At 53.3% G+C, this 69503-nt stretch overlaps 1 protein-coding gene across 8 annotated transcripts; it reads left to right on the top strand.

Annotated features, from left to right (window-relative positions):
- The first annotated feature begins 12914 nt into the window (after positions 1-12914).
- Positions 12915-61670, top strand: LOC124234712 (transducin-like enhancer protein 3). 8 transcript variants are annotated; one of them, XM_046652091.1, is made up of 20 exons: positions 12915-13044; positions 13592-13692; positions 14207-14270; positions 15245-15289; positions 33515-33577; positions 35158-35232; positions 43764-43968; positions 46000-46016; positions 49933-50052; positions 50936-50986; positions 51650-51802; positions 52249-52381; positions 52951-53135; positions 53951-54027; positions 54825-55074; positions 55444-55691; positions 56573-56720; positions 57540-57690; positions 58551-58627; positions 59695-61670. In XM_046652091.1, exons 1-20 carry the CDS (start codon positions 13021-13023, stop codon positions 59800-59802), a joined length of 2295 nt encoding a protein of 764 aa, XP_046508047.1. In that variant the 5' UTR covers positions 12915-13020; the 3' UTR covers positions 59803-61670. The 8 variants fall into 8 exon arrangements, with proteins under 8 accessions (XP_046508047.1, XP_046508045.1, XP_046508046.1 ...); XM_046652089.1 differs by having other exon boundaries at positions 52951-53150; XM_046652090.1 differs by having other exon boundaries at positions 52249-52390.
- The last annotated feature ends 7833 nt before the right edge of the window (positions 61671-69503 follow it).

Genomic DNA, 69503 nt, shown 5'->3' with positions numbered 1-69503 from the left:
CACTGAAAACCCACCCTGCTTGCATTTTCCATTGGCAAGGACTCCAAGGCCCTCTGATTAATCCTGACCTCCAGCATTTGGGCCTCTAAATCCGCAGCTTCCCTTCTTTCCATGTCTCCCACTTGTGTGAGACATATTGAAGTTCTGGGAGCAGGGAATCTGGCTCTAGTAGAAAAGAACCTAAGTGTGGATTTAAATAAAGAAGCTGAGGAGTCTGAACACACTGAGACAAAGTAGTCGATGCGCCTCACTCATTCAGAATCACTGACAGTCATTGAAAGCTTGCTGCCAGCCAGAGTTATCCTGCTAATTCTCACAACCACCCTGTCAGGAAGGCACTGATAATATCCCCATTTTACAGATGAGGAAACTGAGGCACAGAAAAAACAACTGTCTTGCCCAGGGTTCCACAGCAGAGGAAGCAGGAGTCAGGATTCCAACCCACGTCTGCCCGCCAGGAGCACCTGAACTCTGAATGGGGGCGTGCCCTCCACTAGATTGCACAGATTTGTCTGTTTATGCTCAGGCATGGTGGCCATGAGTCATCGTTATTTTCAATATCACTATTCTTGTGAAACAGGTAAACAGCCACGAAAGACAAACACCCCAAAAGCCCAAGTCAGGCTGAGGTGGGCATAGTCAGGAGGCTTGCTGGAAGAAGCAGGACTGTACCAGTCAGGAGTCAGGGGCAGGAGACAGGAGCCACCCTAGCTGTGTGACACAGACAGCATTCAATGGAAGGAATTCGCATCGGAGACACCAGTGGAAGGGCTGGAGGAGGGGGCTGGGGGCTGGGCCTCCATGAACCACGCCTAGAACTCTGCTGAACTCACCTGCCAGAGCGGCCGCCTCTTTTTTTTTAATTGTGGTAAAAAACACGTAACGTAAAATTTACCATCTTAACCATTTTTAAGTGCACAGTTCAGAAGTGTTAACTATATTCACATTGTTGTGCAACACACCTCTGGAACTTTTTCATCTTGCAAAACTGAAACTCAGTCCCCACTGAACAACAACTCATTTCCCTTCCCCCTGCCCCTGGCAACCACCATGCTACTTTCTGTTTCTATGAGTTTGACTACTTTACATACCTCATATAAGTGGAATCATACAGTGTTCATCTTTTTGTGACTGGCTTATTTCACTTAGCACAATGTCCTCAAGGTTCATCCATATTGTTGCGTGGGACAGGATTTTCTTCTTTCTTAAAACTGAGTAATAGTTCATTGTAGGTACACATTTTATTTATCCATTCATCCACGGATAGACATTTGGGTTGCTTCCACCTCTTGGCTGTTGTGAATAATGCTGCAGTGAACATGGATGTGCGAATATCTTTTCGAGATCCTGCTTTCAATATTTCTTGGTAAATACCCAGAAGTGGAATTGCTGGATCATATGATAATTCTATTTTTAACTTTTGAGGAAGCTCTATACTGTTTTCCATAGTGGCTATACCATTTCACACTCCCACCAACAGCGTACAAGGTTTTGAATTTTTCCACATCATCACTGATACTTTTTCTTTTTTTTTTTAGGAGAGTGGCCATCCTAATGGGGTTGAGGAGATATCTCATTGTGGTTTTCAATTCCATTTCTCTAGTGATTAGTGATATTGACCATCTTTTTATATGCTTGTTGGCCATTTGTACATCTTCTTTAGAGAAACGTCTATTCAAATTCTTTGCCCATTTTCTTTTTTTTGAGGAAGATTAGCCCTGAGCTAACATCTGCTGCCAATCCTCCTCTTTTTGCTGAGGAAGACTGGCCCTGAGCTAAACATCTGTGCCTATCTTCCTCTGATTTATATATGGGATGCCTGCCACAGCATGGCTTGCCAAGCGGTGCATAGGTCGTCACCTGAGATCTAAACCAGCAAACCCGGGGCCGTGGAAGCAGAACGTGCACACTTAACCACTGCACCATGGGACCGGCCCCATTTTGCCCATTTTCTAATGCAGCTATGTGTCTTTTTGTTGTTGAGTGGTAGGAGTTCTTTATATATTCTGGATATTATCCCCTCATTAGATATATGATTTGTAAATATTTTCTCCCATTCCGTAGGTTGCCTTTTTACTCTGGTGATTATTTCCTTTGATGTGCAGAAGTTAAGTTTGATGTAATCCCATTTGTCTATTTTTGCCTTTATTGCCTGTACTTTGGGCGTCATATCCAATAAATCATTGCCAGATCCAATTTCATGAAGCTTTTCCCCTATGTTTTCTTCTAGGAGTCTTGAGGGGAGAGCCACCTCTTCTGGCACAGTCAGAAGATAGGGAAATAGACAGCCACTTCTAGAACCTCTAACTTGAGGAAGTGCTGCTGTCGCCAAGATTCAGAGCTTAGAAAGCTGCACCACCCCTACCCTCACCACAGCTTACCCTTGACATTTATGAGACTAGTGACTAGACACTGGGACACGGGTGCAGAGAAACCCCCCATCTCCACAAACACGTCACCAGCCAGAAACGACTGGGGCAGCCCGCGGCAGTCTCCACCAAGCTGCTGCTTTCCAGTGTCCCTGGAGAGCCTCGAATCATGGAACTGTGTGTTCACTCAGGGCCCTAGCAATGACAGCGTCTTGAAGTGTGACGTTTAGCTGTCAGCCTCTGCGGCGCAGGAGGTGCCCAGTAAGGAGGTTGGAACGGATGATGAGTCTTGGGGTCCAAGGTAATAAGTTAGTCGATGTATCAGAAAGTGTCAGGCCTCTGCTTAGCAGAGAGTGGAGCCTAATTATACACTGCCACCTTCCAGGCATGAAAGAATGGTGGGTTTATGATGCAGGGTGGTATTGGGTAGGGTAGTGCAATGGTTATGGGCACTGACTCTGCAGCTAGACAGGCCTGGTGTGGAATCCCAGGTCTACCATACATGAGCTGTGTGACTTGAGTGGGTTATGGGTCTCTCTGGGTTTCCCTTTTCTCTTCTGTAAAAGGAGGGCAGGGAAGGAGCTCAGAATAATCTACAGCTCTCCCCTTCTGGGCTGCTTGGCCGTTCAGTATGCTCTTGGGTTGTGAGTGTTGCCCTCAGACCCTCAGAATCTCTCTTTCCTCTTAGGTCATTTCATAAAAGCAAATGGGAGGCTGAATTAGAGTTAAGGGGCTCCCTAAGCGTGAAGACGACACAAGGTCTTCTGCTATAAGGCATCTTCAGGACCCCTCCCAGCCTGGGGAATTTCTGCAGCCCTTCTCTCTCAGCAGGAGAAAATTCTGTAGTCATAGCTGAGAATATCTGGAAAGATATTATGTAGTTTACTGATTGTAAAAGTTCTTTTTTTTCAGCCCCAAAACAAAATATTTTTTAAGGGCCGGGCTGGTGGCATAGTGGTTAAGTTCGCGTGCTCCACTTCAGCTGCCCGGGGTTCATGTGTTCAGATCCCGGGCGTGGACCTATACACTGCTCATCAAGCCACGCTGTGGTGGCATCCCATATACCAAATAGAGGAAGATTGGCACGGATGTTATATCAGCGACAATCTTCCTCAAGTAAAAAGAGGAAGACTGGCAACAGATGTTAGCTCAGGGCCAGTCTTCCTCACACACACACACAAAAATACATATATTGTAGAACCTAACCTATAAAACAGACAAAAATTGGAGTTCTTCCGATTGAAGTGGGGGTGAGGATTCCTGCAGTCACCTCACTTCCCTACGGTCTTCCCACTTCATCAACTTCTGCAGATCTCAAGACCTCCTTAGAGCAAAATTTGGAAACAAGACTGGTCTATGGAAAGAGTTCTTTCCAGTGCAAGAAGGCCTAATTCTGGTCAGAATTTGCCATTATCAACTTGTGTGGTGGTGGACAAACCGCTGAACTCTCTCTGCCCCTGAGTTTCTTCATCTATCAAATGGGGATAATTTCCCAGCTCTTCACGCTGAGGCTCACCCGTGAGTCCAGAGATACGACAGTGCTTTAAGCTGAACACACAAAAGTAAGGTGGTGCTGGTTTGGTTTGTGCCTTTTGCAGTGGGTTAATGGTCAGATAGCCAGTCTGACCTCCAGACTTTCAAAAAGAGTCTTTTCCGCAATTCTATTCCAACATAAAACTCTGAAATGATCTATCTGCCTTATTTCTTCTTTTCTTACAACTGAAGTCCCCTCGCCCTTCTCTTGTCCCCACCTTTCTGTGTGCCCAGAATTCCAGGGTCTACCTAGACCTTCAAGTCTCTGTCTCCATCTTCTCTCTGACTCCCAGCCCCAGCCCCAGCCCCTTCTCTGGTGGCCCCTGTCTTCCTCCTGCAGAACCTCAGTTCTAGGAAGGGTACCCTCAATGAAGGCAAACTATACCCCATTATTGGGCCAGCCCTGCCTCCCAAACTCCACACAACCTAATTCTACTTACCTTCCACCTTGACGTCTTTCAGAGCTGGGCCAACAACTACTTTTCTGACTATTTTCCAGTGTAACACAGGTGCCCAGAGGGCCCAGGCCTGTTGCCCTCACTATAGGAGCTGCCAAAGCATCCCAGGGCCTGTCTAGAGCCAGCCCTTCACAGAGGGACTTTATTTGAATGACTACATAATTTCTCATTTGTAGGGCAACCTTTAAAATGGCTAAACCCTACACAAGGTAGGATCCCAGAGTTGGTCAGTTTTAAATACTTTCTAGTAGAGAGAGCACTGAGAATAGAGGGAAAGTGGTCTGAAGACCCTGATAAAGGGTTTGAAGATAGAGGGTCTGAGTTCAGCAACCACTCTTTCTCTCCCTGCACACGTGATACTTTCCTTCTTGTCTCTCGGTTTGTTCATCTGCAAAATAGGGACACAGAGAACGACTCGATGTGTTAAGATTAGATGAGATGGCATATGTCAAGGTTCCTCAACCTCAGCCCTATTGGCATTTGGGACCAGATAATTCTGTGTTGTGGGGCTGTTCGGTGCACCATAGGACGTTTAGAGGCATCCCAGGCCTATACCCACTAGAAACCAGTTGCACCCCTACCGTGAGTTGTAGCAACCAAAAAATGTCTCCAGATATTGCCCAATGTCCCTGTGGGAGCAAAACCCCTCCCAGTTGTGAACCACTAGTGTACATGAACACACTTGGTAGACTCTTCGCTATTGCATGCATGTGACAAACACACGTTTATAAATTCATTTACTGAAACGATGTAAAGCTGAGAACAGATTTGGAAGTGAGAATTCGAGCTGTCAGGCAGACAGCCTCCTCTCTCTCCTTCCCCAGGAGTGCTGGGTGAGAGTCCCGCCTTCAGGGTCGGGCTGCAGAGCACTCCCTCCGGCGGCCTGGATAATTCCTGCAGCACGGGCCTCACCCTTGTGAAGTTGGAAGCATTAATACCAGCAAAATATTTCTTAATCTCCTAAGCCTCAGCTTTGAATCCTTAAAAAGGGAAGAAAGAAATGGCACAAATCTCTTAATTAGGACGCCCAATCACTTCGATAAATATTTACCCGGTTCTGCACGAGGCATGGAAACCCTGCGCCATTAGTCAATAGAGGTCAGCAAAGTGCACTTGGGAACAGCAGGATGCAGCTCAGCTTGGCTTTGGATGGGGTGTGGGGAGAATGTTTCCAGTCTGATGCTTCTGCTAAAGACAGGTGAGCAAACACATCACACGCCTACTCTGCACACCTGCCCCCACAAAGTACCAGGTGGACACAAGAGGCTCATTGTCAATCACTGCCTGGCTTCCAGATCTTTCTATAGAGAGGTGGTGACCTCTTCTGTCAGTTGAGCTACCAAATCATCCCCAGTATTCTCTAGTCTCCTGGCTGGGCATCTTTGCCCCTATCTGGAACTCTCCTGAGACTTTTGTCTCCACTTAGCCGCAAAGGGCCACCCCCTACAGGCAGCTTCCCTGATCGTCAACCCCCAGCCTTCTACTCAGTACTGCTTTCCTGCATGGACTCTATTTAGCTCTTGGGGCGTACATGCAGCCTGGAATTAGGGGTTGTCTGGGCTTGCATATGTCCCAAAGGCAAGGGCTTCCCTTAGATTTTGGTACCTCCAAAGTGGTCTTGCAAAGAGTAAGCTTTCTGTAAATTCTCACCAGGTAAGCAATCAGGTGCCAATATTCCTACTTTACAGATGTGGAAATCGAGACCCTGAGAATGTCAGGGTTTTGCCCAAGGTTCTTGTACATCCTCAGGCCTGCTAATGCCGAGGTGAGGGCTGCCACACAGTACTGATGAGTGGATTCTTCTCTCCTGACCTTAGTGGCACGCAGAGACAGGTTTCATTAGAGCCTGAAATGGAAGTGGAGATGAGGGGAAGGGTCTTAGAATAGTAAGCTAGATGCCTTGTTAGGCGGCAAAACAAAGAAAGGATCCAAGGAAGCAAAAAGCACCTGTGCAGGCTGAGGGCGAGGGAAGGGTTTCTGCCGGAAGTATTTGCTCATCCAGGCCCCTCTACCTACTGGAACTTCTGTCCATCCTCCTGGGCTGAGCTCAAGCTCCACCCTTCCAGGGAGTCCTCCGAGAACCCTCTTCGCAATTCCTGTTCTCCCTCAGAACGAGACCATTTTGTAGTCATATAGTTCACGTTTGTGGCTTGTCTTCTCAGAAAGGCTGTGGACTCCACTGCTGTCCAGTCAGATTTCTCTAGCTGCATCCCCCCACACCTCCTGAGGGCTTAGCTTTGAATTGCTTTGGACCCTTTCTTCCCCCTCCCCCACATGCCTCAGGGGTCCTTGGGCAGTAGGGATGTCCCAGATCAGGAGAGGACCTTGATAAAGAAGGGGAATTCCAGAGAGGGAGGGCAAGGCCCAATGACTCAGGAGGGCCTTGCGGGAGCTCAGGGGAGGGGAGCTGGGCCTTCCCACCTGGGCTTGGCTACCTGTATATACATAAGGTTGGGACTACTGCCTGGTTTGCTTCCTCTAAGGATGAGAACATTAGATCTTCCTCTCTTCTGCAGGCCCCCAGAAAATGGAATCAGTTGATGGTTCTACATCATCGTCATAGCCACCATAGCTAACTGTTATTGATCACTTAATGTGCCACATTCTGAACTAAGTAGATTGCATGCATTATCTCCATCGATCCTTCAGCCAGTCTTCTGAGGTGGACAGGATTGTTATCTCCACTTTACAGATGAGGAAATGGAGGCTTAGCAAGATTAAATAAATCCCCCAAGGTCACATAGCTTGGACCAGCCAGAGAACTGGAAGAGGGGTCCGGAGACCCTGGGAAGTCCCTTGCCTTTTCAGAGCTCAGTCCCCTTCCCTGAAATGAGGTGGCTCCAGGATGAGGTCTATAGGGGCTCCCTGTGGGACTTCCTGGGGTCCTCCAGTTTCCTGTGGTCTTTCCTACAGCCCCCTGATCTGCATTCCCAGGAAAGCCAAACTTGTAGAGACAGTGAGGTGTGGTGGTGAAGATTCTGGAGCTGAACTGCCTGGGTTCAAGTCCATCAGCCACTGGAGTGACCTTGGGCAAGTCCTTGTAGTACCGCCTGTCAATTGCCCCCTCTGTGAAACAGGGGTGATGCTGATAGCAACCACTTCATTCATAGTGAGAGGATTAAGTGTGTTAATATTTGACAAGTGCTTAGAACAGTGTCTGGCATAGAGTAAGCACCACGTAAGAATTTGCTAAATAAACAAAAGATCCTTTACCTCTTGCTGGAGGGTAAGGTGCTCACTTGTTGGGGAAGGCCTGGGATGACTGGTGGTTAGGGGAGGTGAAGGCAGGGGGACAAAATTGCCCTAGCAATGGGGTTAAAGGCCCCCAAGCAGAGGAGCCTTACAGAGTCAACCACAGCAGGGTGGGCAAGGGCGATTCCTCTTCTCTCTGGGCAGTCCCAAGGGGAGGCCTCCAAAAAACCAAAGCCAGTGGAGGCTGTAGGGGAAGGGATGACAGGCAGAGGCTCACAACCCCACCCCAGGCACTGGCATCAGTTCCTCAAACAGGAGGCCGCAGATCAGGCTGACCTGAGCCAAACCCTTCAATTCCTGAGAAAGGGAGAAAACACATATTAACACTCTCTCTGAAGTATCTGACTATGCTTTTTAAAGAACCAGAGGAGCAGCTCTCGGAGCTGGCAAGCAGCTGCCCACCAACCACCCTGCACCCCAAAGGAGGGTTCGGGAGGCCTCCGCTCTGCAAATCCAGGCCGGGCTTTCTGTCTCACCCGGGTGACTTTTTTTTTTTTTTTTTTTTAATGTGCCAGGAATTCCTCTCCCACGTGGGGTGGACTCCGAGGTACTCAATTAAGCAGCCAATGAAAAGTCAGCTCTCCGGTAGCAAATGACCCTGACACTTCTTGTAACATAAACAGTTGAAACGTTTCCAATTAGAACTGGAGACAGAAACGTTTGAACTCTCTCTCCACTCCCCTCCTTCCTTAAAAATAATTGTCAAGCGCTTTTGGACAGGGTGTTGTATACATGTTTTTTATTTTCTTTTCTCTTTCTTGAGCATAAAAGAAATTTATTTTTCTCCTTGTTTTTCCTAATTTGCGGGGTGGCATGGGGTGGGGGGTAGGGCGGTTAAAGGGGGGCTGGCCTCGTTACTTACCTCCCCACCCTGCTTCCTGCCCTGGGCTCAGGCAGCCCAGGAGAGCTGGGAGGGACGCCGGGTGCGGAGCGAGCGGGAGGCAGAGGTGGGCGAGCTGGGCCTTTGACCCTACAGCCAGACCCTCAGACAGGGCTGGGAATGAATGAATGAATGAATGACTATGAATGCATGAATGCCTTTCCTTCAGCGAGCGCTCACACGATCCAGCTCGTGCGTGCAAGCAAAGGGGGCGCCGAAGTAGGCAGTCGAGCCAGCTGCCCGGGATTCGAATCCTGACACCTCTGCCCAGCTTGGGGCAAATTACTGAGCTTTCTCAACCTCTCTTTTTCACTCTATAAAATGGGGCTACGAGCCAGGCTGCTTCTCTCGGGAGTGAGGTGAGGATGCAGAGTTCTCTCCTGGGTAGCGCGCCCTGCCTTGTACACACTAAGCATTCTAGAGCCGTTATCATTCCTGACGGCGTGACAGGGTCCTCCAGCCTGGCCAGGCAGAGGAGGCTGCGCTCTGCCGAACCACCTCTATCGCACGTAGCCGCTGGCTCCTCCATTGTACCCGGCCGGGTGCTCGCGCTGGGGTTCACAGATGAGCTCGACGTGACTCTGCTCTGCTGGAGCGCCCTGGATCGTGGGGTCCCCAGGAGCGCAGACATCGGGGTAGGAGCGACGCCCAAACCCGGGACGGAACTGCTGTGCTCTTCTGTCCACAGTCCGCAGAGACCCGGACTCGGGGCCCGGGCTTGTCGGCCGACTGCTGGCGGGCGCCATCGGAGCCAGTCCAGAGTGAGGCTGGGAGAGGGAGGCCCGAAGAGGCGCCGAGTCCCGGGCATCTTGAAGGCATTGTGTTTAATAAATCCGAGCAAGACGCACACCCGCTCTCCCGCCTCTCCTCTCAGCTCCTAAATCGAGACCTGCTGTGGGACCCTCAGTTTATGGGGGATCTCAAAACCCCCTCCACTTTGATTAGCAGCTTCAAAGAGCTCCCTTTAAAGTTCTCCCCCTCCCCGCCCCCACCTCCCCTTTTACAGACCACCCCTCCCCCATCACTCCTCCTAGACTTCTGGACGACAACAACAAAACACTTAATGCAAGTTTAAGGGGGCGGGGGGATCTTTCAGGCTCCCTCCTGAACATGGGCCGTAGAAATTACCCGTTTCAGGCGTGCGCAGAAGTCGGAGAACCGTGGAGTCTGCTTTTTTTTTCTTTTTTCTATCTTTTTTTCTTTTCTTTTTTCTTTCTTTCTTTTTTTGGGGGGCTTGTGTGTGTGTTTTTACCTTTTATTATTTAAATTGATACGTTTCATTACTACGGAGAAAAATAAAATATTCCTTTGATACACAAAATCAAATTGATATTTAGCCTCTGCTTACTTTTTTATGCATGGCTCCTTTATACCACATGGTAGTGACAGATTGTTTGAGCTGGAAGGAAAAGCCATTCAAAGCTAATTAAGCAGCCATTCCAAGCACTATTTGCAAGCGGGAGGCTCAGAAGCCTCGGCATTTGTCAGCGCTCCCCCACCCCGCGTGGTTTTGACTGACAGCTCTGGCTGCGGACTGACAGCTCCCGGTAGCTCCACCAATCAGGAACTGAGAGTCCCTCCAGCAGTCTCTGATTGGTCTTTCGGGCCTCACTTGGGGGCGGAGCCAGCGGCCCCCACGTGGGAGCAGAAGAGAGAAAGGGGCGGGGCGGGTGGAAGCGGGTGCGCCCACCCGTGACGTAAGGGGGAGGGCAGAGAAGGGGGAGGGGAAAGGGAAGCTCCAGAAAGGAGCCATTTTGTGTCTAATGAATGCTGCGGCCAGATGCTCGCATCTGTCGAGCCCGGCTTCTCACCACCCCCCTCTTCAGTGCGCGCCGCACACGATTTATGTTTTTATTTAGGAGAATAAATAAATGAAGAGACGAGCGCGGTTCTGGGCTGGCGGCCGGAGCGGGCGCAGGGAGGTTCAGCTCCGAGGCGGGCGCTCACGTGTAACTCCCTGCGCATTGGCCTCCGAGCGCCCGCTCGCTCGCAGCTCCTCATTAAGATGCAAAAGCGAACTCCGGCTCCTAATGAGGGGAAAATATAGATCCAGGGGCGCGCGGCCGGCTCGCGCGCGCCCGTCGCCGGCCCCGGGGTGCGTGCGGGTTCTCGGAGATGCCCGGGAGGGCCCTGGAGGTCCACCTGGGCCCGCCTACCTGCGGTGCCTGCGCGGTCTGGGGCGCGGCGGCTCCAGCCTCTAAGCAGGTCGAGGGCCGCGTCCCCGTGGCCGGTGTGCCCTGATGTAACCCCGAGGGCAGGAGATCTAGGCTATCGGTTTGCGGGCAAACCGGCCCCCGGAGTCGAGTGGCCTGTGCGACCGCGCGGGGAGCCTTGGAGGCGTGGGGGCGGGTGAGAGTCTGCGCCTCCCGGGGCGTCGAGGCTGGCGGCCGAGACACCCACAGGCTAGCGCACGCGCCCCTCCACAGGCTTCCGCCGACGCTGTGACACTGCCGCGAGCAGGCCGAGTAAACCGGGTCGGAACTCGGAGATCCCGGGCCGCAGCGGGGCAGGGCCGCCACCCCGTCCCTCACTCGGCTCCTCCGGCCTCAGCGCGCAGTCAGGAGCTGCGGCGAGGGCGTCGCTGTCCCCCCCGGGAAGGCGCCCCGAGTGGGGACAGCGCGAAGTGAGCCGGTCGTCCGCGGGCAGCAGGGCCCTTCCTTCCATCTGTGCTGCCCGCCAAGCAAGAGTTCCTCAGACTACTCATAGGCAGCCGTCGCACATCAAAGACGCTGTTTATTTGGCTTTCTGAAAAGAAGGACGAATGAACAAAGACGAAAAGCTGGGGGCCAGTAGGGGGGTGGCGCTGGGCAGGAGAAGGGGTAAAGAAAGGGACACCTCAGTTACGAGCAAATTTTTTAAGGTGGGAGGCAACTTTGGGAGCCTCCATTTTATCTGTCCTAAATCTTGTGAAGTGAAAACATTAAAGTGACAAAGTGATTCTGTTTGTTTTATAGTATCTAATTGGGCTGCTTTGCAGACCTAATGAGATTAGCGGGAGGAATCGTTCGCCGCCACTGCAGAATAAACTGATACATTACTACCAGCCACAGGTTTTGAGGACTGTACAGCTTGGGTTTTTTTCTTTTGTTGTTATTCCTCTGTCTTCTCTCTTCCCCCCTCCTGCCAAATAATTATTTGCTAGTAGATCGTGGGAAAAAAAAAAGAGGCGGAAAAAACCTCTAGTAGCCTAGGACTATAATATATATCTATTTATTATATGTCTTTCGGTTAATTCCTGATCTGAGGAGCGCTGTTTTTCACTCCCATGCGAAAGTCACCAGCGGGTAGGGCCTGATTGCTACTTTTCATGCATAGTTTTAGACACAAGAGGGCATTGTGACGTCGCGCCCGGCGGCGCCCAGTCGCAGGCCGAGTCCGGCAGCCCCACGTGGGGGCCCCGCGTTCCCATTGGCCAGCGCCGGGCGAAGCTGCCACATTATTTTGTTACTTTTCAGTCCCTATTTGGAACTGCTCTCGCGGCAGTTCAGACCTCGTGCTCGTCCCCCTCGCTTGTCTGTGTGTGGTATCCGAAGGTCCGGGGCACTTTTCTGGTGTGTGTGTGTGTGTGTGCGTGTTGGGTGTGTGTTTGGGGGGATTGTCGGGGCGCGGAGAGGAGAGCCGGGCCGTGGGGAAGGAAGGAAGCCGCAGAGCTCCCGGTCTAGGGCTGCGTCTCCTCTCCAGCGCTCTCCTGCCTGCGCGCTCCGAGGCGGCGGTGGCGGCGCCGAGCGCTCCTCGCTGGGGACGCGGCGCTCGAGCTGGGAGCAGCGAGGACCCCTTTACGGAGGTTTCCTGTGCCCGCTGGAGTTAGGATGCCAGGGAGGTTGATTTGCACCTACTGAGCCCGGAGTTTCCTCGGCCCTGGGAAGGGCTTGCGGCGGCGGCGGCGGCGGCAGTAGCAGACGGAACAGCAGGCTCTCCTCTCCGAGGGGGGGCGTCGAAGCGCCCGCGCCTGGCTCCCGCCCTTACCCTCCGGCTCTCCTGCGGCCCCAAGCCGCCACCTCGGTGCCTGCCTCCTTCCTCCTTCTCGCCAAGAGCCGCGTCTGGGATCGGACCCGCGCGCCCCGGATGCTGGGGCTGCCCCGGCGCGCCCCTCTCCTGGCGCGACGCGCTGAGTGATCCGGCGGGGGCCCGCGCTCGCCCCAGGAGGGGCCCCCGGCCTCGGGACCCCGCGCCGGACCCGCCGGGGAGACGACGATGTCCGCGCAGCCCCCGGCTCTGACGCGCTCCACGCAGCCGGGGGAAGGCGGCCGGCCGCAGCCCGCCGAGCCCTAGGCGCACAAAGCCCGCGCCCGCCGCCCGGCCTCGGCGCCCGCCGACGACTTTGCCGCCTGCTCCGCGGCTCTTTGTCTCCACTTGGGGCGGGCGCCCGACTCTGGGATTTCGCTGCGAGAGCGGGCTGGGGGGGCCGGGGGCGAGCTCTCGGTTTCCCGGCCGCCCCCCGCTCGGGCTTGGCTCCCCCCTCCCCCGCACCTCCCCGGCCCGAGCTCTCGGCGCTTCCACGCTCGCGGAATCACGACCCCTCCCTGCCATGTATCCGCAAGGCAGACATCCGGTGAGTAATTGCAACTCGGTTTATTTAAGCATCTATCATGGCAGGGTGAACGAGGCAGTTTATCTGGCACCTCCATTTTGCTTGTTGCTACCTTTATGGTGTGGGGTGTGTGTGTGCACGCACTCACACAAAGGGGATGGGGATGGGGCGGGCGCCGTTGAGAGAGGAGGTTAATTCCGCCGGAGTGGCGTGGGGGACTGCCTGTGTTCCAGTAGAGCTGTTTGTTTTCACGCTGCCCCCCGCCCCCTCTCCTAAGTCTCTCAACTCACCCGGCGTGTCTCCACCGCCCCCGTCTTACTTGGGAATGGGAGCCCCTTGGTGAAAGGGATGGGAGACCCGCGGCCAATAGGGAGAGATTGGGGCGCCCCCCTTTTCCCGCCCCATCGGGGAGCTGAGAAACTTGCTGGGAAGGTTCTGGGCTGAGGGTGGCCTCTCTGGTTGGGTAGGGGCGGGGGGAGGCCGGGGGAAGCCGCCGAGGGGCCCGGGCAGCTTGGAGCCGCGTCTGACGCCCCCGCCCCCTCCCCTGTCTTGTCTTCGCGGGCTCCAGGCTCCCCATCAACCCGGGCAGCCGGGATTTAAATTCACGGTGGCTGAGTCTTGTGACAGGATCAAAGACGAATTCCAGTTCCTGCAAGCTCAGTATCACAGGTAAGGCCGGTGGGGGCCGCCCTGGGCCTGGCGGGGAGGGGGCGTCCCCACTGGCGCTCCTGCCACCCCCCGCGGGGACGGAGGGGGCTCCCGACCCCGGGGCGGCGGGGCAGCCGGGGCCTCCGCCTTTTGTTTCCCCTTTCCGTGCGCGGCGCCTTAACCCTTTGCTGCCTGCAGCCTCCTGGCTCCCCGCGCCGCTCACAGGGGCCCCCGGGGTGGGGGTCGGTGTCGCCGACGGGCTCGCTGTGGGTCTGGGGGTCGCGGGCCTGCGTCAGGGTGCAGCCCCCGGCGGCTGCGATGCATCCACTTGCCCGGCCGCGGGAAGTTTCAAGTTGTTTCACTCCCCTCCCCGTGGCGGGGACCCGAGTCCTACTCCTCCCCGAGGCTCCGGGATAATGGGGTACCCCCGGGGGGGTGTCAGGGAAGTGGAAAATGGCTCCCCGAGGCCCTTCGGTTGGGGCCTCGGCGGAGGCTGCAAGCGCCAGGCCTGAGCCGGCTCCTCCTGCCCTCGCAGCCTCAAAGTGGAGTATGACAAGCTGGCGAACGAGAAGACAGAGATGCAGCGCCATTATGTGATGGTGAGAGGCGGCCCCGCGGGGCCGGAGGGGGTCTGGGGAGACTGGAGCTGGGTCCCCACCTCGGCCGCCGCAGGGCAGCCCTGGGAGCGGGTGTAATCGGAGTGCCCTCCCACCCTGCCCCAGCCTCCCTTAGCCGGCCACTTGGAGGAGGGTGGATGAGAGGAGGAGCAGCAGGAGAAAGCCAAACCCCAGGCCAGCACTTCTACCCTGCCTTTGTGCCCCTCTGCTTTGAAGGTTCCCGAGGGCTGGTTGCCCTGTCTTGGCTAGTTAGATAGCATTGGATCAGCCCACGTCAGGACTGGATAAAAATCTCTCAGAGACCTCCTGGCAGCGTTGGGAAACTGTACAGCCCTTGGGTCTAGCCAGAGTGGGACGTAAGCCCTCTCCGCCTACCCCTTTCCTTCTCCAGGGTTTTCTGAGACTGGAGGAGCCTTTGAAAGTGCTCTGCCTCCACTCCCCTCCTCAGGGATCCCCCAACAGAGAATCTTGTCAGCCCTGGGGCAGTAGGTAGACTGTCTTCCCTTTTCCAGTGTCTCTTCCAGCAAGTTTCAATCTTCTGTTTGTGAGAGGGCATGGAAGGCACTTAAGCGCAGCTCCCTACACTGCTTTGCACATAAGAGGCCTTCGACACGTTGCTAAATAACTCTCAGAGGACAAGAGGGTCCCAGTGTACACAGGATTCCCTGTTGAGCCCAAATCTTGTATAAACAGGATATATGGCACATGTGGTGCTTGTGGGAGGGAGAGCCTAGCTATTCTTACTCCTGTGTGTATAATGTTGTGTTGAGATGAGAAGAACACTTGCCCGCTGTCAGCTCTTAAGCCCCTCGATAGCTGGCTTTGGGGTTTGATTTAAACTTTTTAAGCAAATGTATCCTAAAAGTATGGTTTGGCCTGAACCTTCCCAGTAGCTGATTCTGGAAAATGAACAGATTTCTGTGTTGTCTGTTAACGGCAGCTCTTTTTACTTTTAGTACTATGAGATGTCCTATGGCTTGAACATTGAAATGCACAAGCAGGTAAGTGCTTTTCTCTTTAAAAAATGGGGCTCGTTTTTTAAAACTTACATAATACATGGATTTTGTATGGCCCCTCCTCTTTGAAAGTGAGCCTACTTCTGTTTCTCTTACTTCTTGAGGAGAATGGATCAGGTCCTTGAAATGCAGGGTCTGAGGCTTTGCTCATTTCTTGGTCGCGGTGAGTTTTTAGCGTTGAGCTTGTGAAATTAGTCGAGTCTTGGATCTTGGTGGAGGATAAGGGAGCAAAGGGAAAGTTGTACCTTCAAAATCTTCCTTATAAACTCCTGCAGCCCAGAGGTGGCAGGCTGCTTTCATCTATTTCAGTGTAAAATTCTCAAGAGGAAATGCAGGAGGGGTGTGCGTGTGTTTTGTGCTCACTCAAAAATGTGATGTTCTGCCTCGATAAGATTAAACTTCGAGAGTCTTAAACGCCAAGCTGAGCTGTCAAAATTTAAGGGAACTAGTGACTAACTGCTTAAAAACGTAAAGTCGGAATGAAGTACAACCCCAGTGCCTTCCAGTCCTAAGGCAGCTTTCTCCTGCTATCTGAGTCTGAAGGCAGCTGCGTTCCCATTTCACAGAGAGGAAGCTGAAGCTGAGGGGTGAAGGAACTTGCCTGGGGACAGCCTAGCCGGGACTTTTGAGATGGCTGGGAGTTGAGCTCAGCTTTGAAATCCTGAAGTCAAACCAGTTTAGCTGGTGTGGTGGTGTTTGATGGATCTGTAAACTACCTGCTATTGTCAGTGCTCTAATAACAGTATCCCTCAAACCAAGCAAATACAAACACCCTTTATCTCGGTGCCTATCAGTAACTAGTCCGGGTGCTAGGCTGGGCTGTGGGAGAGGCCTGTTTGTGTGTTTGTGTTCCGAGGAGAGGCTGCCTGTAATTTGGCTTGGCCGGCGATTAGAGTTGACTTGGCACGTATAAATGGTGCAGACCGGTTGTTCTTTTTAACAATTGGTGTTCTTGAAATCTCAGAAGGCTGTTGACTCATTCTAGCCCTTGGTGACCGTGACTTGAATGGGTTTTCTGCTCTAAATTAACAGTCGTTTACAAGGTTTAAATTTTGCTCTTTAAGGGGGCAGGACCCAGGGCAGGTGAGAAGGGCAGGTGACCCCCTGGAATGCTTGTCGGCTCTTGCCCGCTCCATTGGTTTCGTAGAGAGCCTTTTGAACGTGTGGTTTCCTTTGCCCTCCTGGAGGGAGCCCCAGTGTTGAGTGAAGGGCAGCCAGAAAGGGGCCTGAGGGTGTTGAGCAATGTGGGAAGCCAGCTTGTGGCTTCCTGAGGGATTAGCTCCTTAGGAAGGCACATGAAGGCTACCAGGTTTTTACTTCTTGAGCCACAGAAATCACAAACAGACGCTGCTTTGTACGTAAGGATGTTTCTCCTTGGGAGAACGGACTAGATAGAGACAGGTTCTGCCCACCTTTAGGTGGAACTGACTGGGTCTGACTCGTCCAGTAAGAATGCATGAAGTGCAGCTGGGGTCCCAGGTGTTCAAGGACCTTGGGGTGTTATGCAAGGTGCCACCTCCTCCCTTTATCCACCCCCCCCCCTTTTTTTCTCAGCACTTAGTATCTTGGGTGTGTTTAAAGAGGGTAATTGCACCAGGTTTAAAATTTATAGCAGCAGTTATTCTAAGAGCTTCGTAATTAAGGTATAATATGTCGTTGCATGTTGAGGTTTGCATGGGTGGTGTTCCCCCTGTCTGTGAGTGGATGGTTCTTTGGCACAAAGAATGCACCTTGGTGGAGCAAAGCTGTTCCCGGAATCCTGGGGACACTCTGAACCCAGTAAGAGTTAACCATCTTAACGCATTTGGTGGTGGGGTTTGCATCAAGAGCAGCTGTGTGCATCTGGGACTTCTGGCTGTTCCCCAAACAGGGTTCTTAGGAGGAGAATGCCTGAGGTTTGGCTACATCGTCTCATTTAATCCTCTCAGCTGCCAGAGGCAGATAAATGGATTCTTTGCCCCCTTTTTATAGGCGAGGAAACTGAGGCTTCAGAGAGGCCAGGAGGGCGGAGCTGGCACTCAAACCCCAGCCTCTGGATTCCCAAACTGGGCGCTTCACCTCACATGCCACTCACCTTTGCCTTCCAGCCTCAGCTCCCGCCTGCTTCCCGGCATGCAAGTGTGTGCTCCCAGCGAGGTGCCTTTGCAGGGTTTATGGCAATCTCTGAGTTGGGTGAAATCGCCCTGTGGCTGTGTAGGAACAAAGAGGCAAGGAGGTGAAGAAACCTTCGCTCAGAAATGCAACCCTGACCTAATGGGGCTGTCCACGCCCTGGGCTGGCGAGGGTTCTGCAGCAGAAAACCCGGCCACTAATTGCAATGTGGGTCTTGGGTGCATTTGGCGGATGGTGGTTAGGCCTGAGCAAACAAGTTTATCAGCTGACCTGTTTAGCGGTTGACTGGTGTTTTATCTGCACACACAATCAAGTGACTGGAGTGCTTGAATTATTCATGCAGTGTCCTGCCCTCTAGACTTGACTGTTCGTGTGATTACATCTGCCTGGAACAAACAGGCTGGATTCTTCATCTTTAAGCTTGGGTGGGGGTGGGGACTGTCTGTACATTTATATAATAGATGATCTCCAGAGCCAGCACCTTGAGAAGTGTGGCAGTCCTCAGCCTGCACACACACTCAGACACACACATGCACATTCTCTTACCACCACCACTACAACCATGTATTTTATAAAAAGCCCATCTTTGTTGGCTCTCTGGGAAATACTTATTAGTTGGGAACCTCAGGTTCTGCCAGATGGGCCCAAGGATTGAGAGAGGGCAGCTGATGGGGTATCCAGTCCATTTTTATTTTACCCAGAGGTTAAACTCAGTGTGGCTGGCTCTCTTCCTGGTTGTTTCTCTAGCTCTCTCTCATTCTTTTTCCAAGCTGTCGAATCCCAGAGAAGTAATAAATGGTTTCTCCTCCTCCTCTTCTGCCTCCCTCCCTAATTATGGTAAAGCAAGGATTGCAGAATCACGGTTCTGGCCCGAGACGTCAGACGTCACCCACCTCTTCAAGCCCCTGCTTCCAGGCAGAGTGCCGGGTGATTCTCTGAGGCCGGGGAGGCCCCGATGGCTGGCCAGCTACCTCATCAGTCCCCATCTTGTTCCTGCAGAGGCTTTCCAATGTCAGCCACAAATCACAAAGCCAGCTTACAAGCAAGCGCTTCAGACCAACGGTTGTGTGTGGGTTTGAGGTACTGATGCTATGGGAAGCTGGCTCAAGCCATCTTTTCACCCTTCGGCCATGAGCACCGAGATTTTGAAAGAGGACTTGAGGTTTGGTTTGGGGACAGTGTCATGCCAACACTTTACTGTCACCTTTTTCTGTAAACCCAGCAACTTTTCCTCCTGGAACCGAGAGTCCTTTCACTTCTCATCCAAACCTTTCAAGTTACCGATGAGGACAATGAGTCTCAGAGATGGGAGCTGATGTTTCCAGAGGCATATAGTCTTGTGATAGTGGCATAGCTGCTACCAGCCTTTCCTCCCAACCCCAGGTCTCTTTTCAGCAAGACTCAAGACTTGAAGAGTGCTCGTTTACTAACTAATCATGCTCTGTCTCTTTAATGACAGTTGCCTCTTTCCGTGTTATCATCTCAAGAGGCTGAGGCTACAAACCTGGCTACGCCAAAGTCCAAAGTCCCCCAGTCCCTATCAGCTGAGCTCTCTTTGCCCGTCGTCCTCTTCCGAATTGCTGGCTATTTGCACAACTACTGATTTGATGTGTATAGTAGTATACAGGATATGTGACTAGCAATCCCAGAGATACGGTGCACAGGTGAGCAAAAGTGGTAAAAACCTGTCACCATTTTCCCCTGAGGATACAGAAAGCCATGGGGTGGCCGTGAACACAGGACTGAAGAGGGAGATGGGACATCTCCATTTGTCACCACCCCCCGCCCCGCCCCGGGGTGTTCTCACCTAAGTAATAAGGGGCTTGGACTGGAAGATCTCTAGGTACAACTGCTTGAAGTTCTGTGACCATCGAGAAGGTGCAAGTGGCTAGAGGGAGCCAGCAGGTGGCGAGGTTACAGTGACCCAGCCAGGAGTTGAGTCTGTCTTGGAAGGGAGAAGGTGGGAACCACTCTCCAAGTGGAAGAGGGGACACTCGTCCTTAGAGTAGGGCGGTGCCTGTTTGGTGTCTGGGTTGAGCTAAAAAGAAATTCCTTCGAGTATCATTTTTTGCCCAGAGTGCTGGCATCCAGGAACCCCTCTGTGTGCTGGTTTCCGTCTGACTTTTCCTGCCTCATCACTCTCCTCTGGAACGGTCTCCCCTCTACTCGTGCAGCTCCTCTCACTGTCCTGGGTACTGGCCTCGCTCAGCTTTGGGGTCTGCTGAGCTCAAAGCTCCCTTCACCCTGTCTTGTTCACCCAGGAAGAGCTCCCACCCTTCAGGACTGCCTTCCACCCAGCCTTCTCTGGACCCCTCTTCTTAATTGCTGATGGAGTTGACAGAGTTGGGGGCCATGTACATCTTCAGCTCTCTTCGTTCACGTACGCCTGATCACTGAAACGACCTGGGAGATGGGCACGTGGTCTCTTGTCCTTACTTATGGATCAGGAGACTGAGCCTGGGTGGGGACCTGGCTCCTAATTTAAAACTCTTTCCATGAGCTCTCTGGACCAGGACCCCCAGAGCACAGAGCTCTTCTTTCTCTCTCTTGATTCCTCCTTCCCCACCCAACACAGGAAGGGTCTAGTCTGTGTCAGAGGCCCTTCGTTTCCATTTTGTTGTAGGAATGAGTCAGTCAAGAAATGAATTCCCCTTTCCTTCCTGCACAGGAAAATGTTTTTCTATCCCATTTGTTTGTACAAAATACTGGGCCGCCAGGACACAAAGGCCAGATCTCAGTGGAGTTTCCCCGTGATCGGGCAGGCATGCCCGATGTCCCTTCTCGCAGTGCAGTTTCCCCGTGATCGGGCAGGCATGCCTGATGTCCCTTCTCGCAGCTCATTATCTCATTGTCCTAAGCATGGAGGATGCCCCTCTGCCAGCGCCCCTTCTCTGCAGGCAGCACGTGGTAGGTGCCCAGGAAACATGTTGGTTTTTCCTCACTCAGAATTGCCCGGCTTGTCAGAGGGTGGAATCCAACTCCCTGAGCCCTGTGAGTAGGAGGTGGGGGTTTAATTGTGGGCTGGCTATGGCTCTGCAGGCTTCCTCCTACGGCTCAGCATCCACTTTCTTCATCAGTAATACAAGGGCGTTGGACTCATTCCCAAAACGGTCATTAGGGGCCTGGGAGGTGCTGGGTGAGGGCCGGGGCTGGTCACACAGACGAGTAAGACACCATTCCCTCCATCTAAAGTCATTGCGATGCAGTGAGGTAAGTGCTAATGGCCGAGTGTCCCAGGAGGAGCACCCGGGACTGAGCGGCTTGTTCTTGCTGGAAAAGGGGAGCCGGGTGAGAGAAGACGACCCCGAAGGGCTGGCACTTGAGCCTCGTCTTAAAGGGCAGGCAGGGGTTTGTAGGCAGAAGCTGGCAGTGGGGGCTCCTCCACGGGGGACGGCGGCTCTTGGAAAGGCAGTGAGGTGTGTTCCGGAAGCCACAAGTCCACAAGTCTTCGGAATGATGCGGAGGGGGGCTCCGCTTGGGGAGTGAGGCGAGGTGGTGACATTTTGCAGCAAAGTGATCTCCAGGGCCTCTCAGCTCTCACACTCCCGACTCTGTGGCTCCTCCGGCCCCATATGGCTCTTCAGGGCTGGCCCGAGTCCATCTGCCGAGGTGGGGGTAGGGGACGCTCCACGCAGTCTGTGGCCTCCCCCGCCTGCTTCCCCACCATAATGTGCTGGTTTGAACTTTATTTCCCAAAGTGGCATTGTCTCCATTCTCATATTGGTAATTCTGTAATGACTGGTTATGACCCTCCCCTCCCCCATATTTAATTCTCATCAGCCCAGCTCTCCACTTTGCTATTAATGATAGCAGCCAGCAAAATAGCTTTCAACATGCCATTGACAGTCTGGTTTAAGAGAGCACTTGAAGTAGTGCTAGACAGCTGAAAGCACCCATAATTGTGTACCAGAGTGAGAACTGCATGCTCAAGGGCCTTGTTTTTATATGCTTAAAGGGACAATATCTTGTTTTCAACAAATGCTCTCTGAGACTCACGGCCAAGATGCTTTCTTCCCTTCTCTCTTTGCTTTTCTCCCTTGGCTTTTTCTTTTCTTTCTTTCGCCTTTCAAAATACATGTTCCCTCTCAACTTGGGGCTAAGGAGAAACTCAGGGAGGGGGAATTTCCTGCCTCTGCATCAGTGAGGACTGTTGGCGGGTTTGTCGCTTTGAGGCACCCTCCATTGCAGACAGCAGACCGTGGGCCTGGGCCTCCCCTGAGGGTCCTTCGGCCCTGGCATTCTCAAGCAGGTGGTGGGGGAGTTGCAGTTCCTACTAAGGTTGTTTTTGAGTTCTTTTGTTTGCCAAGGATGTTGCACAGTCAGCTTGAGGATGGGGCAGATGGGCTTCCGAGCTGTCCCTGTGAATGTGGAGTAAAGCAGAGGCCACATTAGTGGAGGCCCTGGGGGAGGGGTCCGCCAGTTGGAGAGTCAGATCCAAAGACCTCTAAGCCTGGTTCAAATCAGATTCTTGTGCAGAGGCCCCTCTGAAACCATGAGGGTGGGTAGTGCAGAGACTTACATTCTTAAGTGGGGGTTCATCCCAGTTTAGGGGGTTAAGCAGGAGTCCCATTTACTCAGCCCTGGAGATTTTCCCTGAGCGTGAACACCCCCTCCCCTTTGCCCTGGCCGACTTCATTACTCCGAAGGTGCGGCAGGCTGTCGGAAAGAGGCTCCTTCACCCGCTGTCACCAAAGCGCCCCTTTACCAATTGCGTCCTTCAAAGGGTGAAGAAGGAACCAAGTTCCCAGCATTGGGAAAGACCAGAAGTGGGGCTGAGAGGCCGGGGAAGCCCTCTCAGGGCCTGGAGTCTGGCTGCGGCCATTGCCCTGTCCTCTCAGAGGCTGGCTGTTCTTGGCGAAGACTGGGAGCAGGGATCGGCTTGGCTTGTCTGTGGGAGGCAGGTGGCCCCTCCAGTTATCCAGCATGTGAGTAACGCAGGCGGGGGTCTGGGGTCCTGGGGCAGCTGCTGCCACCACCACCACCACCACCAGATAATCCCAGGACAAGGCCTTTATTGAGGATAAAGAGTGAAAATTTTGATCTTCCAAACATTCTGGATTTTAATAATAGAGCCCTCCTGTACTGATAGCACTTGACTGTTGGCAAAGCAGATTAGGCCTTTTCATCTTGGGAACCTAGAATAAGGGGCCCGGGGTCCAGGAGACACAAACACCACAATGAAAGCCTCAGAGCAGGGCAGGAAAGGCCTGGGGTGTGAGGATGACCTGCATCCTTCCGGGGCCCTGGAGGGCTGTCTTCTTAAATTGGGGGTGGGCTGGGGCAGAGCGGGGTGGAATGACGAGGCCATGAGTCCCTGAGGGACAGGACCAGTTTGTATTCGCCGCGGTCTCTGAGCCCAGCACGGGGCTTGGCCCACTCTGGGGGCACAGTGTGCACTTTGTGGGGCACTCGAGGGCTATGCCCCAGTTTGGTGTTCTCCCTGACTCTGTATAGTATTATGGACTTTCTGGGAAGGATACAAGTCTTTCTCAGGTTGGCTGCAAAAGTCATGATTATAGAAAGAAATGTAAAAGTATCATAAAGCTTTGATTTAAAGTGTCTTTAATATAGCTTAGGCATTTTTTTGTGAGATGAGGAAAGGAGAGGCAGGAGGAAAGAGAGTTGGGAGGAAGGAGGATAAAGCGGAGAGGTGGGGGAATGGGGAATGAGGAAGAGAAGGTCAACCTGCTGAATTTGGATTAAGGAGACGAACTGTAGCAGGAAGCAGGGGCGGTGGCTTGGAGGGTAAATTAGTGAACTCTGCTTGTCATGCCCTGGCAGGCTGTTTGGGCCCAGAGCTCCAAGAGTTATGGCCTTATCTCATTGCCCTTTTAAATCCTTGATAACCATTATTCACAGCTCTTCATCTGTTTTGTTTTTTTTTTTAATTGTGCGTAAGAACTCTATTAGCCCAATGGGAGAAGATGCTTTTTAGTTGGCACTGGAGTGCTACTCCGTCTTCCCCCAAATGCACCAGGAGTCCTTCCTGCAAGGCCTGCAGCACTGGGAACACTGAGGGCAGGGGAGGGGACTCTTCCTTCCCAGTTGGCCTGAAGGCTTTGGTTTTAGACTCCACCACCACCACCCAGCCAGGTGTGATGGAGGGCTGGGGGAGGAGGCCCTCTACCCACTCCCAAATACTCCCCTGGGGAGAGAGCCCTCAACACGCTGTCCTGACCCCATGTCTGAAACGGATCCTCATGAAGGGCATGCTTTGTGAGCTGGGGTGATTTCTGCTGGGGAAGAGGAAGACCGTTCAGTGTAGACTGGTGGGCGAGGGATGGGAGTCAGTCCTCGATAGGGTGGGGCTGGGGTGCAGGAACTATCAGACTGCTGTCCAGGGAGAGGTAGGCAGACTCACTGCGCCCGGGGGTGCTGCAGGTGGTACCCCAGGGTCTAGAGGGAGGGGAAAGCAGCCCGGTGGGAGTAGGGTGAGGGTGAGATCGCAGAGGGAGGCGGGGAGCCAGCCGGGACTGATGGGCCAGTAGGGGCTGTAGCTTCTCCTTACGCCGTCACTCTGGGAAGGAGGGAGGCCTTCCTCTGAGCTCTGTCACCAGTGCACAGGGCTGCAGTCCAGTTCTTATCTCGCCTTGCCTAAGAGCAGAAGTCCTAGGGAAAGGCTCTGGAGGAAGTGAGGTTGACGGTGCTGCCCTGTCTCCCACCCTCCTTCTGTAGCCTTATACCTCGTCCTGGAGGAACGGAGATCTCCATGAAGCCGGCTTGAAATGGGGAGAAGCATTAGAGCCCGCAAAGAGCTGCCTTGCCACGGCCAGGTGCCTCCCACTGTTGACTCGACACTGGCTTCTGTGTCACCTGGCACTTGTCTGTGACACCAAGGAGCCCAGCCTGGAGGAACTTCTTAAGGGGGGCTCTCTAGATCTTCCTCGTCTCTCTTAGCCTCTTTGGGTTTCTGTCTGTTCTCTCACTTGGGTCTTACTCCACTTCTCAAGAGACCCCCACCTGGCTCTCCCTCGCTGTCCCCCTGACCAAGCCCCTTTCTTCAACTCTGGTGATGCTGTAGGAACACTGGGCGTTTCCCAGGCCTTCTGGTGATGGGTGGGGTGGGTCCCTGGTAAGCCTGTTTTTACTACACCTTTTTGTCAGTGGATTCAGAGTTTCTCCATCAGAAGTCAACTGGTTCTGAAAGGGGGATCTTGAGAAGTTAGATCAGAGCTCCAGGAGTGGGGAGGTGGTATGTCCTGGTGGCTAAGAGACAGGCTTGGAGGTCAGACAAACTTGGGTTTGAATCCTAGGTCAAGACTTACTGACTCTGTGACTTGGGGCAGACTCTGAGCTCTGGGAACTTCCGTTTGTAATGCGGATGATAATGACACCCACCTATTAGAGCAGTGCTGTCCCGTGAACTCACTCCGGTTGTGGAAACGTGTATTTTACTGTCCAGTATAGAAGCCACCAGCCAGATGTGGCTACTGAGCAGTTGAAGTGTGGCTCCCGTGGCTGAGGGACTGAGTTATAAATGGAATTTTAAGTGACGTTAGTTAGCCGTACATGGCTGGTGGGTTCATATCTTGGACTGTGGTTATAGGGAGCGTTAGGAGGATTATATGAGGTGACCCATATTAACTCTTAGCACAGTACCCACTGTGCGTACAGGAGGACCTAGCAAGGTATTCTCACAGTGGGACAGAGTCCCCAAAGTTGCCAGGGCCTCAGAGAGCGAGGACAGGATCTTGGTGTTCTGTGTGTTGTAAGACTTCCCAGGGCCCCTTCTCCTTTGTTGCTTGCCGGCTCCGCGTCGCAGCCCTGCAGAGGGGGCGTCATGAGCACCACCTGACAGACAGGAACGCTGACATGTACCGAGGTTAGTGACTCGCTTGTGGTGTCACGGTGGACCGGGGCGGGTTTAGAACTGGAAACCAGGGCGCTTTCACTTGTGGACCGAGGATCTTTATCCACGTGCCATATCAAGGTGTGGTCTTTTGTGGTCTCCCCACATGTCCAACCCCCAGACCCACCTGTACTGCAGGGGTTTGATTCCAGTTCTGGGAAGTCCCCAGACAAAGCCTTTCAGAGTTCAGTAAAATGTGAGCGTCGGTGATGCGCAGATCAGGGTTTTTCCGCCTGGGCACTACTGACATTTGGGGCTGGAGAGTTCTTTGTGGTGAGGCTGGCCTGGGCATCCTAGGATGTTTGGCAGCATCCCTGGCCTCTTTCCCCTAGTTGTCAGTAGCACCACTCCAGTTGTGACACCCAAAAATTTCACCAGACATTGCCTAATGTCCCCTGGGGAGCAAAATCGCCCCTGGTTGAGAACTCTTGATGTAGGGGGAAGAATTCTGGCTCTAGAGCTGGGAGACTTGGTTGCCACTGTCTTGCTCTGTGACCTAGGCAGCTCCTTGCCCTCCCTGGGCCTCATTTCCTCATCTGTAAAAGGAGATGTTGAACACGATGGTGGTTTGGGAGGAGGTCAGTTGGAGAGGGAGCCGATCATATAAACAAGCCGATCATATAAACAGATAACGAATCTTGATTTTTATGGCCTATGAAATGCCACCACTCCTGCCATCCTTGTCTGAGGAGAGAGGACTCTGACCCTTCTAATCTAAGGAGGGGACATGCTCTTTGGTTGTGAACTCGGTGGTGGGTGGATAACATGGGGCTCTGTTTCTGCCCGAAGTCTGCCTGTCCCCTCCCCTGACACCTCATTTTCCCTTCCTGCCGCCCAGGTTTTCCAGAGCACCCCTGTCCGTAAGTCATAGCCAGTATTTCATTTGTAGCACTGACCTTATGGGGAGACCCCCAAAATTTAATGAGCTGCTTCTGCAAGGGTAATGTGACTTTTACAGCCTGTTGAGGGGTGAGGGGAGATTTGCATAATGTTCCAAGGGGGATTAGGTGGGGGGGGGGTTGCCATGGCAACCTCCTGGGGATGAATTGAGAATTCTCCCTCCTGGCAGGAGTTGGCCAGTGGAGTCTGGGAAGGTTGGGGAGGGGGCAGGGGGTTATCTGAGGGGAGGGAGGGCTGGAAGGGTGGCTGAGCCAGGGATGAATGGGCAGTGCTGGGGGAAGGTGTAATCTGAAAAGGCTTTCCCTGTTCTGTCTACACAAGCAAGCTCTTTGAGAGCCGTTCCCTGGAGTGGGGGTGGGAGGCGAGCAGAGTTTAATGTGTTTGGGAACCAAGAAATTAAAGTGAACAAATATTTAAAGATTATTGGATCTTGTTAACAGGAAGCCCGGTGGATGGAAACTGAGAGTCTGAAAAATGAAAGTGTTAGAATCTTAGAGCCAAGGAGGAACTTGGCTGTCATCTAGGCCCAGGTCCCTCCCATGAGTGGTGTTTACCCGTTTCCCTGTTGGGTTGCCACTGAATGCTTCCGAGGGTGGGACACTCACTTGCACACGGCACCTAATTCAGAACTCTGGTTATTGTACTGGACCCGAATCTGCCTCTGCCGTGTAACGGAAACTGAGGCCAAAGTGCAGGACGTACCTGGGCCTGGAGTGCAGGTCTCGAGGCTTGGCGTTGCCAGCTCTTTCCGGGGTCAGTGGCCTAGATGCTTCCTCTTCCCCCACCTCCGCCACTCCCCCCTTCCTCTCTCAGCCCCACCATTCCCAATTCCCTTACTCCCTAGACTCTTGGCGGGAAATGTCTGAGATTTCTTGGGGGGACCAGAGAAAGGGAAGGCTTAATTCCTTTCAGGGAAGTGTGTGGAAGGGTCACGCCACAGCCTCAGCTCCCAGACTCCCTTGCCTTTCACGGGGCCTAGCTGGGTAAGGGCGAGTGCATTGTCCCCTGCCTGCCATCCTTACCCTGTGTGAAGGGCGTAGGGGCGAGTGTGTGGAATGTCCATCACAGCTGGCCCCAGCCAGCATCCCATTCCCTCCAGGAGACAGATCCTCAGGGTCACGCCAGGGCTGGGCCTTTTCTTGTACCTTCCGGCATAAAGAATTCAGCAGGCTTCCTTGGAAGCATAAATATTTGATGGTGTCATAGTTATATATAATTTGATCAATATGTCAGTGCTAAAAGGGCCTTTAAGGAGGCTCACCTCTCACTGAGTGAGCTGTGATGGAAACCTCCCCAGCCCCGCCAGGAGCAGGGGTTATTATCTCCCTCGGCTGGTAAGTGGACCATTTATTTGTCCCCTTCTTAAAGACATTATGGTGCTGCTTTCCCGGAGAGCCGGTAAGGGGACGAGGTGGGCCTGGGAACCCCATGCAGGCTTTTGCCGGAGGTCCCTGTCCCTGGACTTCCCTCCCACGAGCAATAAAATACCCACTTGCTTTGTTTCAGTGCTCTCCGAGTTTGGTCTGAGGAGAAACTGCCTGGCAAGGAATTTCATCTTGTAGTGCAATAATTGAGGGCCTATCAATTTAGAATTGCCTAGGAAATGCAATGGGATATTTTAAGTTGAAATTGCCTGGACACATTGTTCCGGAATCTTCCAATATTTGATTGCTGGGAGATGGTGGCGCCCGGCTGCTGGAGCCTCCTCCTTCTGCACAGCCCCCAGCGTCTCCCTGTGCCCCTGTGATTTTAATTCAAGATGAAGCAGACTCTCTGAATACCCTAGCACTTGAGTCAGAGAACCAGGTAAAACCTGATTAAAATTCAAGAACCCTAGAACGCCTGAGTCTCCACCCAAACACGTGGTTCTAGAGGAGTCACCTGAGGCCCAGCCAGCAGGACGTCTTTCCAGAGGTCACATGGCCTGGCAGGGACAGAGCTGGGTCGAGCACCACCATTTCTTCATGACTTTGGGGTGTGGCTCGTGTTTCACATAGGCAGGCCTCCTTCCCTCGTCTCATTTCTCTCACTGACATCCACACATGAGTCTCCAGGTTCACAACACACGGCTCTTTCCAAGACCATGCCCTGATTGTCCCAGGAAGAAATCCTTGTAGACGTGAAACTAGGAGCCTAGTAGCGGCCCCTTGACTATCTCACAGATGTGGAATTGCTGTTACTTCCCACTAAACAAAATGGCGTGAAGAGCCCTTGCTTGGCCGTCTTTAGTGTGCCGCCACTCTTGTCTTGTGAATCACAGAACCCGGACAGTAGGTGCTTGACACTTACAGATAGGACATCCCCACTCTGGCCTGCTCTGATGGTTGTGTGCACTTTTGCTAATGGACACATTTGAATGGTTTGTGCTATGAAGACTGAACCTCAGGACTGAGCCCCAGCCTGCCCCGGCCAGCCCACCACCCTACGTCCATCCACATCTCAAGGTGGCTTGCCTCTTCTCTGCTTGTCGTTGACGCTCGTGCCATGCTCTGTTTCGCTGAGCTTTATGGAGGAAATAATATGTCACAGAGCAATTCAGGAATGTTTAGCATTCTTAAAACTCTAAATGATGACTCCTGGATCTCATATGTTATATCCAGTCCGTCCCTCCATTTTGCAGACAACAAAACGGAAGACCAGGAGGGAAGTGCTCTTCCCAAAGCCACACAGCCAGATGGAGGCAGAGCTGGGAGTAGAAGCCAGGGCATTGCTGTGTGACTTTGGGTCATAACATGCTCTTTAAAGTGGCAGATTTCTCCCTCTCCTTGTTTTTGTTTGGCTGAGGTTAAAATGGAGTGTGCATTCTCAAGAGCTGACGGCAGCGTAAAACCAAGTAGCGGACAGACCGTCTGGTGGAAGTGGCTGTCAACTGAGTCTTGAGCAGTCAGCTGAATTTTTTAAAAAAGGGCCAACAAGTGGCTGAGTGCTGAAGGCCAGGAGCAGGAGGTTGCTGGGGGTGAGGACCGAGAGCAGATTCCATCTCCCTTAATTCAGTGTCCTGGGTCAGAGGCCCAAGGATGGTAAGTTGCAGCAAATGTGAGTGCCAGAATGTTTTTAGAGAAATACCCTTTTTGGAATGCTCAAGTACCCTCGGTTTACAGCAAGATGTTTGGAGGTCCTACTTTAATGAGGAGATGATCATGCAAATGGGAGCTACTAAGGCGCGTTGAGCAGATTGCTCTTTGGGAAATTACACTTGCCCCCCTACTATCTTGTTTTCCGTCATTTATTTGCCTAACAATCTCGACAGAGACGTAGGGCAGATGTTACCCCCAGCACCCAGTTGGGAGCGCAGATTCTGAATTTTGCAGAATCTCTCTGCACGTTTCTCTGAACTGCCTCTCTGTCTGTGTCTAGTAGATTAATTCCTTCCAAGGAACAATGTTTTTCCACCAGCAAAGCCGCCTTCTTTGAACCACACTTGAAAAGAAACTTTCAAAGGCAGCAACAGGCTCCCCAAACACCTTTTTTCCAAAGGAAGCCGCCTTCCTGCTGCCCGGCACCCCCTCCTCTCGGGTTTGTGTCTGAGGATCTGGCTCACAGGTGGTGGCTTTGTGTGACCGAGATGGAGGGAAGGATGGAGGTCAGCCTCATGGACCACGTCTGCCTTATTGATAACCGTGCCCTGAATCACCAAAAGGAGTTTTCCAATGTATGATCTAGTTCCAATTTGTGATTTGTGACTTGTCCCGATTGTCGAAGTCACACGTCTTGATTTTTTTTTTTCTTCCTTTCTTGGAACTGATGTTTAGAGCTTGTTTGAGTTGGATCAAATGCTGTTTTAACAGCTGTTCTAATCGGAAATGCTGTCAATTATTAACCCTGACAGTAGTTTTTCTTTCAAAAATACTTCTAAGCTCTCTCAGAATGTCAAAATGTGGCTGTTTGGTAGGAAATTGTTTAGTGAAGTTGCTTAATTTCTGAGCATCAGTTTCCCCATCTGAAAAGTGGAGATTTTAGTACGCACCTCCCCTTTGGGTTTACTGAGAGCTCACACATGTGAAATGCTTGGAACAGCTGGGTCGGCGGATGTTAGCCATTATTATTATTGTTGTTGTTAAGAGCGGTTCTGTCCGGTCAACTTCCTATTTCCAGGAGCTCCTCCCGCAATCACCACCCTCACAAAAATAAACATTAAAAAAAGACTTTAAGTGACCAGTTTTCCTGTTCCTTCTCTGACTCACCAGCGTGTCCTGAGCCTGTTCTCAGGGTTGGTGGCCAGCGTAGAGAGGGGTGGCACTCAGTCCCTGCTTCCACTTTTGAGGGGCGTGCTGCTCAGCAGCAGGCGATGGCTTGCCCCTGGGAGGGATGGGATTTGCATGCTCTCTCTGCCCCCACTTCCCCCCAGAAAAAAACCCAGATCCAAAGACAGGGAAGCCCTGGTTTACTATAAAAGCTCCTCGAGTGTAAACCCCTCTCCCCTCTCCCCCTCCCCCCGCCATAACCCTGTCTCCTGGTATGCCCGAGTCCTTCCTGCCGCTCACCAAGGCCTCTCTTCATTGGGTTTAGGCCCCAGGAGGGAGCCTGAATGTGAATACCCAGGTCTCCAGAATGTTCCATAGCCATGTGGAGCCTTCTGATGGCCCTCAGTTGATGTTTCTTGTCTTGGGAGGTGGTGAAGGAGGCAGGAACTGCTTTCAGTGGGGTGGAAGGGTGGGACTGAGGGAACTCGCTCTGAGCCACCCAGGGGGCTTCTGAGCAGCCCAGCCCATGGCCCCCTGGTGGCCTGCATGCCTGCATGGAATCCTGGCAGATCCCTTTTCCTCACAACCAGAGGATGCTGGGCTCCGGACCAGGCCTGCGGGAAGATTCCACCTAGGGGAAGCCTCTGGCCACGGTTGCTGCAGGGTGTGGGGAAGGGAAAGGTCGCTACTTTTCACTTTTTCCCTTTGACTACCAAGACCCTGACACTTGACCTATTTGCTAGAGGAAGTAGCAACAGCTGGGAACCCTTTTGTAACCCTCCACCCCAGAGATAGTGAGAACTGTAGTTGCTAAGTAGGCTGGAGTGACCGGGAAGGTGTGGGGCCTGCCACCTGCCCTCCCGGCTGTGGGGAGGGGCCAGCAGCCAGGGGCCCACCGAGTTGGCTGTGGTCGGTCTGGCTTGACCACACCACCTCGCTCTATTGGCGAAGCTTGGACTGATGCCCACCCCACCTCCCAGTTGTCTGTCCACACTCAGTTCGCCACGGCCCCTCCCACGATGCTGCCCCGACGGCGGCAGGCCCAGATCCGTGCCCAGGGGTACACTGCGTTATGAAGAGTCAAAAAATAGATGCAGGGAAGCTGGTGGGATTCTTTTGGCTAAACATTTTTTGACCACCTACTATGTGCCAGGCTCTGCTGAGGTGAGAGGCCTTGAACCAATGCGCTTCCCTGAGCAGTGAAGCTGGTTTATTTAGTTTATTTCTGGTTTTTGTTTTTAATATATCTTTCTATTATTTGGCACATAAACATGTGACAGTTGAGTGACCGCGTTGTTCTCTGCAGGTTTGGACTAGGATGCAAACTAGCTGATTGTTTCTAGAACTGCTGCCATATACAACCCTGACTCTTAGATTTCATTCCCCTTCCCCACTATTGATCAATTTGGGGGAGGAAAAAATGAACAGAAATGAGAAAGGACCCTATTTTGGAGTAGAACTCTTCCCCCTTACCTAGAGGAGTAATTTATACAATAATTAATCTTCCCTGGTTTCTTACAGTATGAATGGCGGGCTAGTGGGTGGAGGCCCAGGGAGCTGCTGAGAGCCCTGCACTGCACAACCAGCCCACACAACGAAGAATTATCTGGCCCCAAATGTCAGTAGCACTGAGGCTGACAAACCTGGATGTACTGTGTCCTTGCTGGAGCATCCCCAAGATGTGTGCATGTGGGTCTCAGCCTGGGGTGATTGTCCCCTCCCTCCTGGGAGTTTGGAAGTGTTGGGGGTACGAGGGACAGTCTTTCACACCAAAGAATTGTCCCAAGTGCCTGTGGTCGGAGAAACTGGCCCTATTCCTAGGGATGCGGAATGTTCCAGGAGGGGAAAGCTGTCCCCATCCCCACCCAGCAGTCCCTGATGTAGTGGACAGGCCGTCTGTGTTGGAGCCCGCCGCTGCAGCCTGCAGCCCCGGAATGTCAGGCCACAAAAGTCCATCAGATTCCTAGTCGATGGCCTGTCTTCTTCACAAACCAGAGGCGTCCTCATCAGTGGCTTGTGGTTGGAGGGATGTGGGGGTACTGGCCCCAGGAGTTCTCCTGAGGCCCAGGGTCTGTTGGTAAGCCTTCAGACAGCATGGTTTTTATTTTAAGGGCACAGGGATTTCTCATCCAGAATCATTTGACATGCAGATGATCACAGGTTTTTTAAGGCTGTTGTCATGGTTTTGTCTCTGAAAGATTGCTGTGTACTGATGAGAGCATTGAAGCCAGCTCTGGGACCTCAGTCCCGGCGGCCACAGATTCAGAATGAGATAAGAAAAGCAATTCTGAGCCTTGTCTATCAGTGGTTCTAGGCCTTATTGTCTGGACTCAGTTAACCGTTTAGCACGACTCTTTTTTTCTTTTCTCTTTTTTTAGCCCCTCTTAGTCTGAGATCCTGGGGTTCACATAGGACATGAGTGGCAAAAACAGTTGGTGTTTCTCTAAATGTGATCTTTTCTGGGGTGTTAGGGGGTGAGGCGGAGAGCTGATCTGCTTTTCTACGATCAACATATGTGAAGGGCTAGGGATCCAGTGAGTTACCTCCTGAGCAGCTTCTTAGAGGAGGCCGTGCTTTACCCTAAAAACTGAAGCATTAGTGGTGGCGTTCAGGTGGGGTTGCACATAGCTGGGGGTGGGATTGGTCTGGTTGGGGGAGGCAGCAGAGACAAGGGGGGGGGCGAGTGAGACCCTCTGTGCCACTTATCACTGCCTGTGCAGCTGGCCCCAGCTGCGTCCTGTCCTGTTTGTCTCAGCGCCTGTCTTGCTGTTGCCATCGGGCGCCACTGGGCACCTCACTGCGTTTCACTGTTGTAGTGGGTTTTACTGGGGTGTGCGGTGTGGGGGTTCTTGTTTTGCTTCGTTTTTAATTAGGGCTTCCGTCCAGAGGAGGCAAACTGTATTCTGAACCAAACATCTAGACCACCTCCGATAGGAAATTGGAGCTACGCAAAATGTAGGCAGCTTGGCTGGGGGGCGGATTGGAAGAGATTTTTGGATGCTGTGGGTTTAACGAGGCCCCCTGGGACGACGCCGACTGAGCGTGGACAGGATGGAGCCGGTCATAGGGTCTGTGGTCTGGGGCGAGTTTGCACTCCCACCCGTCAGGCATTTCGGCCACCTGATCTATGTGCCTGAGCTTCACGCAGCCTCTCTTCTTTTGCAGACAGAGATTGCGAAGAGACTGAACACAATTTTAGCACAGATCATGCCTTTCCTGTCACAAGAGGTAAGGCCTTTTACTGTGTCCGCCTTTTCTTTCCAAAGCAGCCCAGCGGCTGACCGGGTCCCACTGAGCCCACTCCTGTCCATTCCTACTGACTGAGGTTGACAACCTGGAGATTTGCAGAGCCTTCTCCAGCACACCAGAGGGACCATTTGCTTGTTCTTCTGGTAGAACTGGGTCTCTGCTGCGCAGACCAGGGAGGAGGGTCCTGGCCTGTGACAGGGCTAGCAGCAGGCAGTGGGAGCCTCTGCCCGCTATGCCCCATCAAGCCAGCATTCCCAGCCTCACCTTCCCTGTGCCCCAACTTCCACACCTGGAAACATCTAGGAGCAAGGAAGCCTGGCCAGTCAGTGCCAAGGGCCAGAACCTCTAAGGGGACCCCAGTCCCCAGGACAGTGTCCTCGCCAGAGGCATGACCAGTCAGTCACATCACCTTCTCAGCACTTTCCAAGGGGCCCCCATCTGAGGCAGGGCTGGGCTAATGGGCGACATGAAAGAAGTGTCTCCAGGGAGGCTCCTCGTGCAGGGCAGACAGCTGGGCCGACTGAGGGGCCTGTTTCTGCCCAGTGCTCACTCCAGCTGGGCCAGGCCCTGCCCTCCACGTCCCCTCTGTGGCTCAGGCCACCTCAGCTGCCTCCTGGAGTCCTGGGTCTCTGAGTCAGAGTAATGACCAGTAAATGATGGAATTCATGTAAAAACAGAATAGAGTGATGTCCTCACAGCTTACAGCCCAGTGGGCAGAGAGCTGTACACAAAACAGATGCTACCTCAAAGCTGAAGGCAATGAATGCACCAGAAAGAAATTTTTTTAAATAGACTTTATTTTTCAGAGTAATTTTAGGTTCACAGGAAAACTGAGTGGAAAGTGCAGGGATTTCCTACAGCCTCCCCTCCTAACAACATCCTGCACCAGAGTGGGCCATTTGTTACAGTTGCTGAACCCACACTGACACTCGTTATCGCCTGAAGTCCACAGTTTATATTAGGGTCCGCCTTGCCACTTTTTCTCTCTCTTTCTAATCTGTCTGGGCACATACTTTTTTGTTTGCTTACTCTCTACTTAGATAGATAGAGATGAGTATATACAGATACACATACTTTTCTTCTGAACCACTCGAATGTCACTTGCAGACATCCTCACAACCCACCCCTCACCACTCTCACCATGTCTCCTAAAACGGGCGGCTCTCCCGCGTGACTCCAGTGTTGTTAGCGCATTCAGAAAGCTCATCCTCAGTCAGGAGTGTCCTCTGATCCTCAGCTCATATTCAGATGCATGGAAGGAAGCTTTTTTGTATGTGTGATAGAGGAAGGCGCTTGACTAATAGCTGTCTTTTGGCTCATTTATATTTTAATTCAGAGGAAGTTTTGATTACAAAAGGAATACATGCTTATTGCAAAGGGCTTAAAGAAGAAAGTAAAAATGCCCCGTCCCCATCCCACTTGTGTCCTGCTCTGGTTGGGTCACCCTCTTGGCCCCCTTTTGCCTTCTCTGGGGGGTTCTGACTGCCTGCCCGGAGCAGCACTCCCTGTGCCTCCCCAGGGAGGGTGGCCTCTTCTGACCCTTGCCCTGTTCCCTCCAGCACCAGCAGCAGGTGGCGCAGGCGGTGGAACGTGCCAAGCAGGTCACCATGACGGAGCTGAACGCCATCATCGGGGTACGTGGACTCCCCAGTCTGCCTTTCACCGTGTGTATAGCCCTTTTATTCCTCTCATTTGCCACAACCAGAGATCGACCCTGACCTTAGCTGGCCTCAAAGAATGGCGGCCCCAGGGTCCCGGCTTCCCCGAACATCTCATGGGCTTGGGACCATTTGGGGCTCTCTCCCCCTTGGCTCCCCAAGCGCCTCTCGGTCCCCTAATTAAAGGGGTGCCCGACATGCCTCAAATCCAACTCTAAACTCATCAGCAGTGTCCTCCCCCAGCTTTTGGCATCCCCACAATTGAGAGTGGTCCTTGGGATCACCTTGGAGGTCATGCTGACTGACCAGGGTACTGGCCTCCTCGCGCCTCCCTGGGCGCCTGTCTGCTGTGTCCCCTCCCTGGCAAAGGTCTGCCCTTCTTTGGCCACCTGGGTTCAGAACGGTCTCTGCTGTACTGTTGATGTGAAACGTGCTGTGGAATCGGGTTTGGGCCTTGCTGTCCCATGCACTGAGCTGCCTGGCTGAGCATTCATCACAGGTCTTCCTGACCTTCTAGAAGCCCCGTCTCATCCGGGCACAGGGAGAAATATCCAAGAGTGCTTTGTGAGGCCCTCTTCGGTCCGACCCTCAGGGAAGGCAGGAGGCCGATCTCTCCCCTCCAGCATCCCTACCTGGCTTGCATCTCCAGTGCGTTTCTTGAGCTCACATAGCTTCTTTCTCCTGCTTGCTGCCTTGGTGGGAGGCTGAGGATATTTAAGATAAGCATCTGGGGAAAAACAGTTTTTTCATGTGGCTTTGGGCAAGACTCTTAGCCTCGGAGTATACCTGTCCTTATTCTGTCCCTAAAATGAAGGACTCACTGCTTCCCATCCACAGACAGCGGGGTCACGGTCCCCCAGGGGGGCTTCCAGACAATAGAGATTCCAGGGCACTCGCCCCAGTGTTCTTTCCATAGGTCTGGGGGTGAGACTGGGAATCTGTGTTTCTGAAGTTTTCCAGATCCTTCTGAAGGGTAATCAGGCTGGGGAAGCAGTGGACTGATTGTCTGAGGCCCCTTCAGCCCTGACATTCTGAGACCCTGGCTGGTCTTCAGTCCTTTTTTTGTTCTTATGTGAGGTCATTATTTCAAGGTGGGACTGAAGGCCCAGAATGTTCTGCTTGGTGAGCTTAGTGATGTGTTCTACTTGTGGTTCTACCTGTGTGACCTCGGGCAGGTCCCGTCTCTTCCTCGGGCCTCAGTTTCTGCATCTGTTAAAGGAGAGGTTGGACCAGCTCATCTCTTTGGGCCAGGAAGGCTGGGAGGCTGGGTTCGGAGTGACAGTGATGCTGGTGGATTCCGACCCCCATCACACCCCTGGGACCCGTGATGGGTACGTGGTTCTGTGCTCTGGTTTAAGCCCTGTGGCAGCTGTTGGGGGGAGGGGGGAGAGGGGAGGCATGAAAGCATTCACCTGATCTGAATCCTGGCAATGCTGGGGGAGGACCAGACCCTCACCTCCTGTGTGGGAGGAGCAGAGAGGAGTCTGGAAAGGGAAACATGAGTAAGTGGTCAATGTTTTTAGCCACTGAGCTGGGAAGCATGATATTATGGTTCCCCCACTGGGTAATAAGTTTGAAGTCTCCTCGGAGATCATCTAGCCCAGGGTCCTTCAGGCTCATCACTGTGAAATTTGGGGCCAGATCCTTTGTTGTGGGGCTGTCCTGTGCGTGGTGAGATGTTCAGCGCAGCCCTGTCCTCTTTCCACTCGATGCCAGTAGCACCCCCCACGCACACTTATGACACTCAAAAACGTCTCCAGACACCGTCAGATGCCCTAGAGGGGGTGAAATGGCCCCTAGTGGAGAACCACTGAGCTAGCTGTTGCCCTTGTTTTACGGAGAGGGGAAGTGGCTCATGGACTGTTACGTACACCAGGACCAAAGCGAGGCCAGAGGTCAGGGGCTGACTTTCAGCCCCGGCTCTGCCCGCACCCCCACCAGTCCAGCCGTAGTGTGGGGCCTGTGTCCTCGGCCTCGGTGACCAGTTCACAGCTTGGTGGCCCTGCTGATAGTGGCAGAAGGGACGCAGGATGGGAAGTGCGTAGTGAGTTCTGTCGTCTGGAATTTCTCCTCTTCTGGCTCCTCGTGCCCATCCCCTTGCAGGGGACTTCTGAATTTTCAGGCTGAGTCCTCCCATCCCGGCGGTGGCCACAGTGGGGTCCCTTCTCCCCCTCTGCGTCCCTCTTTGGAATTAAAATCCTCTTCTGAAAATAATTTGTCTTAAGCTCTAAGAAAAGAGAGAAACTGGGGGAGAAGCACTGCCCGGACGTGCACCTCTCCCCGTGAGTAGCACTTAGGGAGCTGCAAGTGAGGTCACGGCAGCTCGAGGAAGTATTGGAATTCAATCAAAGCCAACGAGTGGGGCCTGTGACCCCGGTTTTCAAGGTAATTGCTTCTCCGCTCTGAGTGAATGCTGCCATCGCCCTGTCATTAGGCAGGCGGCCATCCCATCGCCACGCCTGACGGAGCTGCAGCGGCGGGAGTGATGGACAGCTGAGGCTCCGCGCACCGCGGGCTGGCGCCACCGCCACTGTCACCACCACGACCACCGCCCTCCCAGCAGGGACGAGAGGGGAGCGGCTGCCGCTGAGCAGCCTCAGGGAAGTGATGTGGAGAAGGATGGCCAGTGCCAGAGGGCCCTGGGCTGGTCGTGAAAGGGCAGGAGTCTTGGCCCCAGCAGCAAAGGGCCGTGAAGAAAAGGTCCCAGGAGGCTCTTGGCAACTAGTGGCTGCCTCCATAGCGCTTTGGAGTTGCCACTATGGAGGGAGAAGTTGCCTGGTCCTCTGGTCTGGGAGTTCAAGAGTCACTTCGTTGTACCAGGCCTCAGTTTCCCCGTTTGTGACAAAATGGAGGGCCAGGCAGGTTCCATCTAATGTGCCCGCTTCAGTCAGCTGTTTCTGGCTCTCGGGTATGGAGTGGAAGGATTCTGAGGTCGTGTCTTGGCTGACCTCAGAGAGAGCTCAGTTGGGTGTATCTAGTGTGGGCCGGCCTGTGCCTAGCGGCCCATTTATTGCATGGATTGGAGGATTTCTAGGGTCTCCCTCCTCGTGAGAAAGGCCGGGATTCGGCATCAGATTGGTGTGAGGAAAGAGAAGAGGGGCAGGTGGAGGGAGCCCAGCTGTGCTGGCCCAGCCCTGGTCCCCTGCGGGGCCACAGGAACCTCGAGTGTCCATCTAGGGAACAGGCCCAAAGTTTGTCCCTCTGCTAGCCAGGGCCTGGCGGGACCCAGTTACTGTAGACCCATGACTGTGACGTGCTCTTTTTTCTTGGATCCAAATTATTGGGGGATCCTTAGAGGGTCAAAGTTCCTGAGCGTGAGGAGGGAAATTTTGACCCTTGGTCAGCAGCTTGCAGAAGGCATCCCCAGGCAGATGAAAGACCTTGTGAGCTGACCTATCAACCGTTTCCAGAACCCTCCTTTTACATTCCTCCATGCTGGCCCAAGGTCACTGAACCTTGTGGGTGGAGGGGCTCACCCTGCTTGCCCTCCGACAATTTGATCTGCACTCCCTTGGAAGTTATTATTGGAAGAGATGTTGTAAAGTGTTGACTCTTTTTTTTTTTTTAAGTCGGAGGTGAGGAGGAGGAAGAAGGAGGTTGTAGCTCGTCACAAACTACACAGGGTATTTTGAAGCCATACCTGAGGTTCTTGCATTCACTCCAGGATGTTGATGAGCTGGGCTCAGCTGATTGAATTTCGCATGAGGGACAAGGATAGCAGGCGAAGAGAGTGTGCGTTCTAAGGACTGCAGCTGTTTCCTTCAGCCAGGCCGCTGTGGTGGAGACGATGCTGAGTTTGAGTCCTGGCTTTGGTTGCTTCTGGCTTATCGGAGTCACTAGCCTCCCCGAGCCTGTCCTCGTCTCTGAAATGGGGTTGTTGTGAGCTCTAAAAGCTGTCACAGAGCATGGAAGCACAACGTGCCCGCCAGCCACGTGAGCTGTGGGGCCCACCAGCCACGTGAAATAGAGGACCGAGTGGCAGTTGGGGGCAGGAAGTGTTCTTTTCATGCACTTAAGGTGGTGCTTCCTCTGGTGGGCGTCCTCAGTGGGTCTTGGCTCTGGGAATGCTTAGACAACTTCACTGAGTTGAACCCAAATTGTGAGCCTGAGAAGTGAAGCATTAGTCGGCTAGCAGAGGCAGAAAGCACGAGGTACATAATCCCATCACACAGACTGCCAGCAGGTCTGCCCTCAGCCTCTCCTGTAAGTGGCCAGACCTTCGGAGGCACACGTGTGGAGGACGGGGGCATGTATGCCCCACGGGACACATTCTTTGACATGCCTGTGTTCTGGCATAAAAATTAGAGGGACAACTGAGCGATCCTTCCTGCACTTAGTTCTCGACTTGCAGCCCCTCTTTTGGCATTGGAGGCGGAGGGAGGGTTACTGACTTCCTTTCATGTCATGGATGGAGAGGGCCTTGTCTTGAAGGAATCCTACAAGCCCAGGACAGGTGAGTGCAAAGCAATGAGCTCAGGGCCCTTCTCCCAGTGTGGACTTGATTTCATTTCTCTCCAGTTGATAACACTGTCACCCTCCCACTCATGTGTCACCGTGTTTCAATACATCATCCTCTGAAGTCAGGCATGTCACAGGGGATGGAAATGCAGCCTGCAGATGGCCGTGCCCTGCCTGTGGAGGGGCTGGGGCTGAAACATGGGGACAGCAAGGTGGGTGGCTCATTGCCAGCCGCCTCCCCCTGCCCTGCCGGTGGTGCAGGGCGGGGGCGGGGAACTTGGCTTCAGTCTATTGCAACCGAGACTTGTTAGCAGCCCCTCTGCCCGGCAAGCCCCGGCATCTGCTGTCACTCCCAGAGAGAAGCCTTGGAGCTTGACTCTTCCATGCCTGCTTCCTGGAGCCTGCTGGGTCACTCCCTCCTGAGCCTTCACACCACCCAAGGAGACCTCGGGGCAGTTTCTGACTGTGTGGGGGGTGCTCTTGTACTTGAAGAGGAGAAGTATGTGGACGTTTCCTTTCCTCTGTTGCAAAGAAGACACTCCTGCTTGACACGCTCTGGCAGAAAACCACCCTCCCTTGGAAGCTCAGCAGCTTTGGAAGCCACTTTTTCCAACAGCCTCTACAGCCTTTGTTCCAAGTTTCTGATGCTGGTTCACCGGTTCATTGGTTCACGTTCCGGGAAGCAGGACACCCGACTGACGCTCCTTGTCCCAACTCACTGTTCTGGCTGCATCCAAGCGGGCTTTAGAGAGGAGGCACAGAAATGGAGACGGATGGTTGCTTTTGGACAGAGCCCCCCGATGACTTGCTCCCCAGCATCCCCATATGTACCCTTTCCAACATCTTCACCTACTCACCCTGCAGGTGTGTACTGAGCAATATGCTCGGTGCTGTTGAAGTGCTCGGATGGATAAGACAAGGTCCTGTCTTCCTGGGACTCCTGAGTTGCCCAGCAGCACATAAAGATGAAAGAAATGGTTTATCTGCAGTCCATTCATCGTTTTTTGCTAGTGTTAACTGAGCTCCTCCTTTGCCTTGACGTGTGGTAATGCATGTGATCCTTGCACAACCCCAGGAGGTGGGCTGCCTCTGATCCCCATTTTGCAGATGAGGAAACTGAGGCCCAGAGAGGTCAGCTGACTCATCTACGGTCTCATAGCTGATAAAGGATAGAGCTGGGTGCCCACCTTAGTCTGTCTGGCTCCAGAGTCTGAGCTGATGGAATTCTTAGAAGGGAGAGCCCCGTTCGGCCAGGATGATGGGGATGGCTTCCGGAGGGGGTGGCTGGGCAAGGCTGAGCCTGGAGGGCTGGGGACGGGGGCGACCCTTCCCTGGTAAAGTCAGGGTCTCTCCACAGGCACACAGCTTAAATCAGCTCTTTCCTTAGAAACAGAATTGTTCATGGAAGGAGTTAACCTTGTGCCGGGCACAAAGCCGCTTCTTTGAACCGCCTCCCCTCCTTTTTCCCTTCTCTTCCTCCAGTCATCTTATTGGCCGTGCTCTATAAAAAGTGGGTTAAATCTCTCAGACTTTGCCTTCTGGGATACGAAATAGTTAACTCTGGCGGAATGAAAGTGCCTACCAGCAACTGGTCTAAAACCGCAGGCCCCCGGCAGAGACTCATTTTAAAATGGAGCCTCTTGATGAAGGTGGATTGTTCATCCACACCAGGGAATATTACGTGTCCATCAAGAAGGACGTGTTGATTTGTTCAGAAGCCTCTCAACTGAAACTCCAGTTGTATAGCAGTAAGGCTAACAGCCCCTTTGTGTAGAATTCACTTAAAATTTACAGATTCCTGTGAAAGAAAATCTAGACAAATTAATAGTGGAATCCTCTAGGGAGTGGGATTGAAGGGTAATTTTTTAGAAAACCTTTTAAATCTGTACTTAATTTTAGTATTTTCTGGCAATGAGCATGTATTCTTTTTGTAACAAGATATAAAAATTACATTTTCTTTGAAAAGAAGAGGTGCGGGGGTCGAGGTGGGAGCTCGTGCCCGAGAAGACCCCCGGCCCCTGACCAGGGTGGGCTGGATGTCTGCACTGGGCTCTGGTGGTGCCACTCCCAGGACCCCGGGCGCTGTTTCTGCTCTGGCATCTCAGGCAGACCCGAGGTCAGGCCACACTGGGACCAGTGCCCACCGGCAGCTTCTGTAAACTGCCCAGCGACAGACGTCCCAGAGCTGCACTGACGGTCTTGAGCAACGGCCGTGGGTACCAGCCTTTCACCCAGAGCTGAGAAACAAGCCCTCCGGGGCCAGGAGTGTGGTGGTGGCTGTGGCTGTCGTTAACTTTGGGGTGGGCTAGAGTGGCATGTGCAGTTTAGTTGGGACAGAGTGTGGCCGTTGACCCTGTCCTCGAACACTTACTGCTGCTTGGAGCCTCCCCTCCCTGCGGAGCCGTGGGCCTTTCCCATGTTCTGCTGTCTGTCAGCAGTGGCCAGAAAGCCCATCCCCGCTCACCAGCCAGCTGAGGTCTCATTATCAAGAGTGAGATCTTGAAGCTTGTGAGATCTTTGCTTGGGGTCACCTCCCACCAACACTTCCTGCTTTGGGGGTCTCCTTAGGAGCATTCTTTGATGAGGTTGCTGGTTGACATGTGTGAGTCCGGATCCCACATACTAGTGGTGGGGCTTGGCTAGTTGCTGGCTGCCCGCTCCAGTCCCCTAAGCGTTAGTTTGCCGTCTGTGAAATGGGTATAACCCCTCTTTTGCCAGGTGGTTGGAAGGGTCACAGATAATGTTGGGAAAGTGCCCAGGCATTCACTTAGGCGCCCAGCACATGCTGGTTCCCTTCTCTTGTGCTAGTTGAGACGAAGGATGTGTAAGTGATACCAGCATCTCCAAGGCCTCAGTCACTCCTAAGGAATGTTTCAATCCCTAGGAAATATGTGACTGTGGTGTAACCTGGCTCACAGGGCCCGTGGTTCTTGGCACAGTCTTAGGAACGACAAAGGGCATTCCGTCGTGGCTGCCCCAGAGAGGACTAAAGCTGCCCAAGCCAGTCACCTGGGAGTGGGAAGGGGAAGGGGAAAGAAGCCCCCGAGGCTCGTGTGGGGTAGGAGGCCTGGGCATCTGGGGCAGGGGAACAGAATCTTTGACTGGGCCTGGGGCGAGGCAGGAGGATTGTTAGCAGTAGTTGCTACTCATGATAATACTGAGTTAATACATGTCAAGTTTTTGGAACAGTGGGGGGCGCGTTGTAAGCCCTGGGTAAGTGTTAGCTACTGTCACGATCACATGAGTAGTTGCTGTGTGTCCCAGCTGCCACACACATACGGATGTTATCGTACATACGATCTTACGGCCATCCTCTGAGGTAGGTGCTACTTCTCCCCTTTTACAGATAAGGAAATTTGAGGCCTAGAGAGTTGAAGTAAACTGACGAAGGCCACACAGCTAGTAAGTGCCAGAGCAGGGATTTGAATCCTGGTCTGTCTGGTTCCAAAGCCTCTCAACTCGTCTAGTTACCCTTCCTCTGCTCTGATGTCCAGTGACGCCAGTTCTTGCTCCACTGGCCCCGGGCTCCTCCTGCTCCGAGTTCTTTTCTGCTGTGGTCTGCCCTGGCTCTGGGAGGCAGGCGTGGAGTTCCTCAGAACTGAGTCCCGAGGAATTCTTTGTTGCCCAGAATTAAGGAGTCTTTCCCGGGGTGGGAGATGCTGGCTGCTCACATTTGAAGGCGAGGGAGCATGAGCAAACATGTGATGGCTTTGAGCTTAAAAATGGATCCCCTGCTGAGAGGGAGCCCCGAGGACGGCGTGGCTTTTAAGTGCATGCTTGATTTATCTTGGCTTGGAAACCTGTGCAGAGAGAGAAAGTTGTCCTGAAGCTGGGGCAGGGGGATGGGTGGAGTGTTCGAAACTGTAAATCTTGTATCTAAATTGCAGTCCGTTAACAGACTTCCTTCAGCAAGACAGCATGTGGACTGAGCTGGGGGCAGAGGTGTTAGGGGCGTTTTCCCCCTGCCTCCTGATGCAGGAGCGAGGGGGATGGCCTGGGGCCTCCGCTGCCCTCCTGCTCAGCTGTGCTCACCACCGACTTCATTGCAGCAACAGCAGCTCCAGGCGCAGCACCTCTCCCACGCCACGCACGGCCCCCCGGTCCAGTTGCCACCCCACCCGTCAGGCCTCCAGCCTCCAGGGATTCCCCCGGTGACGGGGAGCAGCTCGGGGCTGCTGGCGCTTGGTGCCCTGGGCGGCCAGGCCCACCTGACGGTGAAGGATGAGAAGAACCACCATGAACTGGACCACAGAGGTGCGGCCTGGAGCTGGGGCTGGGAGCAGAGGGCAGGGCTGGGCTGGGGGCAGGTTTCTTGTAGGCCCCACCGAGAGTGGACACTGCAAATGCTGTCACCCCAGGACCAGGAGTTACCAAAAGGCTTGGAGCCATCTGTTGAATCCCTGGTGCGGAGAAACCCAGTGCCCCATTCCCCATCCTCCCAACTCCTGGTGTGTACCCAGTATTCTCTGCCCTGAAGACATCTTGTCTGTTCATCCCAGACCAGCTACACCCTGCCCATCCTTCAAGGGCCGGCCCAGTCCCACTCCTTCAGGATGCCTTCCCGCCCAGGCTGGGGGCCGTTCTCAGATTTCCATAAGAGTTTAAGAGTTGGGGTCCCAAGACTGAGCCCTCTGTTGCTGTCCTTTTGTAGCCTTGTTATTAGTGCCGTCCAGTCGATTGCGACTTCCGGTGACCCTGCGTACAGCAGAACAGAACCCTGCTTGGTTTTTTGTTGTTGTTGTTGTTGTTTTGCACCATCCTCTCACCTTCTGGTGCTGTATCAGATGATGCTCTGCTGCTCTTCGTAGGGCTTTCATGGCCACTTTTTTCCGCAAGTAAGTGGCCAGGTCCTCCTTCCTAGTCTGTCTTAGTCTGGAAGCTCCGCTGAAACCTGTCCACCATGGGTGACCCTGCTGGTATGTGAAATACCAGTGGCCTAGCTTTCAGCATCATAGCAACACGTAGCCGCTGCAGTATGACAACCGGCAGACGGGTGGTGTGGTTCCCTGGCCAGGAAGTGAACCTGGGCTGCTGTGCTGAGAGCGCCTAATCTTAACCACTGGACAGCCAGGGCTGGCCTCCTGCATCCCACCCCTGGGAAATGTTTTGTCCTCACCAAGATCATTAGTCCTCTGAGGACAGGAGCCAAGTTCCTTTAACTTTATGTATGTGTCTCACCAATGCAGGTGCCTTGGAAAAGGTACACAGTTGGTGCTCAAGTGAAGACTTGTGAGTTGACTGCCTTTAAGTGAAGGTAGCAATCACACTGCTGCAGGGAGATGATCAGAAAGATTCGGAATCAGACTCCCCTATCCCTCCTGGTCCTCACTGTGAGGACCCAGAAAGCCGCACTGAGGAGGGGCTCAGGAAGGCTCAGGTCCATCAGGAAAGGAAAGAGCCTGGCTGCCTGGCAGACCCTTTTTAAAAGCTGCCACCTCGTGTGGTCTAACCTTCGATATTTTTTTTTCAGCTTTATTGAATATAATTGACGTATAAGATCATGTAAGTTTTAGGTGTACAAAATGATGATTTGGTTTGCCCTTAGATGGTTACCGGGGCACACGGCCAGTGCCTTCTGAGCCCCTCTGGGCACCACACAGTTGGGCTCCAGGGGCCTGGAGTGTCACTGTCCTGCCCTCGCCTGGGCCACAGGGCCGTAGCAGGTCATGAGAACCTGAGGCCACGTTTCTGTCCCTGCAGTGTCTTGGTCCTCTTGGCAGAGGAAGAGCGCCCCCCACAGCAGACGGGAGAGTCAGGGAGCTAGTGATTGGCTGGGCAAATAATCAGAGGCTTCAGCTTCCAGGGGCTTCTTGGCAAAGAAACAGAGTGGTGTTAATTAAAAACAACAACAACAAAAAACACTCCCATAATTCCTTTTCTTTTAGCAATAATGTTCTCAGCTCCCAGACCCTATGGATATTTTGCATAGCACGATCATTTCCAAGCTTGTGGCTTTAAAAACTGCTGACCGGTAATCTTGGCGCCCTTCTTGGCTTGTCAGGGAGGGCTGGGACAGGGGCCTCCCTCTGCCCCTCCTGGGACTGGCAGTGGGGGAAGCTTTGGAGTTGGGGTGGTTAATTTCCAAACTGAGAAATGTCACCTAATGGCCCTGCCTTGGCTGACCTGCAGTGACTCAGAGAGCCAGGCCTGCTGCCCAATTTAAAGCCTGTGAACTAGCAAAGCACAAAAGGCAGCTGGATGAGACTGACCTTTTTCCTTTCTTTTTTGTCTTTTTGTCTTGGGGGGACCTGACCCTTCTCCTGTCCTGGCCTTCCATCCCCAAAGAGAGAGAATCCAGTGTGGTAAGTGTCAGTGCTCTGGAACCTTCGGGGTGTGCTTGGGGTGCTGGGAAGAAGAGGGGACCTGGTGGGCAGGGGTGGGAGGTTGTTGTCATGAAATAGGAGCTGCTGTCACCTCTTGAGAGTGACCTGCAGTTGAGGAAGCCTTCATCTCTCCAGGCTTAGTTCCATCATTTGTCAAATGACGAGCTTGGGCTAAATGAGCTCTGACTCCTTTTACATGAGAGATGATTAACCGGACAGGTCAGCTGGCCAGCCTTTGGTCCTCCAAGGGGCTGTGTGGACTCCTCCTGGGTCGTGGTGCTTCTCCAGGTCGTCTGCCCCTCCTTGTGATCCTGTATCCTCCCCCTTTCCTCCGAACGCGCCTGAGGTTTCTCCCTGTTCTGGGCTTTAACTTGGTTTACAAAAGTGCTAGCAAGCGAGCACTGAGACCAGGCTGCATGCGTGTCTGCCAGCTCTGAGATTTGTTGTAAATCTTTCTGATCACACTGAGGCTCAGAGGTTCTGTTTCAAGTGAATAAACCTTCTGAGTAAGAGCAGTGGAGTCTGGATAAAAAAAATCCTCCAGCGATTAGCAAAGCTATTTTATTCCTCATCGCCGTCCTTGTATCTGGGGCCATCTAATCTGTTAGGATGGCTTTGGTTATTACCTCGTGTTAAGTAGGACTTGGAAGGTCAGGCAGCTAACTAACCATCTAGACAGCGGCTTCCTCAGGCGGCTCCTCCCTCCCTCCCGACCCCCCCTCCCTTCCCAGTCCTCCACCCAGCCGACTTAAACATCCTGCTAGCCACACAGTGTTTGCATCCCCTTTCAGCTTGCCTGTGTGCTCAGAAGTCCAGGTCCACATTTGGGCCCAGGAATGGCTAGGCACATAAGAAAGGAATAGTTGAAGCTGAAAGTCTGTTTTGAATGCTTTCGTGTTGATCCCCAAAAAGTGGCATTTTTGAAGGGGTGGTTTGCCTCCATAGGAAGAGGGCTACACTGGACATCTCAAGGCTCAGCTCTGGTCCCAGCATCATGGGACATAGGCTAGCTCTCTTGGCCTCTTCGAGCCTCAGTTTCTTTATCTGTAACAAGGGGTAATCCCTGCCCAGCCAAGCTTGGCAGAGTTAGGAAGGCCCCCTCAGAACAGGACCCAGGATCCGGGAGATTGCCTGGTTCACAGGGACCTGCTGCAGAGCGAAATGGGTGTTGGGAGCGTAACACCCTCCCTGCCCTCACATCGTCCTCGTCCTCATTGCTCTTTGCTTCTGGCTTTGTGCCCCAGTCTGTGAAAGCTTTCTGCTACAAGAAACCCACAGGGGACCCCCAAGAGCTGAGCTCTTTACTCTGCTATGCTCACTGACGTCTATGACTCACATAGCAGAGGGAGCACAGTCGGGCCGCTGGAGCATCCACTGAAGATGAATCAAAACGCCGTCCACGGGCCCAGTGGGCAGGTCCGGGGAGAGGCGGTAGGGCTGTGCGCATGTGGCACTGATGTCAGGGGGTGTAGACTGAAGTAATCAGCCCTTTGGAAACCAGGTTGTCAACAGATGAGGCCCACGGCAGGAAGGACAGGGCCGCAGTGGAAGTGGGAGGGGGGGCGGGGGGACGGTCTGGAAGCTGTCCCAGAGGGGTTAGTCTGGAGTCCAATTAGAGGTAGCTTCATTCATATTTCCTAGCCCAGCCGAAGCAATAAAAAATACTTAGTTTTTTGGCCGCCTGCCAGCCAGAGGCGGGCTGGATCGATGCCGCTAAATGCCTGACATGACTCTCGGTAGCAGCGAGGGTTTTCAGCCTGACTGCATGAGAAGAAAGAGCTCGCTGTTCTCCACGCCGCATACTGGGGTGCGGGAGAAACACGAGCAGCCGCGCAGCCCCCCCCCCCGCCTGCCCGAGAGGAGAGGGGTTGGAAGCGTTTCTGCTTAGCACGAGGTGGCCACCGTCGGAGGAAATGAAATGGAATGAGGGTGATTTTTCTGCCGGCGCTTGCAGCAGCTAATTGAATTGCGGCTGTGCGCGCATCGCCACCGCGCCTACACGGCTGTGGGGAAGGTTGAGCTGCAGTTCCATTATAACCTCCATTTTTTCTTCAAGGCTTGATAACTCTGCCATTTTAATTTGCTTCAGGCAGAAACTTGGCGGGGAAGGGCTGTCCAGAAACCAGCTTAGGAAAGGAAATTAAGCTCTGCGGCTGGTTCCTGCACCGTTCTCCCCCAAATACCCCCCACCGGCCGTCCATGCCCATTTCCTCCTAGTGACCCTTGCCCTGGAGCCGGCACTGGCCTCCAGGAAAGTGGGGAGACGGGTGGTGAAGGCTCATCCCACTTGTCTTTTGATGCCCTCTTCTTCTGGACGGACATCTCTCTGTGTCCCCACACGGCCTCATCATGCACCTCTGTGCTGCGTGGGGATGTTGATTGACTGGCCTTTTTCTTCCCTCCAGCTGGACACTAAGCCCCTGGAGGGCAGGGACTCTATCTTGCTCATTCCTCCCCTCCTGGTATCCAGCCCAGGCCTGATCCAGGGCAGGTGCTCAGAAAGGGTGGGTGTGTGGTGACGGAGTGAGGGAAGGCAGAGGTGGGGCACTTAGATGGGAGTAAGCCACAAGAGCCCCCCCAGGGGGGCATCAGCTGTGGTATTATTCTCTTGGCACTGAAGTTTGTTTGCTGGTGGGTACCCCAGCCAGTGGCTCTTCCCTCACTGCTTGAATCCTGGTACTGACAGCCACAGAATGCTGTTCCGGGCCACCAAGAACACCGTGAGCCAGCGGGGTCCTCCTTTGTAGGCGGCTCTCTTACCTTCCTAGACAGCTCTGTTCCCAGGCCTGCCTGTGAGCACTTCTCCTGCCTCGGCTTTTGGCCCATCTTCCCTCTTTCCAGGCTTTTTTTTTTTATTTATTTTTTTTTTTGAGGAAGATTAGCCCTGAGCTAACATCTGCCGCCAATCCTGCTCTGTTTGCTGAGGAAGACTGGCCCTGAGCTAACATCCGTGCCCATCTTTGTCTACTTTATATGTGGGATGCCTACCACAGCATGGCTTGCCAAGCAGTGCCATGTCCGCACCCGGGATCCGAACCAGCGAACCCCAGGCCGCCCAAGCCGAACGTGTGCACTTAACCACTGCGCCACCGGGCCAGGCCCTCTTCCCAGGCTTTGAATTCCAAACTCTGCTTGTCCTTACTGGCTTTATAGTTGGAAGGAGAACTCATTAGGCAACTCCCAGCCTGAAAAACTTGGGTTTCCTTCGTGTTGCCTCCTGCTGGGTGACCTTGGGCATGTTTCCCAACCTCTTGGGGCTCCTCCTTTCCCATCCTCACAAAGAGGGTGATTCTGCCTGCTCTTAGCCTTCACTGCACTGCATTTTCTCTTTATAACCCTGGTGTTTCTCTGAAGTTGCAAAGGCCACGCGCTGGCTAGTAGGGCATCCACACACAATGCCAGGTTGCTCATCAATGCTCAGGGGGCCCGGCGGCAGCCAGCATTCTCCTTCCCTGTCAGTCTCCCCACTCTGGCTCAGTGGTTGAAGTATTGCTCATGGTCCCAGTTTGTCAGCTCAGATCCATCTCTCAAGACTCAGTGCAAATTCTGCTTATCCCTTCTGGGAGCAAATATGTGTGGCAGGGATGGGATGGGTGTTGAGGAGATAGACGTGCCGCTGCCCTCATGGAGCGTACAGTCTCGCAGTCAGAAGGCAAATGCCTCATTGTGAGTTATTATCTCATAACAGCGGTACTGCTACAAAAGAGAATTGGGATGCTCCCAGGGCCTCTCTGGGGGACCTGGTCCGGGGAGTTGGCAGGGCTCCCTGGCCAGGCTCCAGGGGAGCTGAGACCTGCAGGACATGCAGGACACCTTGGCTGACCTCTGACTCAGCTGTACTTGGCTGTCTCTGCGTGCGTGGACTGTTCACACTGGATCTCGGTCTTGCTTCCAGAATAACTCGGTGTCACCCTCGGAAAGCCTCCGGGCCAGTGAGAAGCACCGCGGCTCTGCAGACTACAGCATGGAGGCCAAGAAGCGGAAAGCGGAGGAGAAGGACAGCCTGAGCCGATACGTACGGCTGGAAGCGTGGCGGGCTGGGGGCTGGGGAGAGCCGCAGCGCCTGAGCTGTGACTGGAGCCCTCTGCATAGTCAGGGAGTGAGGCAGAGGGGGCAGGACAGACGGCCCCGCTGAGGAGGGTGGGTGGCCTGCAGTGGGAGGGCCATATACACACTGTGAGCACAGAGGCCACAGCCTGAGGGAGTGGACAGGGAGGTTGTCCCAGCCTCCATGGGGTTTGGGGAAAGCTGTGGGCTCCTCCCTCAGACGGGCCAACCACCTCAGCTACCATCACGGCCCTCCCAGAATCCCCACTCTGCTCCCGGGGGGTGGTCCCTGGTGTCCCCACACTCTGACCCTACAGTGTGTCATGGCGTTTGCTCTGGGACAGAGGGAAGAGGGCACTGCGGTGCTGGGACTCGTGGTCTTGAGCCAAGCCCTCTTCAGCCATGCGGCTGCTCCGCGGCTTTGGCCAGTTTGCACACCTGAAGCTTCAGCTGTATTTCTGGGAGACGAGGCTGATCGCCCATCCCAGCAGAGTGGTGGCAATGACAGAATGAGACTGGTGTGCTTACTTGGGAATGATGGTGATGTAAAACCAGCCAGAAAGAGGTGTCTGGTTTCAGAAAGACACAGGGGGCTTAGAAATACTATAGTGGCGTAGGGGCCGGTGTCGGTGAGGCTGCCAGCGGGCATGGGAGCAGAGTGACCCAGAGCTGGGGGGCCGGGCCAGGAAAACAGCCTCAGAGGAAGACCAACTTTGGTGGGGTGGAGTGGAGAGCATGAACTTTGGGGTTTGGCCCAGGTCGGATCCTGGCTGGTGGAAGTAGGGAGTGGTTCGGGCCCAGTCTCAGGTGGGAAGGGCATGGCCTCTTACTGGCTTTTTCCTCCGTTGCAGGACAGTGACGGGGACAAGAGTGACGATCTGGTGGTGGATGTTTCCAATGAGGTGAGGGCAGGCCCCGGCTGTAGGGCAGCTCTCAGTTTGTGGTGGTTGGAGATTGTCCCTCCCCAGGGTGGGAGCTGTGGTGTCGCCACAGCTGCACCAGCATTACTGGCAGCCCAGGGCCACAGTCCCTTGGTGTTGGGTCATCAGCTGGTCAGGAGGAGCAGGGCAGGGCTTTGCTGCATTGTGGCTGGGCATCCGTGGGCCCTAGGGCTTCCTAGGATGGGTCTCCGGAGAGAGACCCCCCAAAGATCCCAGCGTAGGACCAGCTCCTGTTCCCCATGGTCTTTCAGGTCAACTCTGTTCTCCCCACTGCCCCAGGTGGGATCTTGAAGTGGAGGTTGTGAGCCCCTAGGGATCGGCGTCAGCAGGGTAGGAGGAGCTGGCAAGAATCTACATGAGGCCAAGAGGCCAGCAGCCCAGATGGGAGTCCTGAACTTGTGTTTGACCCTGTCGGGCGGGACACTTCCCGCAACCACAGGCCTTAGTGTCCCCATCTGTGGGATGAAGGGGTCAGACTAGATTGTTAAGAACTGGTTGCCCCCCAATCTCTTTCAGCCACACTCCCCCCATCACCCGCGCCCCCCGCCTTCCCATTCCCAGGGCAGGGAAGGCTCTAAGCTAGTTGTTCCTCTTACTGCGTCTCAGCATCACCTGTGTTTTTAGGACCCAGCAACGCCCCGGGTGAGCCCGGCGCACTCCCCTCCTGAAAATGGGCTGGACAAGGCCCGTGGCCTGAAGAAGGATGCCCCCACCAGCCCTGCCTCGGTGGCTTCCTCCAGCAGCACGCCTTCCTCCAAGACCAAAGACCTTGGTCATGTATGTGGGGTCTGCCCTGCCGTCGCTGAGGCTGGGGAGGGTGGGGCTGGAGGAAAGTGGTTCTGGAAGAGGGATTGGAGCCAAGGCGGCACTAATTAGAGGGCAGAGGGGTGAAATAGGAAGAACATGGATGGGGGTTTGGCCTACGTTCAAATCCTGGCTTTGCCACTTACTGCCTGGGCCCTGTGCTAGCTAGCTAGCTTAGAAACCTTAACTATTCTAAGCCTTGATTCCTGCATCTGTAAAATGGAAGCAATTACCACAGTCCCTGCCAAACAAGGTTGGGCAAGAATCGAGGGGCTGTCAGGCAGAAGGGTCAAACTGGAGCTGGCACTGGGCTTCACGTGGTAACCGGCACTGGGCACTGTGGCCAGCTCACAGTGTCCGGCTGGTGGGAGAAAGGAATCTTCATGGCTTCCCTGGGTCTCTGCACCTTCCCTTTTCAGAATGACAAATCCTCCACCCCTGGGCTCAAGTCCAACACACCTACTCCGAGGAACGATGCCCCGACTCCAGGCACCAGCACAACCCCGGGGCTCCGGGCAATGCCAGGCAAGCCCCCAGGCATGGACCCGATAGGTATAATGGGTAGGCACGATGGGGCTGGGTTGACTGGGCTTGAGGGGATGGGTCTGCCCCCAGCCACGGCTGGAACCCCATAGGTGGGCTGAGCACCAGGGAGTGTGTTGGAGGTGGGGCTCTCGCAGGGCCTGCCCCAGGGGGCCTTCATGGTCCGGTCTGAGGAGGAGATGGACGCCTGGTGCTTCAACACTGAGGTCAGGGCTTCCTGGGGCCATGCTGAGCTCAGCGTGTGGAAGGTGCTTCAGACAGGTCAAGACACCCACCGTCTGTGCCTGCCTCTCTTGTTGGTTCTGTGAGCCTCTGAACAACCCCCTTCTCTGGGCCTCTGTGTCCTGCTCTGTAAAAATTGGTGGGCACATCTCAGCACAGCCCTTCTTGGGCTGTAAAGATGGAGATTCCAGTTGGGTGGGTTCAGTTTAAGAGGACTGCCTGGAAGAGGCAGCTTTAGAATGCAGGAAAGATTGCTGCTGGGCGGGGAGGCGGCCTGGTGTCCTGGCTTTGTCCCCAAAGGAGGGGTGGGGCCCACTCCCCTGGATGGCTCCCTGCTGACACCTGCCTCCTCGCAGCCTCGGCCCTGCGCACGCCCATCTCCATCACCAGCTCCTACGCGGCACCCTTCGCCATGATGGGCCACCATGAGATGAACGGCTCCCTGACCAGCCCCAGTGCCTACGCCGGCCTCCACAACATCCCGCCACAGATGAGCGCAGCTGCCGCGGCCGCCGCCGCCGCCTACGGCCGGTCACCAATGGTGAGCTTTGGAGCTGTACGTAGACCTTTTGGCTCCTTTTTGGGGGGACTGGGCAAGGAGTGGGGAGCTGGTGGGGGTTGGGGAGGCACTCCTTGCACACCAGAGGGAACCTTGGGGGTCTCGTGACAGACAGCTGCCCTTGGAGGAGGGTGTTTATTAGAAACAAGTGGCCTTGGCTGAAAGGACACACGCTTAGGGGACAGCGGCCCTGGGTCCCACCCCCTGCTTGCTCGCTGGTCTCCATGTGACCTCACAGAATCCTCTGGGCCACCCCTTTCCATCTGGGAAGTGGGGCTCATCCCTGCCTCCTGGGCTCTGTGGGGAGGGAACCCCAAGATGTATCAGGCACGTTCCACTTAGCGAGGGTTTGGCAGATGGGCTGGTGGTTATACAAGAATTGTCTCTTGTTTGGGTTGACAGAGCAAGGGGGCCTTTTTCAGGAGATAATTTCTCTTTACCTCCTATACCTGGGGTGGCCTCCTCTCCACACGACAGGCCTCCTGGGACACTGGGAACGAAGTGGAGTAGGACCCGCTCTGCCTTGTGGAGCTGGGAAGCCTGGGTGAGGGTGGAGGATACTGGTTCAGAGTTGGGGGTCTGGACTGTTAGCCTGTCTCTGCCACTGTCCCAGGCAAGGCATTTGGCGCCGCCGGGCCTGTGGTGCTCCTGAAACGATGGGTCTTGCTCTGTTTGGCTGTCTCCCGGGTCAGAGGCAGTGGTGCCGAACAGGCAGGACCAGGAAGTGGAGGAGGAGGAGGCGGGGAGGGGATGGATGGCTCGACCCTCACTAAGGGCCAGCCTTGTCTTGCCTACAGGTTGGTTTTGACCCTCACCCCCCAATGCGGGCCACGGGCCTGCCTTCAAGCCTCGCCTCCATTCCTGGCGGGAAACCGTAAGCTTTGGCTATACTTGTATGCTTCTTGGGGAGGGCAGGAGAGAACACAGAACCCCCACCCCACCACCCTGTCCCCGGCCCTGGTGGTCCTCCCCTTGAGGAAGGTGTCTCCTCATCTTAAAGGCTCTCGTAGGCCAGGGTGCAGCCCTGAGAAACGGCTGCCTGGCCACACTCCTGATGGGCCCGGGGCTCTCTCTAAAAGTGGAACTGGAGGGGATTGAGAGTGTGGTCACTGGGCTCCGGGAGAGAAGGAGCACTTCAGACGCTGGTGCCTCCTAACCAAATCACATGGGGCTGCCTGGCCTTGGGGGCTCCTTTGGGTTTCTGCTGGCGCGCACAGTAGCCTGAAGCGGCCGGCAGACCACACTGGCTTACCCCCCGGCTCTGATGTGTACGCCATGGTTCTTTAGTGGGGGCTGACAGATTTCCCTCCCTAATATCACTGGATCCTAAAGGAGGGGGTGGCATTCAAGCTGGGTCCTTTCCAGGGTCAGCACGTTAGGGATCTCATAGATGGTGGGAAGGGGCATTCCAAGATACCTGTGGGGCTGGTGGCCTGACTTGGAGCAAGGATATATAAGTGAGAGCAGAAGTCAAGGTTGGAGTATTAAGCAGTCCTCAGTCTTGTGGAGCCACGCCAAGGAGGTTGGGGTCCTTAGGTTCCCTAAGTACTGGGGACGGGGCCCTGGAGGCAGGGAGGCCAGTCGCAGGGGGATGTGGGTCAAACTGAGCAGGACCTGTGGGAACCGTGAGAGGACGAGGGGCGGCAGAAGTGACGGTTCTTGCTCTTCCAGAGCATATTCTTTCCACGTGAGCGCTGATGGCCAGATGCAGCCCGTGCCCTTCCCCCACGACGCCCTGGCAGGCCCCAACATCCCAAGGCATGCTCGGCAGATCAACACTCTCAGCCACGGGGAGGTGGTGTGTGCCGTGACAATCAGCAACCCCACACGGCACGTCTACACAGGGGGCAAGGGCTGCGTGAAGATCTGGGACATCAGCCAGCCAGGCAGCAAGAGCCCCATCTCCCAGCTGGACTGCCTGGTGAGGATCCCAGGGTTGAGGGCATCTCTTCTAGCTGGCCTAGGAGAGCCCGGGCCAGGGGCAGGGCCCCGTTGAGCTGGCCTGGCTCGGCCGCATATTGGCTGGGCTACTGGTGGGGAGCTGGCCACCCTCTCCGAGCCCTGTTTTTGCCATCTGCAGGTGGGGGTGATACCGACTTCCTGGGGTTCGTGAAGAAATTTGTGGTTGTGGAGGGTGGTGAATGAGCAATGGGGCCAACCTGGCAGCTGCTGTGTGTGAGGGCAGGCTGTGAGCAGTGGTGTAGAGGGTGCCTGGTCTCATTGGACGTGGCTCTGCTGGTCCCCAGGAGGGGAGGTGGGCGGCATTCAGCGCTGCTCCTTCTCCCTCCAGAACAGGGACAACTACATCCGCTCCTGCAAGCTGCTCCCTGATGGGCGCACGCTCATCGTGGGCGGCGAGGCCAGCACGCTCACCATCTGGGACCTCGCCTCGCCCACGCCCCGCATCAAGGCCGAGCTGACATCCTCAGCTCCTGCCTGCTACGCCCTGGCCATCAGCCCCGACGCCAAAGTCTGCTTCTCCTGCTGCAGTGATGGGAACATTGCAGTGTGGGACCTGCACAACCAGACCCTGGTCAGGTGAGGCGGAAGGAGGGTGTGGGAGTGCCTTGTCCTCGGGAAGGTTGTGCTGACCACGCCTGGCAGCGTTGCTGTGACTGTGGGGTGGCCAAAGCAGTGCAGGTGAGGGGCACCCAGGTGAAGGGACAGCTTGGCCTGCCTTGTGTGAGGGGGAGCTGTGTGCCACATGCTTGGCGTGGGCAGAGGAGGGAAAGCTCCTTGGCTCGGGAGCTTGCACGGTTCAGGGAGCTGGAGCTGGAGCAGATCTGGGAGGGTGACATTCAGATGAGTGGGGACAAGCGCTGAGGAGGGTGGAGAACTGAGGAAGATGGGCGTGGAGACTGGAATAGAGGAGCAGTATCCTTGGACGCAAAGCTGCTGGGTTTGACTCCTGCCTCTGCTGTGACCTTGTGCAGTCACTTAGCCCCTGTGTCTCAGTTTTTCCTGTGGGAACGGGATCGGGAGGCACCGTCCTCAGAGTCAGGCTGCGGTGCAGAGGCTGTGGTGCCTGGCCGAGTCAGCTCTCAGGACACTTCGCCATCTTCATTAGTCATATTACCGTTTGGCTTGTTTATGGCCTCAGTCCCGCAGCTCATGCAGGGCGAGGAGAATGGGTTAAAATGCCGGCTGAGGAGGCACGGAGTATGGGGCAAAGGAGGTCCCCTGTTAGGCGCCCATCCCCCGGGCCTGCCCTGGGCTCAACCCTTGAGTGGAGTGGGCAAGGGCCCGGGCCTGGCTCAGCTGCAAGCTCACCAACAGACCCTGGATGCATGGGGCACCCCCTTCTGTTTCCTCAGTTTCCTCTCCAGCTTAGAGGCAGAGCTGGCCTGCCCCTGGGACAGCTGCCAGCTTGGCAGGCAGTGGGTCCCTGCTTACCTCTCCTCCACATTTGGCCTTCCTAGGCAGTTCCAGGGCCACACAGATGGGGCCAGCTGCATAGACATCTCCCACGACGGCACCAAGCTGTGGACCGGAGGCCTGGACAACACTGTGCGCTCCTGGGACCTGCGGGAGGGCCGGCAACTGCAGCAGCACGACTTCACCTCCCAGGTGTGTGGTCCGAGATCTCCTCCCCTCCCTGCCCCTCCCCTCTCCCAGAGCGCCTGTTCCCTTCCCTCCCGGGGTCCAAGTGGCCGGGTCAGGAGACAAAGGGGCCCCCACAAGTGTCCATAGCAAATGGACCTGAGACCAACCTGAGCCATGTGGGAGGGCTTCCTGGAGGAAGCAGCAGTGGAATAGATTCGACAGGGCCTTGGAGTTAGACGCACTTGACCTGACTGCTCACATCTGTTTCCCAGCTCCCCTCCTCTGGGGCACTGTGGCCTCAGTTTTCTCATTCGTGGGTGGGAGTAATAGGAGCTGCCTCAGAGGTCTGGCGTGAGCTCCTGAAATGGCCCCCTAAAAGCCTCAGCCATAAATAACCCTGGCTCCTAGAAAGCATTCTGTAAGGGCTAGCTATTACTATGTTTTATTGTTTTTCTCACTCATTTTAATATTTTAATCTTACATATTTAATACTTCAGTGTTGCATTTACCCACTTTTTTTCTTGAGGAAGGGCAAAAGTCACAAAGATGGAGAGAGTGACTTTGAAAGTAAAATGTCTGTGCCATCTCTGAGTTATCTGTACCACCTCTGAGTTCGAATCCTGGCTCCCCCTTACTTTCTAGAGTCAGGAACCTCTCTGAGCCTCCACTTCCTCACCTGTAAAATGGGGGTGAAAAGTGACATCCCACCCCCTGGGCTGTTGGTCTGAGGGAGGGGGCGGTGGGGAGGTCCTGAGCCCTCAGGGTCCCTGAGCAGGGCCTTTGAGGAGCCTGGAGCTCTGGAGGGCAGAGGGTGCTGAGCTCAGTCTGTACTGCCCCCTGCAGATCTTCTCGCTGGGTTACTGCCCCACCGGGGAGTGGCTGGCCGTGGGCATGGAGAGCAGCAACGTGGAGGTGCTGCACCACACCAAGCCCGACAAGTACCAGCTGCACCTGCACGAGAGCTGCGTGCTCTCCCTCAAGTTTGCCTACTGCGGTGAGCCTCAGGGACGGGGAGTTGGGCAGCCTGGCCTGCTCTCTGTACAGATGAGGGGCCCAAAGCTTCCAGAAGGAGCAGAGCCCCAAGTGAGCCGGGTCCCTAGACCGGGCCTCCTGACCCCCACCAGTGTCCCCCCTCATCTTTGTGCCTCGCGTGCAGAGACTGCCACAGGGTACCAAGCGCGCGACTGTCCTTGCTGGCCTGGGGCAAAGGAACAGGACTCCCAGCCCTGAGGGCAGTTCCTCCGGGGTGGAGCTTACTGGCTTTGACAGCCGATAGCCCTGGGCTGGAACATCTGCTCCTCCACTGACTGGCTAGGCGGCCTTGGGCACATCTCATCCTCGCTGAACCCCGTGGGTCTTGCTGTGTGGACCAGGAATAGCACGGTGCCCGCCTGTGGCTTTGGGGAGGGTTGGAGCCTGGGCACGGGCAGAGCCGTGGCAGAGCAAGGGCACCCACCGACCACAGTCTTCAGCTGGTCACCAGACTCTTGGCTTCACCATTTCCAGTCCTTCCTGCTATCTTCCAGTAGGAGAATTGAGAAGGGCCAGTCCACCTTAGTGGCTTTCAAGAGTCTTTTGAGGAAGTGTCCTTGCTGCGATTAACTGCAAATCCTACCTTTTTCCATCCTCGTCCCATGCACCCCTCCCCCTTGATTGCACGGCAAGGCATTCTCTGGGTGTTCACGTGTCTCTCATGTGTCTCGCTTACAAAATGCCTCTCACTAGCAGAGACTGGCTCTGCACTGATGATCGGTCCTCACCGCGTTTCCATGGCAGTCGGCCATGTCTGGGATGGGTCTTGCTTTCATGGCAGCAGGGCACAATCTGACGGCCTCCTTTGCCTCCCGCCTGCAGGCAAGTGGTTTGTGAGCACTGGGAAAGATAACCTTCTCAATGCCTGGAGGACACCATACGGAGCCAGCATATTCCAGGTACCGCCCACCATCCCAGAGCCCCGCTCCGTTCCGCCCGGAGTCAGGGTCTGTCCGTGGTGATGGGGGCTGGGAGAGCAGGAGGCAGAGCAACACCTGCCCCGGCCCCTCGAGGCCACCACCTGATGGAGGTCCCAGATGCGTTCTCCAGAGACAGGACTTGGCCACGTCAGTGGGACACATACCCTGCTGCTAATGGCATCCGACCCCTGAGGGCCAGGGCCTTTAAGCAGGAGCCCTTGGAGGATTCCTAGAGCAAGGAAAACGCTCCTGGCCCCAGCCCTTGTGCTGGGCGTGCGCAGGAGGCGCGCTGGCAGTTGAGCGTAACCAAGCAGCTTTTTCTCAGAGCAGTGTTACCTGATATTCAAGTCAGTTCGTATTTCATCTCAACACTTTGATGCAAGGAGAGAGGTGGGGCAGGAGAAAAAGGGTCCAGAACAAGATGGGAGAGAGGGAAGGGGCTTTTTCAGGACCTGGGGTCTCTCTTACACACACTTCTTCACTCATACACACGCACACACAATCGCTCTCTCACTCTGACAGCCAACAAATCACTTTCCGGACCCGTGCTGGAAATGTCCAGTGTCCAGAGTGTCACACACATAACTTTCGGAGTCTCTCTGGTCACACTGGATGCTTCAAAACTCTGGTGCGAATCCTCTTCTTAGCTCCCCAGGCTGAGGATCCGGCCTGCTGACTCCTGCCCCAGCTCAGAAATGTTTCCTCCTGTTTGTAGCTCCGAAGAGAAGCTCGTGCTAAAGAGTTCTGTTTGATCCTTACAATTTCCCTAAGGTCCACCTTGGACCCTGGGGATGAGCTTTTCCTCATGGAGGAGCCGTGGGGAGGTCAGCCCCAATGGGGAGGCCTCTCTGGGCTGCGTGTGCCGGCCTCGCTGTGTGTGCTCGAGGTCGCGTGTGCTCGAGGTCGCGTGTGCCCAAGGTCGGAGCCCCAGGGCGGGTAGAGGGCAGTTTAATTCCGAGAACGTCAAAACGGTATCAACTACTGAGAAAGTGATTCCTATCTTTTTTTCTCCCCGCACCCTCCTGCCTCTTGTCTGCCTCCTCCAGTCTAAGGAATCCTCGTCTGTCTTGAGTTGTGACATTTCGGCGGATGACAAATATATTGTAACAGGCTCTGGTGACAAGAAGGCCACGGTTTATGAGGTCATCTACTAAACAAGGACTCTAACAGGGCTGTCAAACTCTGGGAGAAACAGACTCGGCTGTGACAGGGAGACCCCGGCGAGGGGCCCCGAGGATGGCGGACAGGCGCGAGCAGCCGAGCGTTCCGGGCTGCGCTCTGGCAGGCGGGGAGGGCGCGTGCCCCGTCACCGCCTGGACTCCTGGGCATGGATCGATGTGTCTCACAGACTCCGATGGATTTCTCTCCTCCTCCTCCCCCTTCACAATCCTGGCAGATGCTACAAATAGATTTATTTGGAGGCTCGTGGCTCCAGCTCCCCACAGACACCCTCATGAATCTATGTCTGTCCCTCCCTTTTCTTTTGACCTGTGCCCCTGCCCAGGGTCGGGGACACTGGAGTGGACCACGTGTTTGTGCTGGGGGAGGGGGGACCTCATTTTCCTGATTGTGCAGCGCACAAGATTTGTGAAAAATGTAAATAACAGACTCCTATCTCGGACTGATCAGTGGGGGAGGAGGCCCCTTCCCACCGGAAACGCTAGCCGTGTGTTCGCCTGCTGTATTTGTAATCCACTCGTGGTGGTGGCCTTTTTTTTTTTTTTTTTTTTTTAAACAGAAGTTCCCATCTGGGAAGGGGAGGTAGGGAGGGGGTGGAAGGGAGAAAATCTTGGGGTGGAGGAAGGGAGCTGCAGCTGGTCACCAGGCTGACCATAGGTTCCCCCTGGAGTGAGTGTGGTCCATCTCCGGGGACTTGGGGGCTTGGGTGGGACAAGTGCCAGGATCGAGCGCCATGCAGACTGCGCTTGAGACGGGGGCCAGCCTGGGCCTACAGCAACAGAAATGGTCAGGTTCCTCCATGGCCTCCTGTGCGCTGCCTCTTGCCCTCCCTCCTTGCCCTCTCTCAGGTGTCTGACCCTCTCTCTCCGTCTCTCTCTCTCCTCCTGGCCTCGGGCGGTCTCTCTCTGTGGTGCACACTTGGTTATTGTGATGAGATGGAAGTCCCCAGGAACTCCATCTCCGGCCCTTCTCAATCTTCAGACACAACCTAAAAAGGACAAAAGTTAGAGGAAAGCATAGCAACTCAGCTCAGGGAGCTACCAGAGAAAAATAGCAACTGATGTGGGTGCTTTTTTCTTTTTAATTTGAATAAAAAGAATTAGAAGTGATGTCCTTTCATAAAATGCCTTCTCCCCCTTTCCTGCCTATGCCCCGTCCTCTCTCCCCAGAGAGGAAAAGTATATTAACCTGCAGGGTTGTGGGTCTGAAAGGATCACCCCCACCTGCCCCCTGGGCTGGCAGCGGGGTCCAAGGGCACGTGGGTGGGGGTGGGGCACACATCTAGCGCACTGTGGTGACTTCTTGCCACTTTCAGTCTCTCTTGAGCCCAGACAGGTTACAGGTAGAATATTGTCTTCTGCGGGTGCCACTTTTTGGTACCAAAATGTTCTGAGGTATTAGGATTTGGGTAGGGTTTTTTTCCTTTTGGTCTTTCGTTTTCTTCTTTTAAGGAAAAGCTGAAGGCCGTCGTGAGTCCTGGTGGTGGGCTCTCCGAGGATGTAGCATATGGAAGATAATTTTTATACTGCATTTTTATGGATTATTTTATAATGTGTGGTTCTGTCTAGTGAGAAGGAAGAAGGGGCCCCAGTGAAAACAGCCGTCTTCGGGGACGCAGAGGCCACCGACTGGCAAGGCGCCCTGTACCTTTCTGAGCGGGGTGGGGGGGTGTCTAGAGTCCCCCTCTCTCTGGGTCTCGGATGTTCATCTGCCACCTCTTGTTAAGGCTCCAGCCACAAGGGAGGGGGAGGGTAGAAGAAAGTTGATTCCTGAAGAAAAAAGAAAATGAAAAGTCATTGTAATGAGCTGTTTTTATATTTTTAAAAGTTACTATTTAAAGGTTGGTTTGATTGTTGTGTTTTAATTGCCTCCTCCCCCCACCCATTTTGGCAGTCCTCCCCAAGAAGAAAGCCGGGGCCACTGTCGCCCTCATGTCCTGGCTCTCGGGCGATTTCCTTTGTCATCCGTAAACATGAGCTCCTCTCATTTCAAAGCACTTTGCGTGCTGCCCCCAGCCCCTAAAAAGTCTGACTGCGTGAGAGTGAAGGGGACCCTCCCAACGCTGGCTGCACCGCCTCTGTAGTCTCGGCACCGGGGAGGGAGGGGTGGGTTTCCTCGGGGCAGACAGACAGGGCAAAGTTCCCAGAGCGGAGGGCCGCTGGTTATCACCAAAGTCTTGTACAGCTGTCAAGTGCAAAACTTTTTGGAAAAAAATGAAATGTGATGAACTTCAAGTGAAATTGCAAAACGTCTGAACGCTGGGGCCCTGAAGACCTGCGTCATTTTTTTAAGCTTAGCAAGTTTAGCTGTTGGGGGTGCCCTTGATCTCCAGGTCACAAAGGCTGTTTTTGAAGGCTACCAGAGGAGGGGTTTGCGGAAGGGGCAGGACAAGCAGTGCGGGCCTGGCCCCCAGAGAGGCAGGCTGGGCCTGGCGGGCTTCCCAGCTCCTGGATTTCTTGTACCCATTAGCAAAATATCTCCAGAACTAGGGCCTAACATGGCATCCAACTCCTTATTTTGTCACACTCGTCATAAATCAGCACAATCGCCTGCTGTTATTTTATACAAGAAGAGGAATTTAACGTTTGCAAAAAGGACAATCAGAATAAAGCGCAGTCTTTATTCTAAGCCGGGAAGGACAGCGGGACTGCATGCACAGAGGGGTCCTTTACCTGGAGAGGGGCTGTCCTCAGGCCTATAGAGGAGAGGCCGCCAGCAGGTAGAAGGCTGGCCTGAGGCTGCAGCTTAGCCGACAGCTTTGTCTTGTGCTCGTGGCATGGACTTGGGTGGAACGTCACCCCTTTGGACCACGCTTTTCTTGTTTGTCCAGGTCTGCACATTGCAGCAGAGGGCGTGAGGGCCAGATGGTAGGCTCTGGCCAGGAAATTCTGTGTGTGCCCAGGACTTGCCTGGGGATTGCCCATCGGTGCCAAGATAGGGTTGGAGTTGAGGCCGTCAGGCCCCAGGGGGTGAAAATATCCCTCAGTAAACGCTCCAGTCTTGTCCCACTGGGAGTGAAGGCCAGTGTTCTTGCCATTTCTGAGAAGGAGAGGCAATCTCCGAAAGGCTGTTATGCCAAGATGTCCTCGGTACAGTCAAGGATAGAGAGAGGACCACGATCCAGTCCCAGCCCTAGAAGCTCGCAGTGGAGGGTGAGGAGACACAGTACAGCCCCTTCGTTGGACCTGTGTCAGTGATGTTGGGGACACATCCTCCAGTACCAGCTGTGAGCGCCTCCACTCCTGCCTGTTCTCACTGCCACTGTCCTTAGACCAGCTCACTAAGCCTCTCCACACTGATGCTCACACTGTGCGTGCTTGCTCCTCTCTGCCTCGTCCCCAACCCCGCTCCCTTCTAACCGCTTCCACTCAGCTTGTTAGAAATCAGAAGCCCAGCCCCCGCTCAGTCCTGTGGAAGCCCAGTCTGCATTTTAATGATCTGCAGGTGATTCCTCTGCACTTGCATGCTTGTGAGCCGCTCTTCTAGTCCACAGGGAGGGACCCACTCATGGTAAACATTCCACCTCCCATCCTTCATTCCCCGAGGCTGCCCCTGTCTCCTCTACAGGCTGACTGAAGCCTTGACACCATTTCTCTAGCATTTTTAAAAGTCACTCCCTAACTATTCTTTTTCTGCAAAAATTCAGGCTCATACCAATCATAGCATTTGCAACGTCTCACCTCACCTATTTGCTTGTCTGCCCGGCTAGACGTGTCTCCCTGGAGGGCAGCGCACAGGACTTTATGGACCCAGGGCAGTACTAGTGAATCAGTGATGAGCATTCGCTAGCTTGAGATTATCCTGTTTCTCAGGGCGAGTGGGGCATGTGGATGCTCAAAACTGAAGCCCGGACAAGTGAAATGACTTCCGAGTTCTTTCGGCTCTGTTGTGCTGCCTTTGCTCAAAGCAAGGAGATCTGTGTAAAGAAATGGGGCATGGCTGTCAGGAGCCAGCTTTCATGGTATTAGTTCATATCAGATTATATACATGTCCAGGTTGCTCCTAGCAGCAGCCGACCAGGCCACCCTTCTGGCCTCTGTCTGAGTCACTGCCCATCCCTGTTCCCCACCCCTAGGCAGCCCAACCCCAGCAGGGACAGTGACTGTCCTGACTTGTGGGGTCCATGGGAAGGTACAGAGATACAGGGAGCTGGATGCTGGCGCTGGAAGCGTCCTTAGCAAGACTGTTAAATGTGATGAACTGGCCTGGGAATATCCTGTAATGATGGAGTGTAAATTTCTTTTTCAAGAACACCGTGTTTGAAAGTGAACATTATTTATTTATTTTTTTTTTTTGAGGAAGATTAGCCCTGAGCTAACATCTACCGCTAATCCTCCTCTTTTTGCTGAGGAAGATTGGCTCTGAGCTAACATCTATGCCCATCTTCCTCTATTTTATATGTGGGATGCCTGCCACAACATGGCTTGATAAACAGTGTGTAGGTCTGTGCCCAGGATCCGAATTGGCAAACCGCGTGTCACTGAAGCGGAGCACCTGAACTTAACTGCTGCACCACTGGGCTGGCTCCAAAGATAAACGTTATTTTTTAATATAGAGTATAGCAAACAAATCTGATTAACCTTTTTTTATTTGCATGGTTAGGCATCTTGATTTTCTTATGATAATATAAAATGTACTCTGTAAAATGTACCCATGAAGCATTTTTAAACATTTTCACCAAAATTGGATCTTTCGTATTTGAAGAGACATCTAAACTCAGCCCCTGATTTTATAAATGGGACAATGAAGACCCAGAAAGCGCTAGCAGCTTACTGTGAGTCCCAGCGCCTGGCTGAGATGACCACTCACACCTCTCCCTCCCCTAAGCACCTAGCACACTCAGGGAGGGAGGACGGGAAGCCAGCCGGGAGCTGCCCCGCAGGCAGGACAGAACAATTCTGTCTGGAGGGTTAGTATCAGGGGTGAGACCTGCCCCTTCTCCAACAGGACTGGGGAGGAAATTCCTCACGGAAGGGAGATGGCCCACAACAGTCATGGAAACCAGCTTCCTGCCTAGAGAACATCCTAGAACTCCCCCACCCATCTTGCCCATGCTTCCATCCACCCGTCCATCCCCCGTCACCCACCCACTCATCCACTCATCTATCTAGCCATCCTTCTGTCCACTCATTCATCCAACCAGCATTTATATGGTGAGAGTCTAGTATATGCCAGTTTTGGTTCTAGGTGCGGGGATGCAAAGATCGATAAGGCACGATGCCTGCCTCACGGACGGAGCTCTCAGCCAACTGGGAAGAACGTTACATAAACTGACAACTACCACACCATGAGACGTGAAGGCACAAATCAGATGTCGCAACACATAGCTGAGACATGAACCTGGGTGTGGAGTCAGCGAGGGATCCCTGAAAGGAGCGAGCTAAACTGAGGCCTGAAGAATAAAGTTGTGTGCCAAAGGCAGGGGGGTGAAAAGTGTTCCAGGGGGAAAAGGAACAGCATCTGCTAAGGCCTGGGGTAAGAGAGGGTGCGAACCTACCCTGAACCCCTTCCCCACCTCGTCTAGTCCTCGCTCCTCCCCTGCTCTAGCTTCAGTCCAGCTTGTTTACGTCCCCCTTCCTGCTGCCTCTCTCTGACTAGTCTCCTCCATTGCAGAAGCCAGGCTTTGATTCAGACCAGCAGGTTGGTGACACTCAGGAGAGGGGACCTGGGCGGAGGCCAGAGTTCTGGCCTGAGCCAGGAAAGGCAGGGGAATGGGCAGGAAATAGAGGGGGCGGGCTGCACTTCAGGGGCCAAGAGGATGCCTGTGCTGACCCCAGGGCTCTAGGTCCCCAACACAATTGGCATTCAAAGACCTGGGGGTCTGTGCACTGGATCGTTGGGCGTGGTCCGTCCCTCCTCTGGGAGGTACACTCACTCAAAGCTCCCCAAACCCTCACAGTTCCCTTCACTAACTGCACGTCAGTCCTCATCACTCCCCCGCTTGGAGCCCCTCACTGGCTCTCTGCACAGCACGGTGTCTAAAATCCTTAACTTGTCCCCAGGGCCAGACCCTGCTTCTCCAGAGTCACTCCTCTCCTCCTGTTGCAGTTTACACACCAGTCACACACACCTCCAACGCCCTCAAGAACAATGCTCTCCAGTTTTAGGCTTTTATGTGCTTCTCTTTCAGCCCAGAGCGCCCTGCATCCTTCTTTGAACCCCTACTTAGTCTTTATGACTCAGCTTGGGTTTCACTTCTTCCAGAAAGCCTTCCCTGACCCCCACTCCTCTTGTCTGAGTTGAACGTATCTCCTCTGTGCCCTCAGAGCATCTGCTGCCAGCTCTCTGTAGCACATACTAAGCATGGTGTATTGTGACTGTGACTCTAATGATATCCTCTCTCCTGCTGTCCCCTTGACCCTCCAAGCAGACAGTGAGCTCCGGGAGCAGGGACTGTGTCTTGTATCTCCAGTACTTAGCACATAGCAGGTGCTCAGGGAATGTTACTTGAATGAATCAGTGAGTGTGTGATGAAGATAATAGCTAATATTAACATTGTCTAATTCCATACTCATAACTGTCCTATGAGGCGAACGCTATTATTAGACTCATTTTATAGATGAGGGAACTGAAGTCCAGCTTGCCCAAGGTCACACAGCTTGTAGTGTTTGTATGACGTTGCTGGATGGATGGATGGATGGATGAATGGATGGATGGGTGGGTGGATGGGTGAATGAATAGATAAATGGATGGTGCACTGTCTGCATCATTAGGATTGGCTCAGAAGCTTGGAAAGAACTGATCCCACAGGTAGAGGAGGACATCAGTGATTTGAGATGAAGCGCATAGAAGGGAAAGTCAAGGGACAAAAGTGTCCCCTGCCCAACTTAGGCTTTCCTCACATCCATTAGGGTACCTTTGTCAATGCCAACAAGCCACAGTGTGCTCACCCTGACCCTGACTCTGAACTCCCCTCCCAGGCAGATCAGACAGGGCAGGGCTGATGGCTCAGAAGTGGGCCCTTGGGACCTCCTAGACTGCTGAGGCCAGAAGAAAGAGTGGGAAGGGGCTGTGACCTTGTCCTTCTGGATATCAAAGACAGAAGCTGCCCTGAGCAAGTGTTCACTGACAATAGGTTACAAGCCTTGAAAACAGCAGATCTGGAATTTCCAATTCTGGTGAATGAAGCAGCAGCCAGCTAATAAGGATTCCATTTAACCATGTGGACAAACATGTTGGATAAAATTAAAATAAAACAATTTTACTAGCCTCCCTTGAAAGAAAAGAGAATCCTTTAATGTTATAAATAAAAGACCTCAAAGGTAGGGTAGGGAGCTCCCAAGCTCAGAACAATAAGCAAAAACTACATAAAGCAAAAAGTGACAGAATCACAAAAAGGAGTGGGAGGTTCTAACATACCACTGACAGAAACTGGCAGATCAAGCTGAGAGAAATTTAGGAGGATGCGGAAGATAACTCACATGCTTGAGACACAGAACCCTACAGCCAACTCCTGAAGAGCACAAACTATTTTCCATCACACCTGGAAGGCTTAGTTTTACCAATCAAAAGAAGCAAATAACACATTTTACAAAATTCAACACCTATTTATGACTTTTCTTAAAGTACCAAACTAGGAATAAAAATTTCTTTAGTCTGACAGTGGACAGCTAACCAGACCAGCAGCCAGTAATAGATAAAAGTTAAGTTTTAGAAGCATTGTTTTGAAGTCAGACAAGAATACTCATTATTACTACTTCTATTCAACATAGTGCTGGAGGCTGCGGTAATGCAACGAGACACAATAAAAGAATAAATAAACAAGGTACAATGATTGAAATGAGAGAAACAAAGTTGTGATTATTGCAGGTGATATGACTATACATAGAAAATATATAAACAATTAAAACAAATAAGAGAGTTTAGTCAAGTTGCTGGATCCAAGATCAATATTCATTAATCAATAGCATTCCTATTTATAAACTAACCAATTAGAAAATGTAAAGAAATAAAATGCATTTACAATAGCAATAAAAACTACCTATGAATAAATCTAAGTAAAGCTACATAAGACCTTTATGGAGAAAAATTTAAATTCTTTTGAAGGAAATAATTTTTTTAAGAACCTGTATAGATCATAAGCTATACCATATTCATTGATAAGAAAATTCAATTTCATTAAAAAAGCTGCCTTTCTTATCAATCTATAATGCAATGTTAAACAAAATCTGAATGGGATGTTTTCTATGTTATTGATACTAAAATTTATCTGAAGAGTAAAGAACCAAGAATAGTAAGTATAATTTTGGAGAAGAACAAGAAAGGAAGACTTGTCCTCCAGATATCAAGTCTTACTGTAAAGCACACAGCAGGAAAGTGTGCTCTTGGTGCATGTAACAGACAGACCAGTGGAACAGAATAGAGTCCATAAATAGACCTCCACATAGATGAGAATCTGACAATGACCTCGGTGGAATTATGTACCAAGGAAGAAAAGCATTATTTAGCAAACAATTCTGCAACAACAGGCCATCTTTATGAGGGTAAAATGGATCTCTATCTCACACAATATGCAAAAATAAATTCTAGTGGGATCAAATTCTTCAAACTTTTAGGATAAAATGTTAGAGAACAACCTTAGCAGTCTGAGGAAAGAAAGGATTATTGAACAAGACACAGAAAGCAAAAGCTATAAAACAAAAAAATAAAAGATCAATTTGACTACATTAAAATTTAAAACACCTGTACAGCAAGAGATGCCATGCAGTTATAAAACATGAAAAAATATAAATGTAATACTTAGAACTGACAAAGAAGTGGTATCTGCAATATGTAATGAATTCTTCCAAATCAGGACATGAAAACAAACAACCCAGAAAAATGTGTAGAGGACAGAAATAGGCGATTCACAGGAAAGGAAGCATGAATAGCCAGTAAACATGTGGAAATACCCCATCTCCATAGATATCAGGCAAATGCAAATTAGAAAAAGAAATTGAAACAGAACCACTCAGTCCCATTGGATTGGCAAGTTTTTGAGTTTAATAATATGAAGCTTCCATGAGGATGGGGAATGACGGGTATGTCAAACACTGCTTGTGGGAGCATAATTGGGTCACCCTCTTTGTAGAGTGTTGACAACAGCTGGTAAAGTAGAAGCAGTGCAATCCTATGACCTGGTAATTCTACTTCCAGGTCTGTACCCTAGAGAAACTCTGACACAAGTACACAAAGAGATATATATGAGAGTTTCATTGCCCCACTGTTTGAAGTAGCAAAAATAACTGGAAATAACCCGTCCACTATTGGGGAAATGGAAAAAGAAAAATCTATGCACTTTCGTATAATGAAATTGTATACAGGCACTGAAATGCATAAGCTAGATCTTTATGTATCAACTTGGGTAAATCTGAAAAACACAAAGTTGTGTGAAAAGAGCAAGTTGCAAAAGGAAATATACAATATGATACTATTTATGGCAAACATAAATCCACACGAAACTGCTAAATTTGAACATATATATACTAAAATATAACAACACGAGTGGAAAGAACACCTCACGCCCCAAGATAATGGTTATCTATGGGACGGAAGGAGGGGAAATGAGGGCCAAGTAGGAGTTCAGCTACACCTATCACATTTTATTACCCTGAAAAAAACTGAAGAAAATGTTAAAATGTTCACATTTTTAAAAATTTATTTATTTGCAAGGAAAGATTCACCCAGAGCTAACATC

The sequence above is a fragment of the Equus quagga genome, chromosome 2, assembly GCF_021613505.1.
Source record: "Equus quagga isolate Etosha38 chromosome 2, UCLA_HA_Equagga_1.0, whole genome shotgun sequence".
NCBI lineage: Eukaryota > Metazoa > Chordata > Mammalia > Perissodactyla > Equidae > Equus > Equus quagga.
The sequence above is the reverse complement of the archived record's forward strand: the minus strand, read 5'-3'. Positions and strand labels throughout refer to the sequence as shown.

What these genes read in the sequence shown, in the direction of transcription:
- LOC124234712 (XM_046652084.1), top strand. Translation starts at nt 13,021, where the DNA reads ATGTATCCGCAAGGCAGACATCCG. An exon ending in TGGTGGATGTTTCCAATGAG is followed by an intron (nt 50,987 to 51,649) that starts GTGAGGGCAGGC and finishes CTGTGTTTTTAG; the next exon opens with GACCCAGCAACGCCCCGGGT. An exon ending in CACAACCAGACCCTGGTCAG is followed by an intron (nt 55,692 to 56,572) that starts GTGAGGCGGAAG and finishes TGGCCTTCCTAG; the next exon opens with GCAGTTCCAGGGCCACACAG.